This window comes from Microtus oregoni, unplaced genomic scaffold, assembly GCF_018167655.1.
Source record: "Microtus oregoni isolate MIOR12 unplaced genomic scaffold, Mior012 000000F_ref0000247, whole genome shotgun sequence".
NCBI lineage: Eukaryota > Metazoa > Chordata > Mammalia > Rodentia > Cricetidae > Microtus > Microtus oregoni.
The window spans coordinates 81,948,046-82,020,134 of NW_024543059.1; the positions used below are offsets into that span (position 1 = coordinate 81,948,046).

General features: G+C 43.1%; 1 protein-coding gene across 4 annotated transcripts; it reads left to right on the forward strand.

The window, feature by feature from the left end:
* The first annotated feature begins 18,242 nt into the window (after positions 1-18,242).
* Rwdd3 (RWD domain containing 3) lies at positions 18,243-59,845 on the forward strand. Of its 4 annotated transcripts, XM_041654305.1 has the most exons (5): positions 18,243-18,378; positions 27,529-28,016; positions 29,908-30,023; positions 30,121-30,259; positions 59,725-59,845. In XM_041654305.1, exons 1-4 carry the CDS (start codon positions 18,294-18,296, stop codon positions 30,233-30,235), a joined length of 804 nt encoding a protein of 267 aa, XP_041510239.1. In that variant the 5' UTR covers positions 18,243-18,293; the 3' UTR covers positions 30,236-30,259; positions 59,725-59,845. The 4 variants fall into 4 exon arrangements, with proteins under 4 accessions (XP_041510239.1, XP_041510232.1, XP_041510256.1 ...); XM_041654298.1 differs by lacking the exon at positions 59,725-59,845 and having other exon boundaries at positions 30,121-30,581; XM_041654313.1 differs by lacking the exon at positions 59,725-59,845 and having other exon boundaries at positions 18,275-18,378; positions 27,535-28,016; positions 30,121-30,581.
* Positions 59,846-72,089: the final 12,244 nt, after the last annotated feature.

A 72,089-nucleotide genomic window follows, 5' to 3' on the forward strand; every position in this document is an offset into this window, starting at 1 on the left:
GTCTGGTATGTTTATGGTCCATCTATAAACTCCCTGTCCCTTGAGCTAGCTTCAGAGTGAAAGCCAAGGTCAGTATCTGCCTAACGAAACCTTTTATGCTAGACTTTGTGTCCGGATAGTTAGCTAATGAATGTCTTTAAAGAATGCTGAAGGATTTCTGTATTAAACAGCTTTCGGTTTAAATAAGCATCTAAACAACAAACATCTTTAATAAATGAGTATCTATTGGCGGCTAATAGTAAATTTCCTGTCAGAACTTCTTGTCCTTCAGCAAATGTTAACTCTTCAATTAGAACTGAAACAAATCTTTCCCCATCCTGGGAAGCTCTGGCTCTTTGTTTATTGTATGTTTTGAGGTCATTCCAGTATTTGTTTATCTCCAGAAAGAAGGCTCAGAGCCAATTCAGTACTTAGAATTCCCCCAAGTACTTATAGCAACACGATTACTTCTGCCCAAGCTTCTTGGCACGTATCGTTGTGACCTCTGGTCTTTCTTTTATATTTTCCAATTTACCTCAGGCTGGAAACACTCAAAAGGGTGAACGTAATTTCATTTCACAATTTTAAGGAAACACCCAAATTATAAAGTTAAATATTGCCAGTACCATTTGATTTTTTTTCTCTTTTATTGAAAATCGTTTATCCCCCCCCCCCCTCACATAATACATCCTGATTACGGTTTTCCCTCCCTCTATTCCAGTTTCTCCCCACTTCCCTTTTCAGATCCACCCCCTTTCTGTTTCCCATCAGGCTCCTATTGGATAATAAAATAAATTAAGATTAAAAACTAATACATCAGAGTAGGACAAAACAGAAGGAAAGGAACCCAAGGAAAGACACATAAAACTGATAGAGCGGCAGGGAATCACTGCATACCTGGGAATCCCATACAAACAACTAAACTGGGGCTGAAGAGATGGCTTACCTGTTATGAGCACTGGCTGCTCTTCCAGAGGTCCGGAGTTCAAGTTCCAGCAACCACATGATGACTCACAACCATCTGTAATGAGATCTGATGCCCTCTTCTGGCCTGCAGACATAATAAACAAACCAACAAACAAAAGTGGAATCCACAATATAAATTTTGTGGATTTATAGGGTAAAAAGAAAATAGGAAAAAATATATGTAATAAAAAGAAAAAATTAAAAAGTCCTTACACAATATTATGAGAGAAGTTGGGTTTCTGTTGGCCATCTGTTGTTGAGCAAGCAGCCTGCCCTTGAGAACAGTTTGTTTCCCAGTGAGACTCCCTTGGAGAAAACTGAATCTTCATTTACAGGAGGTTATCTATTAGAGCTAGCTTCTGGGTTAGGGAAGGGGCCTGTGGCCACTTCTCCTTTCAGCTCTAGAATGCCATCTGGTGCAGACACAAGAGGGCCCTGAGTGTGCTGCTCAGTCTCTGTGAGTTCATCTGTGCATCCATCCCGTTGATTTGGAGGACTTTGTTGTCTTGGTGTTCTCCATCCCCTACGATTCTTACATTCTGTCGTTATCCTCTCTACAGAGTCCCCTGAGCACTGAGGGGACACCCCATTTAGGGCTGAATATTTCAAGGTCTCTGGCTCTGCATAAGGTCTGGCTGTGGCTCTCTGTATTTGTTATGTGTTCCTATCTACCTCAGGAGGAAGCTTCTCTGGTGATGACTCAGAAAGACACTGATCTATGAGTGTAGCAGGATGCCATTAGCAGCCACTTACTTTATTTATTTATTTTTTAACAGTAGTACTTGGTTTTACCCTAGTACCCTGGACTATCTAGCCTCATGTTTTTGGTCACTTAGTCAGTGTTGGGTATGGGTTCCATCTTCTGGAGTGGGCTTTAAGCCAAATCAGATATTGGTTGGTTACTCAGAGACCACACTACATGCTAGGCCGTTTTGCTATAGAAGCCACCCTCCTGGTCACATGTGCTTTGTAGTTTCTAAGTAGTCACCCCTTAAGCTTCATTGTGCACCTGGAATTGATTAAACTGAACCATCTGGCATTAGACTCCCTGAAGTTCGATCCAAGTTGATGAAGTCAATATATGCCGGGTATTCTTTTTTTTTTTTTTTTTTTTTTTGGTTTTTCGAGACAGGGTTTCTCTGTAGCTTTGGAGCCTGTCCTGGAACTAGCTCTTGTAGGCCAGGCTGGCCTCGAACCTACATAGATCCTCCTGTATCTGCCTCCCAAGTGCAGGGATTAAAGGCGTGTGCCACTACTGCCCAGCCAGGTTTTCATTCTTATTTTTTCTTGGGGTTTGCTTCCCTGTATGACACCTGTAGAACCCTCCTCATTTTTCTAGTTTTATTCATTTCCCTGCAAATTTCATGATTTCACATCTTTTGAGGGACACCTAAGTTGTTTCCAATTCCTGGCTATTATGAATAAAGCTGCTACGAGCATAGTTGAGCAAGCGTCTCTGTGGTAGGACGAAGCATCCTTTGAGTATATGCCCAAGAATGGTATAGCTGAAGCTTGACGTAGACCAACTCCCATCTTCCTGAGGAACCGCCACACAAATCTCCATAATGGTTGCACAAGTGTTCATTGGTGAGCATGAGGTATCACACTCCCCCACTATGCTGTGTGAGCGTCAATATGTGATTTGAGCTATAGTTGTGTTTCTTTTACAAACTTGGGTGCTCTCGTGTTTGAGGCATATATGTTAAGAATAAAATGACAACTTGGTGAATTTTTCCCTCGATGAGTATGTAGTGTCCTTCGCTGTCTCTTCTGATTAGTTTTGGTTTGAAGCCTTTTTGTCAGATATTAAAATGACTACTCCAGTCCAACTTGCTTCTTAGGTTCAAAGCCGTGGTTCCCCCTCCTTCACCTTGAGAGCGCCCTTGTGACTTCCTCTCCTCCTTCCTGAAGTCCCCAGTTCCATAAGCAGCTGCTGCACAGATGTGTTTGGCAGTTTATCTGTATAGAGGGCAAAACGTTACCAAATCTCTGTAGCCAACAGAAAGACACTTGGATTGAGCAAACCCGGGTTATTATTCTAGCAGCGAGAACTGCAGCTCGTGGGCAGCAGTCTGGGTGGTTCCGTAAGACAGTTTTACACAGAGATCTATTGTAGGATTCCAGCTCGTGGAAATGCTAGGGTTTGTATGTAGGATCGGCTGTTGTCAGAAACTAAGGTTAATCTCGTGAGTGGGGATCTCAGTAAACCTGCTTTCAAAGAGACAGAGGACGTGGCAATGGCAGGCCTTGACAAAGGAGCAGTGGTTATCATTGCAGCCAGACTAGAAGGCTTTTTTTTTGGGTCTTGAACCATGTCCATGTTGACTCTGTCCCAACATGATTATGGAGTTGTTTTGTTTCTGTCCTGACCCATCTCTGTCATGGTTGGCCTCATTTGAAGAACTGTATTATGAAATTATGTTTGACAGAAGAGATCCAAGGCCTACATGACAACATCAGATGGAGCCTGGCTATTTCTCAATATATTTTTAGAAGAAAACTATCATGAGCCTAATTTAACCTTTTTTCCCATTACATCACTCATTCATTCATTTATTCTTCATTCATTCATTTCATGTATGTGTGTATGTGGGTGGGTGTGTGTGTACCTGCCACAGAACACGGGTAGACATCACAGGACCACTCAGAGGAATCTGTTCTCTTCTTCCAGCGCACTGGTCCCCAGGAATTGCACTCAGGTAGTCAGGCCTGCAGACACATACCTTAACTCACGGAGACATCTCCCTGGCTCTAGCCCAACTTCTTTTCCTTCTTCTCAGAGTTGCATAAAATGGAAATTTCTTTGAGAAACGATCCTGTGAAAATTAGGAAGACGCCTGTTGAGATTTGTCTTCGGATCACATAAGGAGAACAGCCTGTGATGGGCAGGCTGGAGGAAGACAGACTGAAAGGAAGGAATCACTGATTGTTACTGAGTACACACTCTATGTCGTCTGTGGGACTAGACTGCAGAGCCATGATTAGGATCGAGGCAGTGCCACCTCACAGAGCACGGGTCTAGCCTGGGAGTTACACCATGTCCAGATGTGGGGAATCTCTCACTGTGACCAGTGACTGGAGAAAGAACCTCTAAGGCAGACTTCAGGGGCAAAATCCAGATGGGGAAGGTGGGAGCATTTTTAATCAGAGGAAATACAATGTTACAATACTGTATGATATTAAGAGACCCTTTGGTAAGTCTCAGCCAGAAGCATCAAGGCTCTGAATCATTAGAAAGACAGTCACTGGGTACTGGAGAGATGACTCAGGGGTTAAGAGCCCTGCCTCCTCTTCCAGAGGTCCTGAGTTCAACTCTCAGCAACCACATGGTGGCTCACAACTATCTATAATGAGATCTGGCGCCCTCTTCTGGTCTGCAGTTATACCTGCATTCAGAACACTCTACATGTGATAATAAACCTTTAAAAAATGTTTAAAAGAAAGACGGTCACTAATGAGAATAGATTTGATATGTTAGTTGATGGAAATGGGCAGCCCAGGGGAACCCCAAAGTTCTGCCTAGATTGATTCCACAATAAGGCTAGAGAAAACAGGTTTTCTTTGTATATGTAGTGTACTCGGGGGAAGTACAGACAGGCTAAAGGTTAGGTCTTCTGGAAAAGCCAAAAGAAATTAAGGAGGCAAGTAGACACAATGGAAGGGAGTTCAGAATTTTGGGCATTTGTGTGGGAAACACTGGATTATAGATGATAAAGCTACAGATTGGATGGAGTCCTCTAGAGGAGTACCAAACCTTCAAACATGACAACATTAGGTAAAGCCAGAAGGACTTATGTGGCTGATGAGGTCACCATAAGCTTAGAATATACTAGTTCCTGTTACTTTGTTGCTTTTTGGTGCCATTTTCTTAGAACTCTCTCAATGGCTGGTTCTGGAGTTGTTTGTTTAGTTCAGGTGTGTTTGTCCTCTTCCGAGCCAAGTGCTCCTTTCATAGCCTCTGGAAAGTGGGTTTAGTAATCATAACTTCTTCAATTTTAGTCATGGAAAGTTTTAGCTTTCTTTAAATTTTTCTAAAAATCGATATTTTATGAGTGTGGGTATTTTGCCTGTATGTATGTCTATGCACCATGAGCATGTCTGGAGCCCAAAGGGGACAGGAGAGGGTGTCGGATCCCCTAAGACTGAAATTACAGACAGCTGTGAGCTGCCATGTGGGTGCTTGGAATCAGACGTAGGTCCTCTGGAAGAGCAGCCAGTGTGCTTTAATGGCAGGGCCATCTCTCAAACCTTGCCTTTGGTTTTAATAGTTTTACTATGTATAATAGTCTGGGTTCACAGCTGTGGTTTTTCAGAACTTGGAATATACCTTTCGAGGCCCCTCTGGCTGCAAAAGTTTCTGTCAAATAATCAGGTGTTATTCTAATGGGCCTACCTTTCTTTCCTGCAGTTTTAATGCCCTTTATTTTGTTTTTAATGTTTTAACTATACGATGCCATTGGAAGTTTCATTTCTGGTCCTATCTGTTTGCAGACCTTTTGCACTTGGATAACTGTGTTGGGGCAAGACAGTGCAGAGGTTACTCCATCTTGGATTCTTGCTGAGGCCATTTCAGGTTTAACTAGAATTTGATCTCCTTGATGGAGAAATCCATGGAAAATTACCAAACTCTATTCTCGGAACCTGAGATCAAGATCTGCTGGCTAGCTTACCTTAGCTTCTGTTTAAGCTGCTTGACTGTGTGGAATTCCCTCCCCCAACCCCCTATCCCAGCTTCTCAAAGTCCCATTGCAGCCATAGAGCAAGGTGCCAAGATGTGGTTTTTGCCCAAAAAAAACACTGTACTTTGTTCACTTGGGAATATGCGTAGGTCCTGAGTGCCTGAGTGTAGTCCTAGCTGGCTGGAATAAAGACTTTCAATTAATTAGCTCTAAACTGTATCTGAGCCATCGTTGCTGGTGGGCCCCCTACAACATCCTCTCTTTTTCTAGGTTTGGAAAATTTCTTTGCTTTTGCTATGGCATTCTCCTACTTCTATGCCCATAATCCAAAGATTAGGTCCTTTCATGGTGTCCAGAACTCTCCTATGTTCTGCATGTACACATGTGTGTGCACACACACAGACACACACACACAGATGCACACACAAAGACATGCGCACGTACACATACACACACAGACGTGTGTGCGTGCACATACACACATACACACACACACACACATGGACACACACACACACATGGACACACACACACACATGGACACACACACACACTTGAAGCTTATCACTGACCTTTACTGAGTGACCCAATTTCTTTACCTTGACTTCCAGGCTTGGGTCTCCGTGCATTCTGTTCTACTAGCGAGGCTTTTATTTGCCCCATTGGGTCTTTCATTTCAGCATCATTTCAATGTGGGTTTCCTTCAGCAGTTCTCTTTGCTGAGCTGTTTTCATATTTTGAATTGACTTCTCTTATTTCACTCTTCTCTGTGTTTGCTTGCATCTGTTCATGTCTTCTTTGAGTTGGTTGAGCATGCTTAGAAGTGTTCTTTTGAATTCTTTGTTTGGAAGTTCTTTCAGGTAGTTCTTTTTGTTAGGTGCCATTATTATGGGACTGTAGTTTGTGAAGCAGACAGTCTGTGTTGGATTTTCACATTGTTTCCGTTTTTGCCCTGGGAGTTGACATCAAAAGTTTATGGGTTAGCTTTTTCTCCCTCCTTTTCCTTCCTTCTTCCCTCCTTCCTTCCCTCCCTCCTCCTTCCCTTCCTCTCTTCCATTTTTTTTTTTTTGTGATAGAGACTGAACCTAGGGCTTTGTACATGCTGGACAAATGCTCTACCACTAAGTTTGATCTCCAGCAATAGGGACACTTCCATGTAAGTATATAATGTGCTCTGAGCTTATCCCCTCCCTACTATCCTCCCACCCACTAGTGCCTTCTAGATAGTTTTGCTTCTACTTCTGTGTACATTAATGCACATATTTTTTTTCTAGGAATCATAAACGAGAGAAAACGTGATATTTGCCTTTCTGAGTTTAAAATAGTCAATGTTTAATGCTTACAAAAGGGACTCTACAGCTTCCTGCTTTGCTTACTAAGATTCACTCAGATAAATTTCATCCAGGAAGTCAGTGGTTTGGTTCATCCACCTCAATTCACATTACTTGCTGACGTGGCAGAAGCTGCCCCTGCAGTGCTTCTTCAAGATAATATTGAGGCGGAAGCACACGCAGCGCCTTCTTCTCCTAGTTAACATTTCAATCTGCCAAGGAAGTCACTCGGTGGTAACTGCTTGGAACAGTGACTCCAAGGGCACAAAGCTCAAGTCCTGGCTCCACATTTTCATTGGCTGCTTTTCCTTTTCTGATGTCTGCCTGCCTCGATAGCACAGTGGAAAAAAAAAATATAGGCCAAGCTGGTTGTGCGAGGTACCATAGCCTTGGGTTCTCCTATTATCTGAAGTGTGATCTGATGGTTTAACATCTGTAAAGATGTGTTTTCTCACGTATTCCCTGAGAAGTGTTAATGTGTCCATAACAGAATTCGAGGATTAGGTAAATAGGTAAAGATAAATGCTTGGATTCCCTCCGCCCGCCCCACCCCCGGAAACCCAGCTGCTCCAGCTGTGACCCACTACCATTTTTAGACACCCTTGAACACAGACCCACTGTAGCCAGACTGGAGGCTGCTGCTGCTGCTGCTGTTTAAGCTGTTCAGGGTCCATACTCCATCAGTAGGCAAGTATTTTAATATCATGGCTAGCTACCAGTGAGTCACAGAATCATCTTCTTCCTTGCTCTCCCAGCCATTGAAGTACAGCTGGGACGATCTGGGTGTCTGTCCCTCCCTTCATGAGAATGATTGAGATCTGAGATGCTCTGACGTTTGTGGGTATGAGCTAGAGAGTTCCTTTGATGGACTTTGAAAGACGTGTTTCCTCAAGCGATGTCCTGGCTATGTCCCCCACCTGCATTGCCCTGACCCCGAGTTAGTAGGAAGTGTTGTATAGACCTTCAGAGTGTACCACAGACAGACAGACACTCTTAGATTCACTTTGGTTCCAGGGATGCCCATCTGCCAATATGAGCGTTTAAGGCAATGGATGTAGCTGCAGATAGCTCCCCCCCCCCCCCCCGCCGTTCTTGCTTGCCTTTCATGAAAATGCTACCCAAAGTAATAAGTCCACAAGGAAAACCATGCCCCCTGAATAATTTCTTGAGTCAGTAAGGTAGACAACAGGACAAAGCTATCTGAAATTCAGGCTGGGGAAACGGCTCATTGCTTAGGAATGTCTGTTGCTCTTACAGAGGACCCAGATTCACTTCCCTGTGGTGATGTTTTGTTTGTACTGTAACAAATAAGGCTTGCCTAAAGATCAGCAAGCCCAGCTAGCCACAGCAGTTAGCCTTAGAGACCAGGCACTCGCCTTTAATCCCAGCACTCAGGACACAGAGGCAGACAGATCTCTGTGAGTTCAAGGCCACCCTGGGCTACACAAGACTAAATCAAAGAGAAACAGAGCTTACACCTTTGATCCCAGCATTTGGGATCCCCTGCCTTTGATCCCAGCACTAGCGAGATGGAGCCAGAAGCAACATGGCTGGGTGGAGAGAGGAATATAAGGTGGGAGGAGACAGGAGCTGAGAACGTTCAGTCTGAGGATTCATGGAGGATTTTGCCCACTTTGGTCTGAGGATTCGGTAGAGGTTAAAGGTCTCTCTAGTGGCCGGCTCCTTTACTTCTCTGCTCTTTCAACATTTATGCCAATATCTGACTCCGGATTTTTTTTTTTTTTTTTGGTTTTTTGAGACAGGGTTTCTCTGTGGTTTTGGAGCCTGTCCTGGAACTAGCTCTTGTAGACCAGGCTGGTCTCGAACTCACAGAGATCCGCCTGCCTCTGCCTCCCGAGTGCTGGGATTAAAGGCGTGCGCCACCACTGCCCGGCTTGACTCCGGATTTTTGTTATTCAAGGTTATTAGAATTCCCTATTTCGCACATTGACAAAGTAGCTCATAACCACCTGTAACTTCACTTCTAGGGGATCTGATGCCCTCTTCTGACCTCCACGGGCACCAGGCACACACGTCATACTAAGACATGCGTGCAGACAAAACATTCATACACATAAAATGAATAAACCTAAAAAAAATCTTTCTAAAATCTAGCAAAAATTCTAAACCGTATGTACTTCTAAAAGTATTGCAGCAATGACTGCGCTAGAAAATTACGTATTATCATATTTTAAAAAACTGAGTAGTAGTTCCTCAAATACACGTATAAACCGAGGGTTTCTGCAGCAGATGTATAAACCAAGGACGTGACCGCTCCATTCTCCAGTGGTTGAGGAGAAGGTTTTTATTGTAAGTGTGTGCGAGGGAACAGTCAGAGGCACCTGGAAACATCCAGAACAGAAAGAGGAAGTAATAGAGGCAACATGGCCAGCAGATTGGACTGGGGCTTAGGAGAGGAGAGAGAGGGGAGTAAGAGATGAAGGCAAAGGAGACCAAGAAAGAGGAATCCAAGTGAGAGGATCAAGAGAGAGAGACAGAAAGAGAGGATCAAGCTAGCGCATGACGGAAGTTTATATAGGAACGAGAAGCTGTGGAAGGGAAGGCTGTGGGCTGCAGAGGTTTAGGGCAGGACAGGGGGCTGCATGAGCAGAGCCGAGGAAAGCCACAGGTACTGAGTGAGCCCGGAAGGCCAGCATGCCCTTTGGGGTGCTGATAGGAACCTAGCCTGTTTGTCCCTCCTGACAGTGGTAGAGGGGAAAGGGCCCAAGAATTTGGAGAAGTAGTTTCCTTTGAACCAGACAATATGTCTGTTATAACTTGAAGGTAGTTTGTTTAATTAACCTCACTTTGTTGGGCAAAAATGCTTAGTATTTTTTGAAAGAAAAAAAAAAAAAACGTGATTTTTTTTGGTTACATTTCATGTTTGTTTTTTTCTAGGTATACATTTTTGGATAGAGAGTTTAATTTTTGATTTGTAAAATTATATGGATTGGCTGAGACTGAGTACCAGATTTTTTTAAAAATATAATTACAAATCTTTTATTAATGTGAGGTTTTTAGAATCTTAATTTTCTGGGAAAAATAAATCGATACTTTATTTTGGTATTAGAAATTGAAATCAATAGTCCATGAAACAAAACAAAACAAGAACATTGTAGCTTCTTTATTTATGCTTTGTTTTAAAGATCTGATTTCAACCACAAGGTCAAACACTCCTACTTTAGGGCAGAGGCATTGATTCACTGCTCCCTTCCAGAAATTCTTTGTGTAAGTGTGTGTGTGTGTGTGTGTGTGTGTGTGTGTGCGCGCGCGCGCGCGCGCGCGCACGTGTGTGAGTGTGTGGAGGCCAGAGGCTGACATCAGGTGTCTTCTTCAGTCTCTATCTCTTATTTTTTTTTTGAGACAGCGTCTCTCACAGAACCCAGAACTTGCTGATTTATTTAGGCAGGCTGGCCAGTACACTTGGATCCTTTTGTTTATGCGCCCCCAGAGCTGGGATTAGAGGTGAGGGCTGCCACTACGCCCAGCCTTTTACATGAGTGCTACAAGCACTTTATTGACTGAGCCATTTCACCGTTCCCATCATTTATCCATTCTTGGTGGTTCAATTTACAATGGAAAGCCTTTTCTATGCTAGGCACTGTGTGAAAGAGTTAGAGGTACAGGGCTGGAGAGATGGCTCAGAGGTTAAGAGCATTGTCTGCTCTTCCAAAGGTCCTGAGTTCAATTCCCAGCAACCACATGGTGGCTCACAACCATCTGTAGTGGGGTCTGGTGCCCTCTTCTGGCATGCAGGCATACACACAGAATATTGTATGCATAATAAATAAATATCTAAAAAAAAGAGTTAGAGGTACAGCTAAAGACGCCACAGAAATACACCTTTGTCTCATGACATCCCTCTGTGGTGGTTAGAGACACGTGAGCAATCACGGTGTGGTCTGGCAAGTTAGAAACACAAGGGATGGAGAAATGGAGGAGGGGTCCTGAACTCAGATTCAGGGGGAGCAGGGGATTTAGACCTTAAGGTGAATAGGTGGGGTTAAAAGCACTTGTTGCTCTTGCAGAGCACCAAGGATTGATTCACAGCACGCATGTGACAGCTCACAACCATCACAGTTACAACTCCAGTCCTAGGGGATCTGACCCCATCTTCTGGTCTCCTTGGATACCAGGCATGGAAGTGGTACACATATACACCTGTAGGCAAGATACACAAACACATAAAATGAAACAAGCAACTCTTTAAATATTAAATAAAAAATAAAGTTATAAAAATAATTTAGATTTTAATATTTAATTAAAATTTCGATTGGGGAAGTATGTTTTGTTTATAAGACAGGGTCTTTCAAGGATCCCGACACTCATCAATTTAGGTAGACTGTCCAGTCAGTGAGTCCCAGAGAATCTGCAGTCTCTCCCCACCGAGCGCTGGGGTTATAGGTATGTGCCACAAAAGTGGCATTTTACATGGGTCCTGGGATTGAATTCAGATCCTCTTGCTTGTTGTACAATAGTTACTATGTGGTCGAAGCCACGCCCACCCTGAGCCAACCCCCAGCCCAGCATTTTATTCTTTTTTTTCCCCCAACATTTTATTCTTAAAGAGAATTTATTAATACTATGTATACACATGTGTAGGTCAGAGCGCAGCTTTTGGTAGTCAAATCATGGGATCCAGGGATTAAACTCAGGTCACTAAGTCCTGAGCAGGAAGCATATTCACCCGCTGAGAAATCTTCTTGCTCCGAATTAAGAAAAGTGTGTATCATAAAAGGGAGAGAGAGAGAGAGAGAGATCAGGAGCGAGCCCGCTGAAGCGGTGTTACTCCGTGATAAGAAGGGAGATTTTCTCTTTTTCTTTTCTTGACTTCTTCCCACTAAAAACTGAACAACATAAAAAAGTGAAAACCAACATTGAAATACAGAAAGGCTCCCACAAAAGAACTATTATTTTGATCCAGATTGTGGAGAAAAAAAAAAAAGACCGAGAAAACAATGCATCTTTGTTCCATTGCTGGGAATGTGCAGTCCCTGGGAAACTGTCGAGATGCAGGGAGGGAAGCTCATCTTGTCTTGAGGTTTCCTGCTGGTGATCAAATGTGTTATCATCCAAGCCGGTCTCTCATGCTGCACGACAATCGCCGGTCACCAAGAAGCCTGCATCATATATATCACTTATTTGTTTGTTTATTTGTTTATTTATTTATTTATTTATATATAAACTATTGCTTCCTCAGAACCTGGCGCAGTGTTGAGCACATCAGGAGATGCTCGACACAGCGGAGGTTTAACGCCACCTCCCAACATCACTGAACTGGTGATACAAATTTTGGCAGACACAAACAAATCTTCTCAGTCAGTGTCTCTCTCCCACTTCTATTTTACGGAAAAGTCTCTATCACATTGGCCAAACAGGTTTCCCAGGTCCTTTCAGGAAACATCTAGCAGGGATTTTTTTTGTGTGTTGCTCCATCACAGGAGGGGTTGATGGTCCAGACAGATGAGGTGCCCAGCTGCTGGAGGGCAGGATGGTCTGTGCTTCATTTACTCATGGGCTGTCTCAAACCTCATTAAATGGAGTGCACTAGATACTCAGTAACTCTGGCAAGGAAGTGTTTCTATAAACAACTAATTAAAAATGTTCGTTTGTAGCGACAAATATTTATTGAATTCTAAATTTAAGAAATTTGAACTCGGGTTGGAAAGATGGTTTGGTGGTTAAGAGCCTTTGATTGTTCTTCCAGAGGACCAGGATTCAATTCCCGACACTCACGTGGAGGTCTAAAATTGTCTGTAATTCCAGTACCAGGGAATCCAATGCCTTCTGGCTTCCTTGTACACTGCTCACAGGTGGTGCACAGACATTTGCGTAGGCAAAAAGCACATATAAATAAAATATAAAAAGTAAATAAATATCTCCAAAAACGTCAATTCTGTTTGCAGAATTTATTTATTTATTTACTAATTTATCTATCTATCTATCTTTTTTTTTTGAGACAGGGTCTTATATAGCCCAGATTTGCTTTAATTACCTGTTCCTTCTATTTCCCACGCACTAGAGTTAGACCATGCAGTATCTGTGTATTTGGGGAACTGAGGTTTTACTGGAGATAGACAATAAACATGTCAGACTCTATTTGACAATTGGCTGCCGTCAAGCCGTACTCTTCCCATCTCTTCAAACGTCTGCAAGGAACTTTGAACATTTCTTTTGGTGTTAGTGGTTAGTAGCATCTGGATCATGGGAACCCCAGTGCTGTGCGGAACTCTAGGTTTCAATCAATCCCTAACCACAAAGAATACCGAGGCTGTTTGCCCCACCCTTCAAGACATCACGCATTGGCCTGTTCTACCCAGAAAGCTTCAGTCTTTGAGAAATGGGCCTCTCCAGTTCCGTTTGGAATCTGAGTCATTGCTGAGGGCAAACCGAGCTGATTTAATGATGGCGTTGGCTTATGTATCCTGTGGTCTATGTGATGTCTAGAAACGCTCTGTCAAAGTAGCTTGGCCCATGTAACGGACAGACAGCATAAATCCAGTTCTTACGGTTCGCAAAGCTGGGAAGTCCAAGATTAAGGCACTGGCGATGGCTGGTGAGAGTCTGTGTGGTGGTTTGAATGGAAATGGCTCCCACAGGTTCACAGGGAGTGTCAGTATTAGGAGACATGGCCTTGTTTGAGTAAGTGTGTCTCCACTATAGTTACCCCCCCCCCCCCCCCCCCCGTCTACTCTCTTCCCAGTTCCACCACCACCACCCCCTCCCTCAGATACCCTCCCCCCCCTTCACTTCCCTTTAGAAAAGAGCAGGCCTCCCTGAGATAGCGATTAAACATGGCCTAGACTGGGGGTGGGCTCTGAGGTTTCAGATGCTCAAGCCGGGTCTAGTGTCTCTCTCTTCCTGCTGATCCGGATATAGAACTCTCAGCTACCTCTTCAGCACCATGCCTGCCTGTATGCCACCACGCTTCCTGCCATGATGATAATGGACTAAACCTCTGAGATTGCAAGCCGGCCCCAATGAAATGTTTTCCTTTATAAGAGTTGCTGTGGTCAAGCTGTCTCTTTACAGCAATAGAAACCCTAACTAAGACAATCCACTTGCTCACAGGTGGGCTTTCTGTCCTTATTTGGTTAGAAGAGCAAGAAGCTCCCCCATCTCATTGGTGAGGATGCTAGTCCCATCTGTGAGAGCTCCAGGCTCATGACACAGTCACCTCCCAAAGGCCACACTTAACAAAACCATCACTTTCAGGCCGCGGACTTGGACAGGACACAAACATTGAGACAGAGCATGGGGAAGCCATAGATAAAAATAAACAAAGTGACTTTCGATAATGGTAGATGTCGTGAGAAAACCAAGGCAGGCCAGTAAGACAGGGCTTCGGGGTCAAGGGGAGGGGATGCTGGGTCTGCAGAATTATGTGACCCCTAATCTCAGGGCCCACACTGGAACTGATGTGGCCAGCACTGTTAGCTGTCTCCCCACGGCACTGCCTTTCTCCATAATAAAGGAACGATAAGAACATGACACTTAATTTCTTCTCCTCTAACTAGCTGAGCACACAGTCTCCCTGGCTGAAAAATGGCTTCATTCCGATTCCCTTTAAACTGTTGTTTAAGGTGAATCCACTTTCTTTGTTTCTTCTCTTTTTTCTTCACCATTTCCCATGCTCTTCCCCTCCCCTCCCTCTTTCCCTTTTCCCTTGTACCTTCTCTCCCCCTTCTATTGTGTGTCTATTTGTTTCCTTTAAGAAACCCAGGCCCTCGTTTTGCCACTCTGTCCTGATGCCTCCCTCTCCCTCCCACCATTTTCAGTCACCGTCTCGCCCAACAGCAGCATTTATAATTCCTTCCCGAGAAAGGTTTTTAAAATGTCACACAACCCTCGGTCTCCACCTCAGGTAATGAAACTGGCTCTTCAAGGCCTATGCTGTGAGAAAACAGAATTAATAAAAAGGATATATTTGCAACAGCAACCAAAAATTAAGCATTGGGTATTATTTTAATTAGACAAACCATAAGACACCCCCACTCCTGATGATAGCAATGAGTTGTCGGGATAACATTGAGAAGCGTTGACCTTGCCCCTGGGGACAGTTTCCCACAAAGCTGGAACTGATTTGATACCAGTTGCATTTAGGAGCCAAGCAGAGGCAGGCAACCATGGACACGCTGGGGTGAATACAGATTATCTGGATATCTTGCCCTGAAACAGAAATCTGGGCCAAATTCTCGTTGAATTTAGTTGTTTCTATTTTGACATCATGGTGCGAGATAATTTTGCAACTTTGGCCCTTTAACAGGACAGAAAGATCTATGGCCCATTAATAGCACCCACTTGTGCACTTTTGGAAGCTCTCACCATTCCTGAACATTACCAAATTATTTGACCCCTCCCTCCCTGGCAAGTTGTGGGCTTTCAACTGTGTCAGGATGTTGAACTTCACTCCGGTTAACAAAATGTGGCAATTCTTGTACCTTTAAGGTGATGAAAGAGTCTTTGACTTCTTGCAGATCTCACGTCCTTATCTAGATGGAAGACGGGAGGCTGTTCCAGCAAGGACCTCTTGCTTCATCCTTGCATTCCAACACCAGCCCTCAGAGCCAGGTCGACAGTCGCAGAGGCTTCAAGGACATCCAGAGAAACAGTAAACACAGGGACTCCTTAGACTACACAGTTGCTCCACTGTTTCCACTTAACAGTGACTTAGGAAGCTGGCCTTTCAGGCCCCTCCTCTTTTGTTTTAGAGGCTGGAGACTGAACTCAGGACCTGGATAGCCCAGGAAAGTGCTCCCCCACGGAGCTACGTCTTCAGCCTGGGGGTTTGGGGAAGTATTTTTGATGTCCTCAGATCATAATTTTTCTTATTATAAGAAATATTATTTATTACCCACTTAGCTTTTTCTAGGGCACTAACATTTCACCTACTCTAACAGTCTTCAGAGTGTGCATTGTTATTTGTTTGCGCAACTGGGTTTTGACTTAAGATTTTAGATTCCAGTATTAAGTTCAGGTATTATCCACGAGGCAGTCAGTACAGCCGTTCTTGGACAATGAAATGAATGGCCTGTTTACCCTGACTTCCGGGATTAGAGGTTTTAACTGGAGGTGAGGGGGAGGGTGCAAGCCCTTTCTCATTCTAGTCTTAGGGAACCCACTCTTTAGGAAAAGCGCCTGGAAAGATAATAATGTTTTAGCAAATCACACGCTGGTGTGCATGTTTGTGGGAGGTGGGGAAAGAGGTAGATAACACTCTCACCGTAGACACCCATTTCACATTTAAATATTTAAAATTTCTGTGGCCTGTGACGAGAGGAGAATTTATTACAAGGAACATGATCACCGTGCAGGGGGTTCAGGAGAGCTGACATGTACCTGCTATTTTCCTGGTGTGAGAAATATCGAGCTGGCATTCCCCTGTCTGTGCAATGATTACTGCGAAATGTCAGGGTGCAGGGGACGCAGTCACGGGACTTCAGTGGCTCAGGACTGTGTCAGTTTAAAAGACAGCCACGTCGACTCTTTATTTAAACATGCCCGATGAAGTGTGAAAAGCAGGTTAAGGAACCAGCGGAGGAAGAGAAGCAAAGCAGAAACTCACTGACCAGAACATTTTAAGCGTGATAATAAATGGCTGTCCTTTCCCATCAGTTCCCCTGGACCTTTTGCTGACAGTTCCAGCGGTCTCCTCCTAACGCTGGTGACAACTGGAATCACGCTGTTCATCTTATTTCATGCGTATCACACACCGCATTTGAAAAATTAAAACCAGGATGAGGGCTATGCAATTATTGTGTGAACCATCTTAACACATACGACAAATAACCAAATTAAATAGTTCCCACCACTTGTCATAGTAACACTGGACTTCAAACTGAAATGGAAGAACTGAGTGCTATTGTAAATTAAAAATGTATCCTGTCCCCCAAATCTCTCTAGCAGTTAATGATGAACCCGCTGAACTTGCTGGAACTGCTATTTTGGAAGTAACTCAAAGGAATTATTTTTTTCTTCCTTCTAGAATCACTGTAGATAATTATGTGTTTAAATAAACTTTTATCTTTCTAATTATGTTCACAGCATGGCTCCTAATTGCCTGGGGTCACTGAGATCTCAGGGTGTCCCCAGGGAAAGTCTTTCTTGACTATCTTGTCATATTCTCTTTCTCTTCTCAGAAGCCAATCTCTCTTCCTTTTTCAAATTCCCCTTTGGGTGATAGAAATGGTGATGGGGACAGTAGCATGGGTCAGGTGAAATTGTTCCACTGTGGACCCTCTTACATCCTAGGATGCACTCACAGAACGCTGTTTCTGACAACCCAAAAGGTGTGAGACCTCCCTGAGCCAGCAGCCACTTCTGGGAGCTGCAGAATTTAAAACTGCTATTTGAAAATTAAAAAAAAGGACAAATCAAATACACACAGACAGAACAACTCACCTCCTGTAATTAATTTTGTTCACTAAAATCCAAGTTGAAACAGGTTGGATTACGGATTCTGTTATCTTATGGTTATTGCGCGTGTTTTGACGTCTAGATCAAGATTCAAAGATGATGGTCCACCATTAAACTCCAGGAGTCACAACAGTAACAGACACATTATGTTGTATGCACCGAAAATCACCGAAACCAAACCGAATGGAACCAAACCCAATCCAAAATACTGAAAAGCTAGTGTTTATGACCTTGGACCACCCCAAAGTAGCTGGAGTCTCAGTCCTAAGGGAGACCTTAGGGGATAGGAGACTCAGTCCCCACGTTCTGCTCCTTTGACAGGAAAGAGGTCTGGGAATCCAGACTCTGTCTGTAATTCCAGGGTCAGTAACAAGGTCAGCACTCTGGAGGTCATTACCAACGTCTTTTCCGGAATTCCCTGTCGTCAGGGTCACTAACAACAACACGAGGGTGGAGAATTTGTGTTTTGCTCACTGTGGGATCTCGGCCACAAAGTTCAAAAGCCCCGTCACGGGGCTCACCTTGTTTGACCTTTCTTGTTTGCTTAGGTTTCTCTTACTCTTTCTCCGTCCCCAGTCTAGTCTAGGTGAAGCATGGTGGGTTCACAGCCTGGGTGTTCTTCTGGAGAACTTGGGACTTTACGGAGCTCCCTCAGCTCTGGAAAGCAGCCGGTGGGCTGGGTGGCTTCAGGGACAAAAATTGGAGTAGTAAACAGCGCCTCGGCGCTAAGGAGCAGAAGGGCCTGGGCGGGGCATTCAGACATTCGCCCCGCCCAAGACACGCCCATATCCCCGCCCCCGCTGCACCCGCCGCACCCACCCGCAGCCTGCCGTGCTGTGAGGCCGGAGCGCCCTCTCGTGGCCGCGGGCGCGCTCTGCTGCGGGCGGCAGCGGAAGCGGCTTCGGGTCCTGGCCACGCGGCTATGGCGGAGGCGGTGCGGCAGGAGCTCTCGGCGCTGGCCGCGATTTTCTGCGGGCCTCATGAGTGGGAGATGTTGAGCTGTTCAGGTGAATACCCTGCCTCCCACCCCGCGGCCACAGCGGGGAGCCGGGGGACCGAGTCACGTGGATGAGGGCAGTGTGGGAGGCGAGCGGAGGGGCCAGGCCCTCCCCTGGGCTCGCCCTCCGCCTCCTCTGGGCTCTCCCCGCAACTAAACTGCCCTCCTCATGGAAATCCAGCTCCCCGAAATAGTCAGTGCCTCCTCTAAGCACTTGTGCGTTACGTCCTTGACAGCACGATGCTATATTTGGTTGTCTGGGCCCCGAGATCAATGCTAGCCACGCGGAAGGCAGGCAGCAAACATTTGTTGGGGTGGGAGAATGCTTGAATTCTTCAGCGTTGATGGCCTTAAGTTTTTTTTGTTTTTTTTTTTTTAAATTTAAAAAAGTCTTTTTATTTTTACGTTTTCCAGGCTGCTCAAAAGGGGCAGCCAATCCCAGACTCCTGATTGACGCATTAACCCCGCAGCCGGCTTTCATGGCTGCCTTCTTCCCTTCTAACATAGGCAGGACACCTGCCTCTCCTCTGGGAGTTTATGGTCTATAAAACTTTTTATTTATTTAAAAAGAAATAGCGAAAACTACTTCATTCTTGACTTGGTTTCCATTAAAACTCCCCCTCCACACACACACTAAATAATTTTTTTTTTCTGTATATACGTGTACTGTGTGTACAAGGAGACCGGAAGAGGGCGTTCAGGAGATGGGAGTTAAAAAGGGTTGTGAGCTGTGCAATATGGGTGCTGGGAACTGAACTCAGACCTCTGGGAGACCAGCCTGTGCTCTTAACCACCGAGACACCTCCAGCGCCCCCAGATTTCCCCCTTTGGGAAGTGTGTCCATGCTCATGATCCCCACTTTCCTCTTGGCTGTCAAATATGTCATGCACGTTTTGAGGACAATAGGAATTATCCTTTTAGGGTTAAAATGTAACTACTATTGAAATTGCCTTTCTGACCATACATTGGTTAACATCCTAGAAGGTAGCGTGAAATGTGCTAGACCCAAAGAAGCTATAGCTATGATTAAGAGGGCTTTGGGTGCCCGGAAGTGGTGGTGCATGCCTTTAATCCCAGCACTCGGGAGGCAGAGGCAGGCGGATCTCTGGGAGTTCAAGGCCAGCCTGGTCTACAAGAGCTAGTTCTGGGACAGGCACCAAAGGTACAGAGAGGTTATTGAGTCCCTGGGAGTCTACAGATGTTCATGGTGCTTACTCTGTGATGGTTTAGGCACCATGAACCTTCTGGGAAAATGGAACTGTTTTTTTCTTTAGTGCCTAGACCAGTCTCGTGTCTTTTTGAATCTTCCTTAAAACCCCCGTGAAAGGATTGATCATAGGGCTTGGCTACCCTCTTCTGATTGGTAACAGCACTAGCTGGTTATCATCTCCATCTCCACAGCTCTTTATTGAGAATTGCTTCTTCCTGAGGATGTTTAAAAACACTGGTGTGTCTTTGGGTTCTTGTATTGTGGCCCACTTACAAAAATATCTGGGAGAGGTGAACCTGTAATGTCCTGTGACATTGTAAAAAAAAAAAAAGGTGGTGTTCGCATTATGAGTTCACGGTTAACCATTAATTCTGTTGCTAGGTCAGAGAAAACCCCAAAAAGTAAGTGCCGAGAGAAACCCCCAAAAGAGGAGACCCCTAAAAATAGGTGCTGAGAGAAAGAGAGGGGTTTCTTAATATTGAGAAGACCGTGGCCCTTTATCTCCTGTTAAATTGAGCATGACTTTCAAGGCATGCCGCCTGATTAATTTAATTCACTGTTCTGGCATCAATAAGTAAGCGACTTATAAAAGAATTCAGGGAAACAACTTAGGACATTTTGTTACTAGAAGGTTTGTGGAGAGTAGAACAATTCCGCAATTGAAGTGGGGATGTTTGAGGCTCACAGCTGGGAGCGGGAGCTGTGGGAAGGGAGGGGCTCTCCCAGAGTTCACCAAGTGTAGCAGGCTGTGTGGCTTCCACTCACCCTGCCAGTGGCAGCTTGGGTTTGAGGGGGTAACTTTGGACCCCATCGTTTCTCTCCTGGCCTCCGCAGTAGAAATTTCTCCCGGCTTCAATGGAATTAGAGGAATATCGCAAAAGGCCTGTGGTTCTCTGTAAGACCGTCCAGGAAGGCCCAGGCTGACCTCAGGGCCAGCTCTTCAGGTCTTGAATGGAAAAGACCCGAACAAATGGGTTCAGTTTAGTGGGGATTCATTTATGTTAAGAATTTGAAAAAAAAAAAAAAAAGAAGAAAAAAAAAAAAGAATTTGAGGACTTTTTACATTCCGGCCACTCAGATTAACATTAGAGTAAGTTCTCAGGAAGAGGCACTGTGTGTAACAATCCCTTATGGGTGTCAGGTTTCTTGCTGTGGGAAAGGCGTGAGGACAGAGCAAATCAAGATTATCCTGTTCTCTAGCCCACGTGTCAACCTGACACCTTCCTGATCTTTACATGAGCCTTATTTGATGAGAGGTTTTCTTAGCTTCACTTTTCGTTGAAGCTCGCTGACGATCAGGATGGTTAAATAACCACCAAGCTCCGCAGGGTTGGGCTGGGCACCGTGTGTCGTTCCTCTGTAGCGGTCGGGCTGGTGCAGGAAAGATTATTAGCAAAAAGTCTATGTGCTGAGAAAGAAGAGTTTGAGCATCCAGAGCAAAGGTATGGGTGGGATTCAGCTTGTATTCAGAACAATTCAGTGGCGGGGGTGGGTGTTCGCAATCCCTTCACGCATACCTGTGTGTGGTGGTTTGAAAGAAAGCAGCTACCTCGTCAATACCATATCTGCCTGCATGCTGCCATGTCTGCCGTGATGATAATGGACCGAACCTCTGAACTGTAAGCCAGCCACCACAATTAAATGTTTCTTTTCTAAGAGTTGCTGTGGTCGTGGTGTCTCTTTGAGGTGAGAGAAACCCTTAGAAAGTGCTTGGACCCTTGTGAGGCAGCAGAAGCTGGTGTTGCCCATTTTCCTGGTGAAGTCATGGAGGGGCCATTGCTGCCGTCAGTGTCATTATTAATGGAGTTGCAGTTTGGAAACAATCTCACAGACTTAAAAGTTGCAAAACAAGAGGTCTAAGAAACCAGCATGACATCATGGGCTTGCAACAGACACGGTGTTCAGGTGGGATTCTGCTTGCTTGCAGAATGGTTGCAGTAACACATTGAAGCTTGCAGAATCGTTACAGTAACACATTGACGGGGTTGTTGTCTGCTGCTTGTCAGGGCTGACCCTGCCTCTTTAAAATCCACACAGACTCGATCTTCCTTGCCAAAGGATGCCAGTGCCACCTTTAGCTCCCGTTCTTTTTTGTTGGTTTGTTTCCTTCTGTAAGGACATTTAATCCACATGAAAATCTAACGGAAGCATGAAACAAGCATTTATGTGTGCGTGTCTGTGGTGAGTGGCCGGGGGTAAGAGCAAAGACCATCTTGGTCTCTTGAAGTGTGAAGAGTGCGAGGGAAGCTTTTGAGTGCTTTTGTGTGCGAAGTTTTTGAGGATATGTGAAAATTGGAAAGAAATCAAGCACAGAGAACACGAGCTGGCTGTGGTGTGTAAATGGTTTCTCTGTGTGTACTAAGTAAATCCTGAAGTAAATCCTCATGTATCTTGTTTGCTTTTCCCAGCGCCCGTGTGGTGGGACTGCGTAGCTCTCTTGTGTTATAGGCAAGGAAGTAGAGAGAAACTTTTAAAATAGAATTAGGGTGGAGACTGGGGTCTCGTTCAGTTTCTGTAGTTTGAACTAATGCCATCTTTGGTGTGTTAGAAACAACGTCTTTCGTGTGTTTTTAGGGAAAATTAAGGTTTGTTTGTCTTAGTTCAGAGCCTTCCTGTGTAGCCCACTCTGACCACAAAGTCTAGATCCTCCTGCCTCAGCCTCCTCAGTTCTGGTATTATAAGTGTGCCTGGGCTAGGAAGGGTGGGGTTTAGCTCTCTTTCAGTTTGGGTTGTAGTTTTAACGTCAATACTGTTACAAGGCAGAGTGAGCGGTACAGATAGTGAACATGGATCTGAACTTGAAGAGGACTTAGACTAGATAAAGACAGTTTTGGGTCTTTGGTAGGACAAGCATGGGCTCTTTAGGATATAGGCTTATTGAGAATATGCTTCTGAGTTAATTCTGGTGCTGGAGTGGGGGACAGGGGCAGGATTAATGGCATACGTACAATTATCCCTTTTATCCATTCTCTTGCTAAACCATTAATAACTTTAACTCCAAAGCAGATGATAACATTACAGTAGAATAATTTTTTTTTGGTTAGGAGAATAAAAAAAAATAAAAACAGTTGAGAAAACGAGTTTTAAAGAGATCCTGTGGATTTTTTTTTCCTTCCACCATACTTAACGTCAGAAAGGGGTCTGTTCAGGCCTTCCCATTTTCTTAGGCATACAGTGTCACCTTAGTTTGCAGCTCCGACTGTTGTGGGCAGACACTGGCCAGGGGAATCAACCAGGAAGACTGCGACTCCTCAAGGTGGAGACTCAAAGCAGTTTTCCTTTGAATGTGTAGGTAGGGGCGTCCTTCCCTGGTTTCCTAACGTGAGGACCAGGGCGCCCCCCTCCCGTTGCTCCTCTGTGTGCTGAAGGGGGCTGTAAAATAACAAAGAGAAGCGAAGCTTGGTAAAGATTTGCCGGGCCTCTCACACTGTTCCCTGGGCTGCCCATCACTTCCTGCATTGCACTGGGCTGGAACACGCTGGCCTTTGCTGTAGCAGAGCAGCTGTATCACGGTAGCCGCCTTGGCTGCTGCGGCTAGTCCTCACACATGGGTGGCTTCACGCAACATGTTTTTAATGCACTGACATCCTGAGGGTCCGAAGTCCAAAGTCAGTTTTCACCTGGATGAAATCAGATTGTTGGAAGTGATGCTCTCTGCTCCGTCCAAGACCCTGGGGAGTCTGATTACCTGTCTTTCTCAGCTTCATGGCTGTATACCGAGGGTTCATTGCAGCATCACGGAGGGCTCTCTTCCTCTATTACCAAACCCCGAAGCAGAGCTTCATGCCCCAGTGCATCCATTTCCTTCTTCTCTGATAAAGTCTCCATCTCTATCTGCCCCCTCCCCATTTTAAGGACACCAAGGATGGTGTTTGTCAGTAATTGAGGGTAGCTTCCCCATGCCAGCATCCTTAATCATGTCTGCAAAGACGCTTTGGCATGCAGGGGAGTATACCCACAGGTTCAGGGGAACAGGGTGCATACATTCTTAGGTCTGTTACTTTGCATGCCACAGGCTCAAGGGCTTCTTCACTCATGTGTTCCACGGGTATAAGCCAGTGGCATAGATTTAAGGCCTATATAACTATAAAATTTGTTTATTAAACCCTCCATTTTGTGATGGCAATATTACTCTCCAAAACCAAAATTGGAATACTTCAAGGTAGAGAAAAAAGTTAATTTGGTTTAAGTATAATAATTTTGGAACTGAAAATATCGTAATAAGCTCAGAGTAGGATAGGCATCATAAGGTCAGTGTTCAAGGGAGCCGTGGTGGGCAGAAAGCAATGATTTACTACAAGGAGTTACAGGACTCAGAGAGCAGGGATGTTAGGTGGCCCAAGACAAGAGATGTCAGGTTTCTTCAGGGCTCATGTAGGCACACATACTTGCATGGCTGACTTCAACCTCAGAACAAGATTGACGACAATTCCACGGTTAAGAGCATAAATCATTCAGTTGGTCTGGGACCAAAGCCCCAAGCATACAAAACACACTTTTACTGTGCGGGATATTCTAAAGTCTCAGGCTCATCTCTCTGTAGGTAGCTGTGGACCAGCCCTGAAGGACGATTGAAGCAACCCAGAGCTACTAAGTCTCCCCGTTCTTCGTGCATTTTAGAGGTCACAGATCATGTTTGAGAATGGTGATCCAGGAATAGATGGCATCAGAAGTGACAGGTTAAGCAGTCATGGGGAGGCTGGTTACTGAGAAAATGGAATTGGTGTTAGAATTATATTTTATGGAAATTGATGATGAAGGGGCAGAAAGAGATGGGTCTGAAGCTCGCGGAGGAATTTGCAACACTGGGCTTTTGCTGAGTTTTGGATTGTTTTTTTAGAGCATTTTCTAAGCGAGAGGGAGAAGCAGGGAGGGTTAGGAAATGCACAAGAAGTTGTAATGATTAGAATGAGACCGTGCGGATGGTGGGATGTGTGGAAGAAAGGCACTTCCTTCTCAGAGAGAGGGGACTAGAAAGGAGAGAGCAACAAGGTAAAAGGCTGATTGGGTCCTCAGCCGCGGCAATTGCGGCTTTTAGGACAGGGCCAGCTTCCCTGACTTCAGCACTAAGGAGACAGCACCCCCAAGTGGCGATAGACAGTACTGCTCGCTGAGCACACTGCACGTTCACACACGTTTTCCTCGTTCCGTATCTCACAGCGCTCTGTGAGCAGATGCCTCATAAGAAAACATCAGGGAGCGAGGGTTTCTTTCGGTTCCTAGTGAGAACACAGCGCAGCATGGTGGGGAAATCGTGGCAGCAGGAAGGGCTCCCTGCTGGGGCAGCATGAGCATGAGGCTTTTTCTCCTATCGAGGTAAATTAGGAAGCAGAGATTACACAGGAAGTGGGACCAGGTTAGGAATTTCAAAACCTGTCTTGCAGAGACCCACGTCTTGCAGCAGGGCCTCACCTCTCAGAACAGCGCCACCCAGTGGAGACCAGGTGTGCAAACAGATGAGCCCGTGGCGTGCGTTTTACATCCAAACTGTCATGCACGAGGTCGTGTGAGGGTGGGTGGACACACATAGCTGCACCCCGCGGGTCATTATAACAGCTGAGGGTCACTGCATTTAAGAGCCCTGCAGCCAGTTTACCTTGATTTAAACCTGAAAGGGTATCAAAATACTATGATAAACACCACATAAATGTGTACACATTTAATGTTTCTATGTATCTGGTAAATATAGTTAGTAAAAAAAAAATAACCCCTCCAGTCTTATGAAAGCTGCGCTAATTTTTCTCAGCCATTGTCTTAAAAGAATATGCTGTCTTTATAGTGCTGGTCAGAAAACGCCTGCTGTCTGACCCAGGGGAAAACCTTTCGGCTTCCAAGGCTGTTTGAGCAAAGGTATTACTGCCCCGCAGACACTGAGAGAGACCATGGGGAGCTGTCTCCCAACACACACGCGTGTGTGCTTAATACTGGGTGCCGTGGCGCATGCTTTAATCCCAGCACTTGGGAAGCAGCCTGGTCCACATAGTGAGCTCCAGGCTAGCCAGGATGACAGAGAGACCCTGTCTTAAAAACAAGCAAAAAATCCCTGAGAAATAAAAAGAAGGGAAAAAGAAACTTTATATTCATGTATCTCTAAGTGAAGTCTGGAGATCTGGGAAGATCTGTGCCTGCCCTTTATGTCATGTTTTGAGACAATGACTGAGCCATTGTGACAGACCTGTGTCTTACCCATTGTTTTCTGAACAGCACAGTGTGTGGGGATGGACACGTGCCCAGGGGATGTTTGTTGACTGATGAGTGAATGAAGATCTTTAAAAACCCTGTTCCCTCCTTGAGAAAGAATGCAGACTTGCTGGATGATGGCTGTCGAGTTTGTTCAGCCCGGAGATCCTGTGTTGTCTGCAGGTCCCACACAGCAAAAGATATTAACCGAACCGACATTTTGGGAGCCTATTTTGATGGTAAAATATGTCTTTGAAAAGATGAACCCCATGAAGGAAAGAAGCGACTTGGAGCTGGGGAGGTGGCTGAGCGGGTAGAGGCGCTTGTGCATGGGCCTGACAATCCCAGAATCTTCCAAGGTGTTGAGACGGAACTGACTTCCCGAGTTGTTCTCTGACCTGCACACCTGCCAGTGATAACAGTGATGCTAACAGCAGGGGCAGACAGAGATGTGAAAAGTGTGAGAGGTTTAGAAGCATGCACGCTGGTAGGTTTGGGGTTAGTGTTGGGGTTAGTATATTCATTCCATATGTGGGAGAGGAGACTGATAATCTTTGGAATGGTTACTGCCTGAGATTCTGGATGATGTCTGAAAGTAGTAGTTTCCTGCAGCTGTGCAGATGTGCACGGTCCTGTGGGAATCTGTGCACCGATGGCTTGTGGATGCTGTTGACATCAGATGGCTAGGAAGCGACTTCAGTGTTCTGTAAAGTGCTTTAAAATGGGGGACGGAAAGCTGGGCGGTGGTGGCGCACGCCTTTAATCCCAGCACTTGGGAGGCAGAGACAGGCGGATCTCTGTGAGTTCAAGACCAGCCTGGTCTACAAGAGCTAGTTCCAGGACAGGCTCCAAAACCACAGAGAAACCCTGTCTCGGAAAAAAAAAAAAAAAAAAAAACAAATAAAATGGGGGACGGGGTCAGGGCTCCACTGTCGAGGCTGTGAAGATACGGGGCCTGGCTGCTTCCTTGCTGAGCAGAAGGCCACAGGGAAAGAAGGCAGAGAGGCAGGCTCACCCCACAGCCAGGCATCTGGACCCAGCCCCCTCCTCCACTCTCTGATCTGGGCCCTTCTGGCCCTGCAGAATGAATTAGCCTGACATTTTATCAACTTTGTGGAAAGTGGGGTGAAGCGATGTGAAACACATCGGAGTGGTGAAGCCGAGCAGATCTGAGAGAGAGAGCAGAATATTTCATCTCCTCTCCTAGTGTGAGTCCTCCCTTCGCAGGGAGCCCAGCCGAGGTTAAATGTGTCGGCTCGGTTTCGGTTCATCTCGCTGCCTTCGCGTTGCGGCAGAAGCGTGTGTCCAGTCACTTTCAGGATCACATCCAGCCATAACCGTGCCGCACCTAGGACTCCATGTGACTGACTTACCATAAGTAACTTCGAGTGGACGGCTTACATATTTTCTGTACACATTATTGCTCCCTTGAACACCTGCAAGAGGGAGTTGATTCACGATTTTCATGATTATGAGTGAAATATGGCTAGAAGGAAATGAACCAAAACTACTTTTTGGAAAACTTAATAAAAATGGTTGTTAAAGAGTATAATTGTGAGCAGGTTTGCGTGGTGCCGTCCATATGTGTTTCTGGCTGGGGGAAATGACCTGTACGCCATGGCTTTCTTTGTATTATGTGTCTCTTCATAAAGTAACTCAGAGTTTTCCCATGAGAAATAAGTAGAGATTTAAAAGGGAAATTTTAGCCAATTAGTATTCCATTGAGATTGAATTATGTACAACTAATAATTATTTTTGGATGTCTTCCAGAGACAGATGGGGCTGTATTTAGAATTCACACAACAGCTGAAGGACTTGTGGGCGAGGATGTGCCCTTAGAGCTGGTGTTCCATCTACCAGCCGGTTACCCTTTGTGTCTGCCCGGCGTCTCGGTTAGCTCCAAACATCTGACCAGGGCCCAGTGTGCTACCGTGAAGGAGAAGTTACTTGAAGAAGCCGGGAAGCTTTTGTCAGAACCTATGATTCACGAGCTGGTTCTTTGGGTTCAACAGAATCTCAGACACATCCTCAGCCAATCAGAGACTGCCAGCAGCAGTGAGAAGCATGCTCAGCCAGAAAGCACGGCTGCGGAAGGCGGATTGTGGATAATTCTTTTGCATGTAGATCACATGAGAGCAAGGACTAAATATGTCAAAACCGTGGAGAAGTGGGCCGCAGAGTTGAGGCTGACAGGGAGACTGATGTTCATGGGCAAAACAATACTGATCCTGCTGCAAGGCCACAGAAGCAACATCAAGGTGCCAGCAAACTTAATGTAGAATCTGCATGTGCCGAGTCTCTGCTAGACATGGTTTATCTTTAGTGTGTCTTCTAACAAGGGGATGGATGAACATGGTGCTTCTGGGTTTCCTGTTATCATGCTAAATGGTACTTTGGTGTTTTTAAACAATTATTTAATTTCTATTTATTTTATGTGTATGGATATTTTGTCTGCTGTTTGTCTATGCACCACTTGTGTGCCTGGTACTCGTGGAGGCCAGAAGAAGGTGTTGGATTCCCTGGGACTGAAGTCGCAGATGGCTGTGAGCTGCCATGTGGGAGTTGGGGATTGAACCCAGGTCCTCTGGAAGAGCAGCCATGCTCTTAACCACTGAGCCATTTCTCTAGCTAACCCCTCCAATTCTTTGTAAAAATGACTATCTAGTTCCTACAACAACTATAAACTTGAAATAAGTGTAAGATTATAAACATTATACTGTAAATATTATGCCACTTAAAGTGGCAGTTTTTAAAAATATTGATTCGTATTTTTTATGTGTATGGGTGTTTTGCCTGCATGAATGCCTGTGCACCATGTATGTGCAGTGCCCGAAGAAGCCAGAAGAGGGCGTAGGATCCCATGGAGCTGGAGTCACACACAGGCAGCTATTAGCTGCCATTTAGGTACTGGGAATCAGTCAGACTCAGCACGTCACCTCCTCCCTAACTTCTTTCCACCTGACTTGTCTCAGCAGGTGCTTTCAAAGCCGTCATCTCCAGGCTTCCCAGCTCTCATCCCAAAGCCCCCTTAGCCTGTTTTATGAGGAGCTAGACAGGGAAACTGTCTTATGTTTTAGATCTTAAAGGAGCTACAGATCACATAGTAAGTCTTACACTGCCAGACGCAATGGGACAAGCACAGTTTAGAAGATTTTATTTAAAACAGATTTATCATGAGCAGCCTGTGGTCCTTAAGCTCTGCAGAGTAACAGCCCTGAGTTTTTCCAAGGTGGGTTAGTTCCACAAACCTCCTATGACATTCATTTACTTAACTAGGTTCATGCTGGGTTCTGGTGTAAGTAGAGAGAGAAGCCAGATTTAACCTGTGGTCTGCAGTCGGCCTAGCTAAGGATCCACAGATTTTGAGGCAATCTGTATCTATCAATACACTTCGATCCTTTAGGGTAACTTCCAGCTGATGAAAATGGGTGCAAGGTTCCTTGCTCACATTCCCCTAAGGCTCTGAGTGTCTGTGGCTGGCTCAGGCTGGTTAGAGGAAATGCAGTGTTACGATGTTTCTCCCAATCATGAGTTGCTAACACATGTCTGTTCTTACCACTACAGTCCCACTAGTTCAGAGAAAGTACTTTTTATGGCTTTCTCTAAAATGACATTTTACATGGCTTTCTCTGATAAAAACGTCGATAAGGTCGCGTACTAGGATCAGGAACGTGCAGGTGCACTTCTCGGTGGGCAGGAGGTGGCGTGTACCTCATGGCCCCACTCTGGCTGGGTGGTGACTACGATGCTTGCGATTACTGGGCAGTGTTCTATGCTCTGGAAGTCCGTCATTCCCGGAAGTGCTGTGTCTGTCACTTTATCCAGTTGTCCCAGCTTCACAACGAGGGGATCCTGTTATAGCTGGTTGTGTGGGGTTGGTTACCCAAGGTGCAGAGCTTCAATAACTAGTTTAAATAACTGCTTTAAACAGCCGAGGGGGTAAATAAGCCACTCCAGCAGCTGTCCAGTCCTGACTCACAGGTGAGCGTGTTGGCATTGCTCAGCGGAACAGTTAGCCACCTATGCAGAGACAGCCTGTAACTCTCTCACTGTCCCATCCCAAGACGGCTCTTTAAGCAGGAAAATGCTTGTGGGTTATATGGTTCCTTCAGCGTAAGCTCTGCGCTTACCGTACTGATTATCGTTTAGGAGTACCTGATCCTTCAGAAAACCTCCAAAGTCGATGTGGACTCAAGTGGAAAGAAATGCAAAGAGAAAATGATTAGTGTACTGTCTGAAACAAAAGTACGACCGGAACACAAAAGGTATAATTTAGTACCATTGCCGACGCAAACGCAACTGAATGGGTAATTATGCCTGACAAACCGCCGCATATTCATGAGCTTCTCTTGTATAATGCAGGTTTCTGGCGTTCGAAGTCAAAGAGTACTCAACGCTGGAGGAGTTACAAAAGGAATTTGAGACCGCAGGACTTCTGCAGCTCTTCTCGGAGTGTGCGCTCGGGCTGGTAAAGTGAAATGAATGGCAGGAGCCGTGGTCGGTAAAGCAGCGGCTTTGTTGTTGACTTCCGCTACCTTTGGGGAGGGGCTCATTGACGTTTTCATAAGAGAGCAATCTCACGTTTCTCTGTAGCGAAATCATCCTCATTTCAGGAAGAAGGCGAGCTGTAGTTTATGGAATATTAAGCATGAAAAGACCCACATATTCTCATGTGCTAGAAAAGATTGGGTTCAATAGATGGGATTATCTGAAGGAGAAATAAAAACTCTCAATGGTAAATGAGCTGTTGTTTTTCATATAGACGATTTGTTTAGGAGTCTGCAATTTTCAGGCTAATTTTCTTGTAATTAAATGATTTCTTAAAGTGATTTGTTTTCGTGTTTACTTTCTCATGTTTACATTTTTGGCATTTAATCTTGATTCCTCCCCACTCCGCTTATTATGGCTAATGTTTTAAGTAGAATGTTGGGAGAAATCTAGCTCCAATTTCTTGGTACAGTTGTATAAACTGCTAGATTAAATACAAAACAAAGACGTTTTTACAGAACCCAGTTATGTTTCAGGGTTCCAGGATGACATGGTACTGCTAGCTGTAAGACTACATAGTAAGTGTATATTAAAATTCCTATTTGAAAAAAATAATTTCTGGTTTTACAAGGGAAACATGTTTAACAAAGTGAACCTGGTTTGCTGGATAGGAAAAAACAAAACAACCCCCCCCCCCAAAACTACAGCTATTGATTTTCATTGTGAAATCTTTCAAATAATGATAAAATACACTTACTATGACCAAGGGGAGATAAACTTTACAATAATCGTTTGTATTAAAATTTCTTCCTTCCTTGCTTGCTTGGTTTTTTGAGACAGGGGTTCTCTGTGTAGCTTTGGAGCCTGTTCTGGAACTCACTCTATAGACAAGGTTGGCCTTGTATTAAAATTTATAATGAAAAGGAGGAGGGCCCTTGAGTCTGAGAAGAATATTTATGTACACAAAGCCACCTGAGCTCGTAAAGTAAGAGGCAGAGCTGTGGAAGAAAGGCAAGGGACTCCCTGTCTTCGCACCCTGTAGAGACAGAGGCCACCATAACATCATAGTTGGTGATGCAGTGAGCTGAGCACAAGGGCGTGCATGACCATGTATGTAGGTGTGTGTGTGCATGTGCGCGCACTTGCTCCCATGTGGATGTCTTCCTCAATTGTTCTCTATTCTTTTTTATTTTTCAACTCAGGGTTTCTCTGTGTAGCCCTGGCTGTCCTGGAACTCACTCTGTAGACCAGGCTGACCTCGAATTTACAGAGATCCACTTGCCTCTGCCTTCCGCATGCTGGGATTTAAAGGTGTGTGCCACCACTACCTGGCTGTTTTATTCTTTTTAATTAGAAAACTGTTATGTAAATTTCCCTTGTGTCTGGGTATTTTGCCTGCCTGTATGCCTGCGCACCACATGTGTGCACTGCCTAAGAAGGCCAAAGGGGGGTTGGATCCTCTGGAACTGGAGTTACAGATGATTGTGGAACCTAGGAGCAAAATCTTGGTCCTCTGGAAGAACAGCCAGGGCCCTGAACCACTGACCCATCTCTCTAGCTCTTCTGACTTTTTGAGGCAGAGTCTCTCACTGAACTTGGAGCTCACTGTTTTGCCTAGGCTGACTGAGCAGCAAGCCCCTGGGGTCCTTCTGGGGTTACAGGCATAGCCCCTGTGCCTGGCTTTTGCACTGGTTTAAGGATTTGAGTTTAGGCTGCCATATTCGCACAGCAAGTGCTTTAACCGAGTCCCCTTCCTGGCACCGTGTGGAATGTCTCTTGGCACTGCTGTTCTGTGACCATGGTGCTTTTCTTGGTCAGGGCTTTTACTGCTGTGAGGAAACACCATGACTACAGCAGCTCTTACAAAGAAAACATTTAATTGAGGGTGGTTCGCTTATAGTTTCAGAGGTTCAGTCCACTATGATCACGAAGGGGAGCATGGCAGCGTGCAGGCAGATGTGGTGCTGGAGCTAAGAGCACTGTGTCTTGCAGGCAACAGGAAACTTGAGGAAAGAGACCTCAGAGCTCGCTCTAACAAGACCACTCCTCCTAATAGTGCCACTCCCATTGGGGGTCATTTTCTTTCCAATCACCGCAGTGATTCAGTGTGACAGTTTACTCTCTTATCCCACCGCTATTACATTATATCCACCCACTGATCATCTTTTGGGTTGCTGTTGATCAGAGGTGATATTTTTGTCTCTTAAATCATGCACCGGGGTATTTATTTTCTCTCAGGAACTGACAGATCCGTTAGACTGTCATGTGTGGCAAGCTGAAGATATCCTACTTGGGTACCAACCTGAGAAAGGACACTTAGGATCCAGGGCTGGCCATTATTACCCTTTTATTTGATTTACTGTGATCTTAGCAAAAATTAAAATAGGGCAGAAACCAGAACTGAGAGTTCTCTGCACATGGTTGAGCTGAACGGAAAGGGACTGTAATACAATAACATTAAAGGTCATTGTCATCACGACTAGAGCCTCAAGAGCAGGAGGTTGGGTTTGAGTTTTATCATAGCAGAACTTCTGGTCCCCTCTCTGTCTTACAGTGACTCTTCTCTGCTGAAAGGCCACCTGTCCCATGCTTTATGGCTGGCGCATTGTCAGAGTTTTATCTTCAGAGTTCGCTCTGTACCCCTGAAAAGGAACTCGGGCAGCAATGATTCTTTCCACTTCATTATATTTCCGTCTGTTAAAGTTATGCAAACAGTATTAGTTATTACTTTCTTATATACTTATGTCTAAATCTTGCACAAATACATTCACATCCAGAATGGAATATGAAAATTTGACAGTGGTTGAGAAATTAAACTTGACCCTGGGATAAAAGAAAGTTTTAAATTATATACCAGAAGCTATAAGAGTCTCTTTGATTTTCTTTTAAAAACTTTTTATTATTTATTGGTGTGTGTGTGTGTGGGGTATACTTGTACTACAAAGTGGAGTCAGAGGACTTGCAGAGGTGGGCTGTCCACCTTCATTCTGAGGGTCGTGGGAATGAAGCTCAGGCAATCAGGATTGATGGCAAGAGCCTTCACCTGTGGTATCACTGTAGGAGGAAGGGAGACACCGTGAAGCAGGGACCCTAGGTGACAGCTAAGCTTGGAGCATTCTGATTAGTTCTAGGAAATCTTAGACCTTGAACTTGGGTTATGGAGGTCTGAGATTCTAAAGCTCATATCCACTTCTTTGGGGGAAAATAATCTTTCTTATAATCCTCAAATTTTATTTATGAAGTATTCCAAAATTCAGTGTCCAACAAGTAACAAGAGGTTGCTGGGTAACCCTAGAAATAAGCAGCTGAAACAAGCTTGCAGCTGGAACAGAGAAACACCAAGAGTTTGTGGGACAGTACGAGGTGTCTTAGGGTTTCTAGTTCTGTGAAGAGACACCACGACCATGGCAACTCCTGTAAAGGAAAACACTTAATCGGAGTGCCTCACTTACAGTTGAGAGATTCAATCCATTATCACATGGTGGGACATGGCAGTGTGCAAACAGACATGGTGCTGGAGTAGTAGCTGAGAGTCCTATAGCTTTCAGGCAACAGGAAGTGGTCTCAGAGTCACATTGAGGGAAGCTTGAGCAAAAGAGACCCAAATCCCACCTCCACAGTGACACACTTCCTCCAACAAGGCCACACCTCCTAATAGTGTCACTCCCTTTGGGGGCCATTTTCTTTCAAATCACCACAGATGGTTAGTTTTTTGTCTACCTGGTATAAACTTAGACATACCTAGTAAGAGAGGCCTCTCAATTAAGGAATTTTCTCCATCAGATTGTCCTGACCAATCCTGCAAGACCTGCTGTGGGAGACACCATCCTAGCAGGTGAGCCTGGCCTATAGAAAACAGTAGCTGCGAAAGTCATAGGAAGCAAGCCAGCAAGCAGGTTCCTCCATGGTCTCTGATACTGCTTCTGCCTTGAGTTTCCACTTTGCTTCCCTTGATGACACACTCTAAGCGGTAAGGCAAATGAATCCTTTCCTTCCCAAGTTGCTTCTGATCAGTGTTTTGTTGCAGCATCAAAAGCACACTAATGTAGGTGGTTATCAGTGAACATCCATTTAGGAAATCAAATGGATCCAGGTACTTCGAGCAGCGTGTCTTTAAGGTAGACATTGGTCATGGATGAGAGACACTGGAGAAGCAGAGGGGAGGGGACACGAGGCTGGATGTGAGGAGTGTGGTCCACTCAACTTAGAAATCCTTAACCAGTATGCTGTCCAGTTTCAGCCACCTAGTATTCTGCACATCCTTCTGTGCAGCCTTAAATTTCTGTTCAGCAACAATACCTTTATATATATATATATATATATATATATATATATATATATATATATATATTTAAATATATAAATAGATATGTTTATGCTTCTAACTTTTTTTTTTGGACACAGGAGAAATTCCCCTCAAAGGGAGGCACAAAGTCTTAAGAGCTGCTATTATCTTTATTAGAGTGAATTCTTTTGGTTTTATTTATAGTTAGTGCCTCCCGAATATTCTATAATGCTAACTGTAAAGATCATTACCACTAACACTTTTGAGCATAAGGTGACAGGGCATGTGGATTTGGAAAGAATAGTCACTACAGCCACCGATACACAGCACAGCCAGTGGAGAGATCCTGCATAATTGCATCACACTGTGCTCTAACTTCTTTATTTGAGGTTTTTCTTCAGTAGCCAGGATCTTCATTCGGGAAGAGTGGGCCCTTAGCTGAGTTGCTTCCTAACTCTCACTGTTAAACTGGAGAGTTTGATGAGGCCGCCTAGGGAAACCCTTGGTTCCTCGCAGCCCTGGTGGACCATTGTGTATAGCAGGAAGCTGATCTGCCTATAACAGTCTCGCTTGTCACCCAGCCAGTACAAGAACCCCTCCCCGTGCACAGTGGAGTGACTTAGAGAGCCCAGTTTACTTAACTATCAGGCTTAATTTTCATTTTACTCAAACCATCTTATGCGCCCCTGTAGAAACATTCTTGATAATAGTACGGGATTCTGTGAGAGAGTGATTAACTGTAATACTGGAAACAGTCAGTCTTGTTTTTTATCTCTCGAGTCCTGGCTCCGTGTCCTGAAGGAGGAGTGGGTGAGGTGGCAGTTTTTGATCACTGGTGTGTTTTGATGTATAGGCTTCACATTCCGTATGACAGCACCTCCCTGTCGGAGGGTCTTGTCCCCTTCCTGCCCCAATGGCTGAGTCGGTGTAGGTTATTATATTGCTTTTTCTTTTTTTAAAGTTAAACACTCCTGGGTAGTTTGTTACCTGGAAAGCCCTGTGAATTTCAGAGTCATGTCTCATCGCTACATTGTTGGGAAACGAGTCTCTGATTTGTCAATGGCATTCTCATTTGTGAGGAAGACCACAGCTGTAAGATCATATTCGATGATACTGCAGGAAGAGACTTCAGGTTCATGGCCTGAGTGTGATGCTTTTTCCTGATTGTCAACTTGATTGGATCTCAAATCAAGGAAGAGACCTGCCTCTGAGATTGATGATGGAATTTCCATCCTCTAAGCTGAGGGAAGAATGTTCCCCAATGCCCCTCCTCCCCCATAGTGGGCAGCACTTTCTAGTGATGGCCCAGACATAAGATTGTCTGAGGAGAAAGCAGCGCTGCTTGCTTGCCTACCCTCATTTCTTGCCGGTGAGAATATTGGTCCCATCATCCTCCACTGATATCAGAACCCAGCTTCCTTGTCCTTCCCATGAGCCATGGTTTTCCACGGCTTCAGCAGCGGACTGGGAAATGTTGAGACATTTACCTTTGTGGATTGATCCAGCCTTAGGATTTAAATCAAAGTCATGCCCTCATCTTGAAATGATCCTTCTTAAGAAGGGGTGGACCAGCAAGATGGAAGTTTGCAGACAAGCATCGTCGGATTACCCAGGACCTGTTGTGTAAGCCAGTTGAGGAAACCCCCTTTTTTTAATAAACCCATTCTTTTGGTTCTGTTCCTCTAGAGATCCTGACTAACACATAGGGAAATTATCTATGTCTAGTTGCTGACCCTTGCACTAGAGAAGGAAGTTAATGTAAGTCAGTAGTAACTGGGTAGCTGGTGGTCCCGGGAAGTGAGGCCTCATTGGTGCACTTCACAGGTTAGGCACTCAGGAGTGCCAGCAGCAAGTTCACACTGGTGAAGGAAAACTTGATGAGTTTATGTCTGACTCCCATTTCCAGCCACCTGTCTACTTTCTACATGGGTCCGCTGGGCAGACTGGGCGCCAGGGAAACAGGCTGGCTGACATCATAGGGTCAGTTATCCTGTGGGCCAGTGAGGGTCTTCTCTGCAGTGGTCATCCTTTGATAAACACCTCACGAGACACACATGTCCTCATCGTTTGTGCTCAGTGTGGGAGGCACATCTCTGCCTCTCCTCTTACCTTCTGCCGTCAGCTTCTGATTGTCTCCTTCTACTGGCTGGATTTGTGTGTCACTGTGACACAAGCTAGAGTCATCAGAGGAAGGAGCCTCAGCTGAGGAAATGCTTCCATGAGATCCAGCAGTAAGGCATTTTCTCTATAAGAAGGTGAACTGAGCAAGCCACGGGGTGCAAACCAGTACGCAGCTCCCCTCCATGGCCTTTTCATCAGCTCTTCCCTCTGGGATCCTGCCCTGTTTGAGTTCCTGTCCTGACTTCCTTCAGTGATGAAAAGCAATGCTGAAGTGGAAGCCAAATAAATCCTTTCCCCCCTAACTTGCTTTTTGGTCTTGTAGCAATATAAACCCTAACTAAGACCTTTTGGTGTCTCTTACTGTCAGTCTAGCATGGTAGCCATTGCCCATGGAACCCTGCGGGGTCACGCCTCTGGCTGTCATTGCACCTGTGTGAAGTGTGTACCCAGAAGCACTGATCCAAGGCGTTATGCCCTCTAAGAATTTTTTTCTCTTCTGTATTTCAAAGACCTTTGGCACAGGAGTGATCGCTGCTGCAGCATATTGTAGTGAACCGTGCACAGCAGGCCTCAAGTTGGCCTTGCTTAGTTCTCAAGGGACTGCGTTCCCCTCCCTGAGTGTGAACTGAGGAAGAGGAAGCTGTTTAGGTGGAAGCACTGAAGATCATAGAGCACACTTCTAGGGGTTTCCATGCCCCTCTGAGACCTGCTCTTACTTTCCCTGTGCAGACCACTTCTGTGCAAACCCGGCTTTAGCATGAACTAATATTCAGTTCATGCTATGTAGTCAGGGTTCATGGATCCAGTTCCACAATTGTTAACCAATTTCACGTGGCTCCCGGAGATGCATTTACATTTATTTTTAAAGTTTAATATTTAGTATTTTGTAAACATTTACATTTCCTTTAAAAAATTTATTTCGTATGTGTGGGTCCCAGGTCACTTGCACTCCTGTTTGGATCAGAAGTTTGTTTTCACTTTGGGCCCCACTCAAAACAGACACCTTTGAGGGCTCACCGGGAAATGGGTCAAATGGAGCTTTTCGCTTCCAAACTCCAAGGGCTCCTAGGAACATCTATCACTGGTGAGAGTACCGCATGAAACAACTTATCCATCTTACAGACGTATCCTGAGCTACATCCGAAAATACCGGGTCCCTAAACATCAACCAAACTGGCAGGCTTCTACATTTTTATTGGTTTAAGCTCTGTTCTTATGCCAATACCAGCCTGTTTTCAGTACTGTAGCTCTGTGGTAGAGTTTGAAGTCAGAGATTGTGATGTCTCCAGAAGTTATTTTATTGTACAGGACTTTTTTTTTTTTTTGCTAGCGTGATAAATTCTTAATTGATACTTGCCGTATGAACACCACATACAATGGGATATTTTCCTTGATCTTGGCTGTGAACCTGGTGCTATAGCTGGAGCTGTTCACACAGCTCTATGTAGCATTGTTTTAGGCACTTTGGAACTCTAGTAGCTTTAGAATTGATTTCTCTTTCAGCAAAACATTATTTCTTTGTCAAAAGAAATTACTGTATTTTCTAAAACATGAACATCTTGTAGCAGGTATGGTTTGATTTGTAACATGTGCCAAATACTTCAAAGAGCATAAATTATTAGGAAATGTATACATATTTAGAATTAGTTGTCTGCTGTTCTCTACAATGAGAAAAATGTACTAAAGAAAACCAAGTAAATCACTTTCAATAAAGATATAATTCTGACATATATTTAGGAAAATGATAAAAATTATGGAACCGGCTATTTGTCAACAAACCTTTAAAATGTTTGTTCAGTCTAAACTTTTTATCCTAATTACAGATCTTGGCACTGAGACCACGTAAATGGGAGGGACCCTGCTTTTCAAAGTTAGAGCTGGAGTTACAAACTTATATGAGCGCCATTAGGTTCCAAGTGCCTTGTGCTTCTGAGGTTGCTTTCTCCTTAATGTAAAAAAAAAAAAAAAAAAAGGCTAAGCAAATAGGTAAACCTTTGTAGAGAGTGGTTGTGCCTTCTTTTTGTATTTTATACAGTTAATCTTCCGAAGCCTGGTACTATTTACCTAATCATACGCTATGTAGCCATGTGCAGACTGGAGGGTTAGAGACGATGTGATAATGTCGAGTGGCTACTGTTTGGGCCATACGACTGTGTAGGTTTTATATCAATATCAGTTCGTGTTTTCAAAACTTCATAGTGTTTTCCCGCTAGCAAAGAACTGTCTCTTTTACTGAGAAGAGAAAAAAAAAAAACCCTGCTTATAAATGAGGCCATTTTGCATATTAATTAGGAACCCTTTGAACTCTAAGAATAAAATCCGTTAACTCTTTGGATATGGAACAAGTATGCATTCAAGGGCATTAGCTTTATGCTAATAGCTAGACAAGCTTTACATTTTTCTTTGCTTTGTTTGCATTTCCTAAAGATAATTTAATGCAAATAATCCATCCATATGCCGTGTGGAGCGTGGCGGATGGTGTTCTTATAGTTAAGATTTTATCAGTGCTTCCGTTATAAATCTCTATTACCCATGCTTTATAATTTAATTGAAAAAACTCACTGCAGGCAGAAATCCAACACTGAGAGTTTCGGGCTGAAAGGCAATATTTCTCTTTTAAAAATTGCCTCCTCTATTTAATTTCATAGTTAATGGAAATGTAAGAAGTTTTCTCCTGGAGCTGCTTCTGAACAAAGCCAAACAGATCACTGTCTACAGCTGAAATCACTTTTAAGTGAAAGTACTCGGGGTCTTATTATTGGCATAGTACTACAGTGTTTAGCCAAATTAAAAAAAAAAAACTGAATCTGTTTATCCTTCCTCTCTCCCCCTGTCCCCCACATACAAGGAGAACAAGAAAATTCTGTCTAGAGGAGATGTCTAAAAAAAATGCATGTTAAATCCATGGGCTGCGTGGTACCTTTTTGTTAGGTTTCCCCAAGCACACTCTACTCTGTTCAGTGGGTTTGAGCTCCAGCTGGGGAGTCTGCCCTTGTCAAAGTGAGATAGGAAGGGGGCAATAGGGCAAGGGGATGCGTGCTCCAGCATTCTTTATCTGCCATGTAAGTGTTCATTCTAACCTTATGCTTCAATTACCTTGACGGGATCCCAGGGTTAATTAACGGGCGGACCATTTCTGCTTCCTTACACGGTAGAATTGAGAGGATCAGGTTTTTGAAACATGGTGGTTTTGCCATCAGCTTTTGAACCCAAATCCTGTAGTGTGGAAAGGTTAACCTGCCAGCTAACTCGCGCTCTCCAATCAAGCCTTCACTGCGGTTGTAGCAAACCCATGGAGAGAAGGAATTGAGGGAGAATGAGACACACTATTTCCCTCAACCCACCAACCTTTCTGTTTAATTTTTACTTGTAATGCTGCATGTGAAATATATGCTGTGGGTTCTTAGCCTTAAGTAACCATGGGAACTTGCTTAAATACTGCTCCTCTCTGCCTATGGATGGTACTTTTTTTCTAAATCAGTTGTCTTGACATCCTAAGAAAAAACCTTGAAGAAAATAATACAAGCACCTTTTATGACATTTTGCAATTTGAAAGATGCATTAATATACATATTTTATTTTGGAAAGAATTTGCCAATGTCATAAATAATGATGTTTCTATTTTGAGAGAAAATAAGCCAACAGGATTAACTGAGGAAAAACCATCATGCACGCTCATGCTCATTCTTAATGATTTAAATTTGAATTGCCTTTGTCTTTGCTATCTTCAGAATATCTAGCACTAACAGTTCCTGCACTGAGTGTTTTACCTTTGCTGTCAAGCTGGATCCTCACAGAATCTTCCTGCTCGACAGGCAGGTCCCATCTCATTGACAAACCTGGACACAGCTGCTCAGATGCCTGAGAAAGAGTAAGTTAAGAGAGGATGCAGCTTGCTAAGGATCCTGGGTAAACAAGTGGCCATCAGCATTCTTGGTCTAGCTTCAGTCTTGGGGTCTTTGTCCAGGAGCTAAGTGGCTTCTTACTGCTTTTGGGATGCATTTTTAAGTCTGGGCAATAGAGTGTAGTAATATATGGAGTCTATTCTTCTCATACATGGTTGGAGTAGTTTGTAAGTGATAAATTTTATTTCTTTCAGCTTTGATGCTGGGTAGTCTGAGCTCAAGGCACCAATAAATTTGGTTTCTGGTGAGGGCTTACTCTCTGCTTTCAAGACGGCCACTCATTGCTCCATCCTTCTGTTGCCACATGCTCTGACCTTCCATGGCAGAAGGATCGAACGGTTGGTTTACTCAGAAGCCTCTTTCCTATGAGTTTTAATTCCATTCATGAGGACAGTGATCTCACGACTTAAAGTCTTCCCAAAAGATCACACTTCTTAATACTATCACCATGGGGATTGAGTTTACATGTGATACTAGAGAGACATTTAAACCATCGCAGACACTGTGACCAGAGTGCTTTTGCTTATGTGACAGCCATCGTTAGCAATTGGTATGAACTGCAAAGGCAGTAGTGTAACTGGCCTGGCAGAGACGAAGACGTTCTCAAGAGGTACGTGTGGCCCTCAATCTGAGTATCATACTGTTGAAACAATGGACCCTAAAAAAAGGCATTTCCCCAGGAACTGCATGCAAGCTGAAGGAAAGCCTAGTCAATGGGGAACTTGCCTTCTGGAAGGGGATTTCACACAGTTCCAGCGACTTCTCAGAGCGCCTGTAGATGAGACCGGAGGCCAGACAGTGATGGGTCGGTGCTGGCAGGACCACACCTTGACTGGGACTGCTCAGGTGTGCATATCCCAGGGCCACTGTGTAAACTTTGATCTCATGTCAGGGCCCAGAAGATGATCTGGGGAAGTCACTGGATTTCTCTGGCCCTTTTGTCAAGGTGACTGCACTGAATAAGTCTTTTACTCTTTCTATGATTAATTTGACTCTTTTAATTGGCTTATTGAGGACAGGTTGCTAAAGCTGTCTAGGGTCACAGGCCTGTGACCTTTATGTTTGATAACAGTAAGAACAATAAGGTAGAATTAGTTTAGCTCTTCCATACCCTATCATATAAGCTGCCTCCACCATCTTAATGAAATAGAGGTTCAGGGGCACTGAGTAACTTGACCAAGATTACTATTTATACAGCATTATTACTCTGTATGATTGTGGATTATTCTTTCTTTAAAACATATGGTTGTGGGTGTGTGTCCCTTGAAATTTTTCTATATTTTGTTCACAAGGTAGACGTGTGTGCCAGAAATGGCCAACTCCCACAGACTGTCCCATGCTTTGCTAGGGGATTGGTTCGTGGTTGACCACGTGACCCGTGCCTGCCCAGTCAGTGGCATTTTCTGGATCATTTTAGTTGAAATTGTGTATTTATTTGTGTGTGGGCATGCATGTGTGCGCGTATGTGTACGTACGTGTGTATTTAGGGTGTGTATTTCACGGTCTGTGTGTGAGCTCAGAGGACAACCCTAGGGAGCCAGTTCTCTCCTTCTACCATGTGGGTTCAAGGGATCAAGCTCAGGTCCTTGGGCTTGAGGCAAAAAACTTAACATGCCGAGTCCTCTCGCTAGCCTGTTAGCATTGTTCTAACTTGCATTTCTATTTAGTATCAGAAGGCAATGGGTTGATTGCCTACGGTTTGGTGGTGAAAATCTTATGACTAAGTGCTTTCCCCCAGGTCAGTTTTGTTTTGTTTTGTTTTTTCTTACTGATTTATTTTATTTAGTCAACATTGATTATCTAGAAACAGATGAAAATCTAGATCTGGCTGATGCTGGGACCCTGAGCTTTTCTTCTAGCCCTCTTTAGAGATAACTGCCAGTGGGTTGATATTTTTAGTTTTCATTAAAAACACCTAAACAGATATCTGCTCTATGTGAATGTTTAAACCTGTTACCTATAGAAGTCTTTTTTTTTTAAATTTATTCCAAGTTGGCTTTACTAATTTGTGTTTGCCCCTATGTACATGCTGAATATCCTCCATTGCCTCTTCCTGGGCATCTTAGCTCTCCTCCATGCACACCTTTTCTTCTCCTCTCTCTGTTAGTGTCTGGGAGGCTGGCCTGGAAGCCCTGGTTCCTGCCTTCTAGACTATGGTCCAGCTGGAGAGTATTGCTTCTCCTGGCTTTCCCTAGGAAGCTGTTGAGGGCTTCTCTTGACTGGAGGTCACAGATCATGGAAGATGAGCCTCTCGTCTCAGCTTTCCTCTTCTGCTTGTCGCAGTGGACATGGCACCGTCCATGGTTGTCGCTCTCTGAATACATATCCTCATGAATCCATCTGTGGAAATGCTTGTGTGTTTACCAGACTTGAGTGTGCTCTTTGTTCCTGTCTGGACTTTGAGTAATACTGTTTGTATCACAGTGTCTTTTTCCTCCACATTTCATGTCAAGATATGGCATTACCCATGTTTTTAATCATTTCAATTCTCATGAGGGGAAAATAACATCTTGTTTTAATTTATATTTCTTTGATTATTATTGAGTTTGAACATCTGTTCATATGTTAATTGGCCATTTGCATATTTCTGTTAATTGCTTGTTAATATTCTTTGCCCATTTTTCTTTTGGGTGATCTCTCTTCTTTTTCGATTCACGTTATGAGTAGAATATTTTCTCTTAATATAGCTCCCAAAGGACTGCTGTTACTTTTAGTGAAAACCATTGATTTTTTTTTTATATTTTGCTGTTTATTTCTGTTCTAATGGATCTCATTTGATTCTCTTGGATTTTCTCATATCATCTGAAAAGAGTGTTTTGACTTGATCCTTCAAGACACTGCCAGACCACAGTGGGATTATGGAAATCATTAGGCAATGGAGTGTTATTGGGGGTCCTTGTCTATTCCTGGCTAGTTCTTCCCAGAGTCTGACTCACAGAATACCGCAGTAGGGAGCTAATAACCACTGTTCCCCCAAAGCTCAGATTACTGGGAAAGCACTGAAGAACCTTAGAGAGAGCCAGTGCACAGGAATGTGTTAAAGACTCTGAGGGCTGCCTTGCTGTTTCTGCCCTTGCCTAATCTAGCTGTGCTACTAAGATTTATGCGGTACATCATCAGCTCAATATTTGCATAGGTCCTGCAGGGCCAAAGTATAAACAAAAAATGTTTTTGCAGTGACATAGCTGAACTACTATGGTTTTATGCAAAAAGTCTGACTGATGTTCTGCCTGTTCACAGTGCTGATTACTGCAGAAGCGTGAGCTGAGATGGCTCACGTTCGAGGAATCACGTGCTTCATCCTACACTTGGGTTTGTTTTTTCCTTCCAAAGAAGCACTGAGATGAAAAAAGCTGTTTGCATGAAAGCAATATGAATACATACCGTTCCTGATCTTCTTCTTCTTCTTCTTCTTCTTCTTCTTCTTCTTCTTCTTCTTCTTCTTCTTCTTCTTCTCTTTCTCTCTGTCTCCCTCTTCCTCTTTCCCTCCCTCTCTTTTTCCCTCCTTCCTCCTCTTCCTCCCCCCTTTCATTAAAAAAACCTCAATAAGTAAAATCCTCATCAACGGGGTGTGGAAACACCCCCCAGTCTATGAAGTACTTGCTTGAGGACCCGAGTCTGATTCCCAGCACCTCTGTAAACTTCTGGGCGTGGTAGTGAATGTGTGGGGGAGGTGGAGACACAAGGATTGTTGGCGTTCACTGCCTGCCAGTCTAGCCAAAATTTTAAATTTCAGGTTAAGTAAGAGATACTGTCTTAAAAAATAAAGTGGGGACCATAGAACAGTGGTTCTCAACCTGTGGGTCATGACCCCTTTGGGGATTGAAAGACCCTTTCACAGGGGTCACCTAAGACTACCAGAAAACACAGATATTTATATTACAACTCATAACAGTAGCTAAATTACAAAGTAGCAGCAAAATTAATTTTATGGTTGGGGGTCACCACAACACGAGGAACTGTGTTAAAGGGTCTCAGCATCAGGAAGGTTGAAAAGCGCTGCCATAGAGGAAGGGACCTGGCTTTGACCTCTGGCCTCCTCACATGCTTGCACATCTTTGTGCACACATTCACCCTCTGCCGAAGGACACTCCATGAGATAAACATCTCTGATGGTTGACCTCTGAGGTATACACTAAATTTTCACTGCATAATTCTGCAGTCATTGACACCCCCAACCCATTAACTAGTGGGCTTCAATACTCCTTTCTTGTATGGACACACTTCCTTCTTAATCGCCTTCTCCCCTTTCTTCCCCAATTTCCTTTCCTCCTCATTCCTGTCCTTCTAGAGCGTGCTCAGTTACCTCCAGAAAAATCTGTCACCATCATCTCTCCTTTTACAATTGAACTGTAAGTAGCTCTTGTCATTGGTTTGTTTTTTGAGACAGGGTCTCACTATGTAGCCTTGACTAGTCTTGAAATGGTGGAGATCTGCCTGCCTCTGCCTCCTGAGACCTAGGATTAAGGGTTTCTGCCACTATACTCTGCTCTTACCATTGCTGATAGGAACACGGGTAACAGAGCTTGGTATAGGGAGGGTGGTGGCATGTGATGCCACCGCACAGTCAGTGGGGGAAGTACAGCATGCGTGTGAAGCCAGATTGGGTCACACAGGACCTTAACAAAACAAAACAAAGACCAGGATAGGAAGGTTATTAAGAAAATTAGAGCTGAAATATGGCATACCTGTAATAACCAAAGGAGAAGGTTCTTGTTTGTATTAATTATTTGCTATTTGAAATTGGGCTTTGTATTAAAAATATAATATAGGACTCAGTGACTATGGACACTTGCTGCTTCAAGCTGGTTCAGCTTCCAGCATCTATATTGGTGGCTCACAGTTGCCTGTAACTCCAGCTCCAGGGGATCTGATGCCCTCTGCTGGCTTCTGCATGTTTGTTTGCCTATGTCCACCTAATCCGTTCACAGATTCATACACAAAATTAAAAATAAAACGGTTAAAAATGTAGTATATATATATATTAATGGACACATAACACTGTATATATTTATGGGTTAAGCGCAATATACAGTAAATGTTTACCTAGTAATATCAGATCAGGGGAATTGACATGCCAGTTACCCTAACCCATTAATATTTCACTGTATTGGAAATATTCCTCTCTACCGGATATTGCAAAAATTTACAGTTAATTGCTGTCACCCATATTTACTCACTGGGCCACAGGATTTTCGATGATCCTATTCCACCAGCTTTTAGCTTCCACATTTAAGTGAGGATACTCAGTATTTGTCTTTCTGGGGGGCTCATTTTTAACCACGTTGTTAGAATTCAAGTGAAATTATGTCCCAATGCAGAACTGGTGGTGGGGACATCCTGCAAAGGCTTTGCGCAAGTTCAAAAGTCCTCTCCAGAACGGTCACAAACATTTCATTTCTATTTGCAGGCTTTTCTAACTGAACCCACCATTCCTGGAGTATTTAAGACCAAGACACCCTCTTTGTTTCGATTCACCTTTCCATTTCCTTAGTCACGGGCATGGAAACAGCTTCGTTTTTGCTACATGGAGCTGGTTGCAAGTACCTTCAACAGTCTTGACAAAGCTCAGGTGTTCTCTCCAGAACATTCCCAAATGCCTGGTCTACATTTGCCTCCTCTTCCAATGAAATCCATTACCTTCAGTGAGTTTAAAACTAACAAATATTTATTAAGTAAACTTTCCATTTCATTTGTTTGTTAGGACAGAACATTTTTGTTTTGGGCTCCCTTTCACCAAAATCTTCTAGCTATGCTCTCAGATTAAATCAAATTTCTATAGATTCCCTTCTTCAGAATAAGTCCGATCCCCATGTATTGCTTCTAGGGAATAGTCATCTTCAGTTCCCAGACATGATGTGTAAAGGGGTCTTAGAAATAAACTCATTTGTAAGTTTTCCTACATAGTGAATAAAGAGTACCAAGAGATGGACTTTCGTAATTTCTAGAATATCAGGGGAAAACGCAGTTAAAAGAGTGGCATACCGCTAACAGCGGAAGGAAGAAGTTCTTGTTTCTTCTAATGTAGTGATAGCTGAAAATTATCCCTTTTTTTCCGGACAGGGCCTGTATATGTAGACCAGGCTGGCCTTAAATTTATAGAGATCTGCCTATCTCTGCATTCCTAGTGCTGGAATTTTCTGAGTGCAGAGACTGTAGGTGTGAGTGACTATATCTGTGTTAGAACGCCTATGGCTAGTTCAATTCGGTTAAATCCGTGAGTGTTAATTTCAGTCCCATTTCTAGGCTAATCTAGAAGCATTAAAAAACTCAGTGAAGCTTCAGTATTTCACCCATCATCTGGTCACGTGCTCATTCTAAGTCAATTTTTAAAAATGCTGAATCTTCAGACTGAAGCGGCGGCTCAGCAGTAAAAAGCAGGAGCTATTCTTGCAGAGGCCCCGAGTTTGGAGCCCAGCACCCAGAGGGTGGCTCAAAACCACCTGTCACTCCAGTCTCAGGGGATCTTATGGCCCTCTCAGGCCTCTTCAGGCATCAGGCATGTGCATGAATCGCAGACATAGATGCAAGAAAAACACGCACATAAATAAAAACAAAAATAAATATTTAAAATGAATTTTGAATGTCGATCTCTAAAAGTCAAGATCCATGACCCTATGTTAAACAGAATGTTTCTCCTACCATAACAGGGTTGAGAAAGGAACCTGGCAGAATGCTTTTTATCCATAAACAGAATAAGAGGAAAAATTCATTATTGCTAATAAATTCAGAGATTTTACTTACTGGAAGCAGTCAAGTAGTCTGGTACAAAAACACACATTGTATTTATAAACCAGAACATTACTAGATTTGTAATATAAGAGCTGCTAAATATATTTTGAATATCACAAAGACTGGGTTTCTTGCCTGGAGCATGCTCTTTGTGATAGCATTCGTCTCATATTCTTATCTTATTCATGAGGAGTAGTGAATCTCAATAAAATTCACGGATTGTGTTATGTTTAAAAGCTCCTTACCGAACCAATATGTTCTCAGATAAGATCAATAATATATGTGTAAACCTTTGAAATTTGGATTGAAGAGGAAGCTTTCCTAATAAAACTCTGCTACTGAATTTTCAAAACATATAGCAGCCTTTTAATTTTATATTCAGGTCCCGAAGGACTCAAAGATAAAGTAAGCATATCCACAATCTCCTGGATTAAACCGTGATGGTTTTATGCAAAAGCCTAAAAGCACTTACGTTTTCTGTGTTGGAGAGGAATGTTCACTCATTCTGTTTTCTGGTGAAGAGCCTTTGTTGAATGGTAACGTTCTGAATTAAAAGTTTTGTGTTTACAGCTATTCAGTTGAACTGTTAGTTCAAGATGCAGGGAGGAGTGTTGGATCTCTGCAACATGTTTCGTTCAATGCTTCCCCCCTTCTTTTTTATAGCCTTGCTATCTAACGCTGTATTTATAAGGCCATCCGTTATCACGCCATGTAAGTGCTAAATTCCTTTTGAAGCTTTCAAGAGGTATTTTAATTAAGTTTTCAAAATTGCCTTTGGATCATATTCATGATTCTTTGGTGCTTTATTTCCATTAGCAAAATAGTAATTAAAATTAAATTTTAAAAGAAGTAACCACAGTAGGTCATCCTTTTATTAACTCGAGATAGATAATGAACCTGTCCTATATAAAGACAGAGCCAGCTCTACAGAGAGACTGGGGATAGTGTATTTTAATTAAGGTAATCCTTATTTATACCCAACAAACAGCATTGCTACTTCGAAATGTAAGATCTTAGTGATGCATATTAGTTCATCACCTCGGCAAATCTAATAGAGATTTAATACTTGTGTTTTAGGGAGAAATTTGCCATAAATTAAGGGCATCCACATCGTAAATTTCAAGGGTGTTGCAGTTTTCTATAATTAAGGAACACATCACACATTAAAATTTTATAATTTTTTTTTGTGGTGCTAGAATGTGCTTGCTTTGTTATTAAACCCAGCCTCATTTTTAGCTGTGCATGACCCCATGGAAAACTCCAGCTTTGATAAACATGTAATGAGTGTACTGGCACTAGGTGTCTCTCCCCTTCAATGTGAGCAATGGCTTGTGTGAGTGCAGAATGTTTAAGCATGCAAAACACAGCTCTGAAGATGTCTATTTGGTTGGATGGAGAGTGTTTAATCATTTAAAAAGTAGGCCGAGGAGACTTACCCCAACTGCACTGCTAAACAGCTATGAGCTGCAACATATATAAATTAAGTGTTCACTAATTGGGGTGTGGATAGAAGCCTTCTCTTAGCTAAGTGTTTACAGTATTAGTATCTACTCTAGTTAGTTAGGGTAAAGGAATTAAAGAGTCCATTTTTAATTAAGAATGACAACTTTATTCTCAGGGTTCCTTTTATTTTGATGGTTAATAAGGTAATTTCATCACTTGCATGTTACTGATCTGGTGGGACCAGTTTAGGGAATCATCCAGGGAAAGTGTCAACAGTTGAGTTTTCCTGAGGTCATGTGAGTTATTAGCTTGTGCTAACCCTCTGTCATTTAGACACCTTCACCCAGGAGTGACTTAGGTGTGAAGGGTTAGTCTCTTCTCATTGTCTGCTCTTATAGGCTAACAAAATGCTTTTGCAATCCCAGCCAAGAGGAAGTGACCAGGAGTGTTTACCACCTTGGTGGAGAGTTCATTGTCTCCTCCAGTGTGTGTGTGTGTGTGTGTGTGTGTGTGTGTGTGTGTAAACTGTTTCTCATTAGCAGGGAATGCAAGTATTTATACAAGAGCCATTTAATGAAGGTGACATTTCTGAGCAGTATGTAGGGTCACCTGTGTATGGTGATTGTACCCTTGCTCATTTTCAATCCAGTGCTGCATCAATTTCAACAGTAACTTGACGATATCTAGTTGTTTCCTTTCATCATTTTGGAGCCAGTACAGAAAGGTATCATTTTATCCTGTTCTTTTAAACTGACAGATTTTCACGGCATTCAGATACATCTTCATTACTCAAAACTGGTTAAAAGTCCAATAACTGCAATACATTAAATTTGGGTTTATGCCACAAACAACAGTAATAAAGTGATATTTAAATTCTTCTTCATTAGAAGGAACCAAAGTAGAGATGATGGGTGCCTGAGGACTTTCAAATGTGAGTTCAAACCTCAATATTGTAATTACTGAATGGGTGACCCCAGGTCTCACTGTCCACGTTTGTACCCTGAACATACTGTGTCACATTTGAGTCAGAATGGCTCCCAGAAGCTCATAGATTTAAATGCTTGGCCACCAGGCAGAGGTGAAAGGATTTGAAAGGATTAGGAGGTGTGACCTTGTTGGAGGAAGTGTGTCACAGGAGGGTGGGCTTTGAGGTTTCAGAAACCTATGCCAAACCCAGAGTCTTTCTCTTTCTGCTGCCATCAGATTTGGATGTAGATCAGCTATCATGTCTGCCTGCATGCCAAGCATAAAGATAATGGATGAAACCTTTGAAACTGTAAGCAGCCCCAATTAATTTTTTTTTTTTTGGTAAGAATTGCTGTGGTCATGGTGTTTCTTCCCAGCAATAGAACACTGACTAAGGCATAAGGATAAGTATTTTCTTGTTTTCCTCATGTTAAGAGGGCATATTAATTTGGCGATATACTTAATTAATATTAAATTATTAATTTAATAAGAGGGCATATTAATTTCATAGGCAAAGGTTATGGAGGTATTCTTCTCCCTGTTTTTACTAACATTGCAGACCTCCATCCTTATTATTACTTATGAGTTGAAAATTGAAAGCCCATAAGTTAAAAGGATTAATGTGGGGTAAATACTAAACAATGAAAAGCTAAAAATGATTAACAATCAAAGATGAACTCATTGGAGTCACTCAGCCAGTGGGATGCCAGGAGTCTTCCTGCATAGGGTAGAACACGAAGTCAGTAGGGATGACCCAGAGAGAATTGCCATAATGTTAAAGAATGCACCACCTGGTGTCTTGGGTTAGGACCACTTTCAGGATATTTTTCTGTTTGGGGTACAGATTTTAGATGTTCAATAAAACTTAGCGATGGGAAGCTGGTCAATGGATGTTCTAAATTGAAGGTGACTGTATCTGTCCTCCAATATGACTATAAGCTAAAAACGGTGCCCAATACTTCAACATCTGGCAATAGTCTCCATGTAGCGATCTTGTTTGGACATCCCATCATTCATCTTTCTGAGACAGGGTCTCTCTACATAACCCCGGCTGTCCTGGATCTCATTCTGTAGATCATGCTGGCCTTGAATAGAGCTGGGATTAAAGGCATAGGCCACCACACCCAACCACCACATCATTCCTATTCCATTGAATTATAACTACAGCCTCATGATCCTGACTTTTATGGAGGTACTTATTCTGCTTATGAGAACAGCAAGTTACAGAGAAGATAATAGTCCACTTGAGAGGGCCATAATCCAGGCCACCGGGTGCCTCCATGCCAGCTGCTGGCGTCATTGCTTTTCAGCTATGCATATTCCTTGGGCTATGGAGAGATGGAATGGAGCCTGCATCTTTCCTTCTATGTTTCCTTTTAACTTAGGGTATCTTTAGTAGAGAGTACCTGTGGGAAAGGATGGGAGCAGAACAGCCGTGAGTGAGGCACCCTGGGTGGATACACTCAAGTCATCCTAAAGGCCGAAGACTTTCAGAAGTCCTAATTTTCTCAGACAGCTACCATTAAAACTTAACCTCTGCTTTATGCTCAGCTGTCTCAGGGGCCTCCCATGTCCCGAGTTTCTGTGATATGGGTGGTTATACCCGTGTCTGCAAACAGTCATGAGTTAAACTTCTGGGGTGCACATTTCCCCTCATGTCTGAGTGGTCAGCATCTTCAAGCGGATAGAGACTGAGTACATGATCCCACAAGTACTTTTATGATCCAGTTATTTGCCTGTCCTGCCTATAGTGCCACATTCTGAGAAATACTAGTGATTAGCTGACTTTGGATGGACAGTCCTTACGGTATGCGTTCAAGGGGCGAAGGAGTTCAGGTATTCATCTTCATGAATGCTTATGTAATATCTACTGCATGGCAGGTATTGTGCCTGGGTCAGTACATTTCATCCATTCCTCCTTTTTTTGGGGTTTGTGGGAACTACCTGGGAGACGGTGCATGCCTAAAAACCTCTGTATTTGTTGGTGAGAGTGTCTCCTGAGACTGTTAAGAATGTGAACTCTGAGTAAGATGGTGATGGCACATACCTTCAATCCCAGCACTTGGGGAGCAGAGGCAGGCAGATCTCTGTTAGTTTGAGGCCAGCCTGGGCTACAGAGCGAGTTCCAGGACAGCCAGGACTATTTCACAGAGAAACCCTGTCTCGAAAAACTAAAAAAAAAAAAAAAAAAAATTATGTGTAGTGCTATGTTATTCACGTATGTCACAAATACATGTCACATTAAATATCACAAAATATGTTTTTGTTATATTTTATCTCACTATAATTATGACAGATCTCATTTTCAATGGTAAATTCTTATTTTAAGATATATAACAAAAATATTGTCCTTAACCTTAAGAAGTTTGGGGTTTAATTAAGAAGTTTGGGGTTTAAAATAGACAGCCCAGCCAGGGCTATGTAGCAAGACACTGTCTCAAAAACAAAAACAAAACCCACATACCAAAAAAAACCCAACAACAACAAAAAATCATCACCAACAAATCAATCCATCCATCCATCCATCCATCCATCCATCCATCCATCCGACAGTATTACAACTGAAGGAAAGGCCAAGGTAGCAAACACAGATACAATATTAGATAAATAATCTGAAACATTTCTACCCCTTAATCAGCATGTGTGTTAGTAATTTTTGAATTGATTTTTTTTGCAATCCCGGAAAGGACTAATGGTTCAATTATACTGGGGAAAGAGCAAACATGTCACAAATCCAGGCAATTCTCTAAACTGCTTCCCCGGTTCCTTTTATTACTGTCATGCTCTTTACCTATGATCGCTATTCTAAAATATTAACCTTTAAAAAATTCCTCGCACAGTTGGTCGGAGCGCTGCGATCTGCCAGCTTGCCACTTTCTGAATCTGAATAAGTTTTGGGGAATCCCCAAATGGCTCTCCCGAAGTCCCTGAAGAGAAAGAGAAAATGCAAACTACAAACTATTGTTTCCCCTTTGGTTTTGCTCACAGAGAGCAGAACAGTCTAAGAGCAAATGCACAGAGCTGAGCCAGTAGGAGGCTACGGGGCCCAGGCAGCCCAGTTCTGCCTTGCTCAACACTAGCGTGAGTGAGTGAGTGAGTCACCGTGAGGTATCTCGGTGTCTGAGGAGCATTTGCGTGAACTGTCAGTTGAAAGCATCGACAGTGTTCCATTAGTAATGAATTATGGGAGTAATTTCATTAATTTCTTCACCTCAGTCAGTGCATATTAGTGTAAGTTACTCAACCAAATATCAAAGGAACCATTGCATTTTAACCTTTTAGGATTTTACTGCGTAGCTAGCAAGAGTGGAAAAATAAATTAATGTAGCATTTCTCTAAAAAAATGACTGAAGATAAGGAATGGACATAATTTCTCCTGTTTTTAATTTAATAGCAGGTTTATAGTTTTGTGCAAAGCCATTCACATTACATTTGACCCTCTGGGAACTGCTTTTTTTTTCCCCCCTGTGGATATAATTTTGAGTCTTTAATAATCTGTTGTTAAATCCAGTCTGAGTTTGATTAATGAATTGTGACGAACCAGCACATTAATTTGCAGGTTTGGTCTAATGCCCTAAAAGGCTGCTTTGTTGCCGATGTTATTAGTGCTCCACTGCACGCAGAGCCATTGGATGGCAGTGTGCCCCAAATAATGGGCAGCTACAATCACTGCAAAGTTCCAGTGATGTCGCTCCAGCGGCAATTGTGGAGCCATGTCATGAAAAAAGAAAACCCCAAGCTAATCCAGAGCCCTCAAATGGGACCCGAGGATCCTTAGGTGGGGGGTATCTCTGCGTGAAACTAGGGGGAGTCTATAAATTTAAGTGGGACAAAAAATTCTTCGCTCTGATTAACCGGCAGCAGAAATGTAGCAATTTTGTTTCATAACAGACAGAGTCACCAGACGCTGGACGGTTCATCACATCTGTGACTCTGTCAGCTCAGGAAATCGGGGGTATTTTCAGAAGATATTTTATAACGCTGACGTCCCTCACTACCGCTCAACTACAATAGTCATTAGGACAACTAATTGCCCGACTTGGGATTGGATATAATAATAAAGAGGTATGTATACTGTGCTGCCCAATAAAAAAACCTATAAGATCACAATGCATAGGCCTCTAAAGGGGTAATCCCGAGGAGGGACACATGCCCCTCCCCCGTGGCGGGGAGACTCCTATTGTGAAAATGGTACTACCGTGTTTTCTTTGCAGGCTGATAATCTGCATACTTCTCAGGGTCTGTTCAAACATGCCACCCGTGTGGCCAGCTGGTGGCAGTGACAGAGTTATGCTAACCTGCTCCACCTTCCTCTCCCGAAGCTGCAGGAAGGTATGAACTATTTGTCTTATTCAGTGACATTTTCCAAGCGCACATTCTATTACTCGACACACGGGAGGCACTTAGAAAATAATGAACACATGATGTCTTTAGGAGGAAATCAATTATTTTCCTTCCTTTGAATGAGTCTGGGTTTTAAAAATCATTTTAAAAAATGAAATAAAATCTGGTATCCACATTCTAAAGCTTTTATTGCCTCATAAAAGGCCTTTACAAGGCATTGGAAATGTTTATAGGAACTGATGCTAAGCGGTTTATTGTCCGGCAGCTCAGTTTATCAGGGCACTGTAGACGCTCATAACTGATTTATTTCAAAGCACTGCTATAATTAAACAAAGAGAACTGGGATTTTCCAAATGCAAACAGAGAAGCAGAGAGACATGAGAATTAGATGAAGGGAAAAGATTAGCATGCGGATTGGGAGGGCGTGTGTGTGTGTGTGCGTGTGTGTGTGTGTGTGTGTGTGGTGTCTGTGAATGTGTGTGGTGTGTATGCGTGGTGTGTGTGTATGTGTGGTATGTGTTGTATTGTGTATGTGGTGTGTGTGTAAGTATGTGGTGTGTATGTGTATGCGTGTGGTGTGTGTGGTATGTGTTGTATGTGTGTATGTGGTGTGTGTGTAGTGTCTGTGTATGTGTGTGGTGTGTGTATGTGCTGTGTGTGTATGTGTATGCATGTGGTGTGTATGTGTATGCGTGTGGTGTGTGTGTGGTGTCTATGTATGCGTGGTGTGTGTGTGGGTGTGTGGTGTGTGTATGTGTGTGTGTGCACGTGTACTGTGTGCAAAAAGACCTAACATGGTGAGAGAGTCTTTAGGGCTGTAAGTTGCCTTAGAGATTATTTTTCAATTTAATTTAACAAGTATTGAAACTGAAGCACAAAGAGGTTAAATGACCAGTGACCTCCTAATTGCTAAATCCAATAAACCCTTCTCAGACCTTATCTTATTTGACCACACTATTGCATTTCATGCTGTTTACCTCTCCCTCGTTCATGGAGCGCACACGAGGCTGGCTCTGCCTCTCAGAACGCCTGCCTCCCCCACTTCTCCCCAGCCCTAGCCTCCACACTTCTCTCAGGAAAGCTCATCTTTTGCATACTCCTGATCCCTACTTTGCAGAGACTCTAGTCATTGTTTCTCAGTATTTCCATTACTGCTTCCTTAAATCGTCTTTTAAAAGCCATTTCTCTGCCTTATTTTCCCGCATCCTTTTTCTTCTTGTCCCCCTTTCTGGAAGAGTTTCAATACCACGATATAGTGTGCAGCTATTTATATTTTGCCAACTATTAGAAAAACCCCATTACATATTTAAGCCCATTCCAACCCTTATCAAACACTTATTTTGAATAGAACTCAAATATCACCAAAGACTTCTTTAACCATTTCTCTAAGCTCAAGTTCTAGTCTTTTTTATGGGAGTGGCTTCCTCCCCCAATTCCTGTTACTGTGAAATTAGCGTGTTAGTTTACCTACTTCTAACTATAGGGGAACTCAGCATACATGTGCTGCTCTTGGGGGCAAACAGGGATGAAGCTGTCTTCTCTTTAACTTCAGTCAGAATGGACAAACTGCAAAATGCTGCTTGTGTAGCGAATCTCAGAATCATCTGTGGTGGTCACCACAGCTGCCAGTAGGGGTGGGGATGATGGCACTGTCTGCTGGCTGTAGATGGCCACTTGTTCCCTGGTTGTTGGAAGGAGGCTGCTAGTTTGTTCCCAGTCACTTAGCCCCAAAATAATCACACAGAAACTGTATTAATTAAATCACTGCTTGGCCCATTAGCTCTAGCTTCTTATTGGCTAACTCTTTTTTTTTTTTTTTGGATTTTTGAGACAGGGTTTCTCCATAGCTTTTTTTGGTTCCTGTCCTGGAACTAGCTCTTGTAGACCAGGCTGGCCTCTAACTCACAGAGATCTGCCTGCCTCTGCCTCCCGAGTGCTGGGATTTAAGGTGTGCTCCATTACCACCCGGGCTTGGCTAACTCTTACATATTACTTTAACCCATTTCAATTAATCTGTGTATCACCATGTGGTTGTGGCTTACCTGCTAAAGTTCCATCTGGCTCTGGCAGGAGTACATGACTTCTCTCTCTGACTCCACCTCCTTTCTACCAACATTCTGTTTAGTTTTCCCCACCTAGCTCTCTTCCCCTCTAACTCTACTATAGGCCCAAAGCAGTTTCTTTATTAACCAATGATATTCACAACATATAGAGGGGAATCCCACATTAACTGGTCTTGGCCATTGTCTGCCAGAGTATTAGTTTGGCTAAGGGTGTCCTATAGCAGTTGGTCTGTTGGAGGAGATGTCACATCTTCAATTGTCTTGAATGGTGCCATCTTCTTGTGACAATCAAGGTCAAGTTTGTTTATGTTTCCTTCACAGTTTTGATAGAACACAAATCTGAAAACTGTCATATCTTTGGATAGATAAGCATCATTATGACACACCACTTTTTATGTCTGATGGTAATATTTATATATATCTCCTTTATGGAACCTTTCTGTGTCCATATATTCAAAATTTAAAACCAGCTCCATAAGATGGACTTCTGGTTGGTACTGCAGTTGGCTGGGTCATATGCCCTGAGGGAAAACCTACACTTATTCTGCTAAATGGATAGAGTAATAAACCACCCCCTAAGTTCCTGTCTCTGTACTTACAGAATAGTGCATCTCCCAACCCTCATCAGAGAGGCTTTCTTTTTTGCGGTAGATGGTGATTAATACAGAGACCGTCATCTGGTAAACATGTAGAGAATAATAGACTAATTGGGACATCCATACCATCCCCACATATGCATCAGGGATCATGATGGAAGAAAGGCCAGAGGCATTGTAAGAGCCAGAGGGAGTAGGTGTCTTTGGTGAAACAGTATTTGTCTGACATGAGCAGCTATACACGTTAACTTACAATGACAAAACTACACGTATAAGACCAACAAAGATCAGGCCCGCCAAAACCCCAGCATGGATTGGGGAGGGGCTTGTGAGGTGCCCTCCCTACCTGAGGAGCTATTGGCAGTTGATGGCTCAACGGGGGAGGGAGAGTCAGCTTTCCTCAGGGATGAGGGCCCTGAGAAGTGACCCAGATTCCAATAGACGGTCCCAAACCCTCACAGATGCAGGCAGCACTAGGTAGACCCAGTGGCTGCTCCATTATACAGGAAGAAAGAGCACACAAAGGGGAAAGGGAAAAGGCTGTGGGGAGTGAGTGGGAGAGGGACAGAAGAGGGAGGAATGGGATTAGTTCAAATACGTCTTTGAACATTCAGACATTAAGTAAACTAATGAAAAGAAGGCCCTTCAATAGTGTTTTTATTATTTATTTGTTGAAAGCAAAAGTAAATCTCTCTCCCTTCCTTCCTTCCTTCCTTCCTTCCTTCCTTCCTTCCTTCCTTCTTGATATTTTGAGACAGGGTTTCTCTGTGTTACAGCTCTGACTGTCCTGGAACTTGCTCTGTATATCAGGCTGGCCTTGAACTCACAGAGATTCACCTGCCTCTGCCTCTTGAGTGCTAGAATTAAAGGTGTGCTCTACCACATCCTGGCTTGCAATTTTTTTTAAAGAAATTCTAGATGCCAACAATATCTTCATTGAATATAGAAACCACATTGACAACAGTTTCTTTCAGATTTTAAAGTATAATTCTGTTTTCTGGCTTCTCTGATTTTGTTGAGAACTTATTTGAAACTCCTGCGAGGGTGATATTCTTTTTTATTTGCTGTACCCAAGGCTCCTGCTTTCTATATGTCATTGGCTATTATACTATGGCATTACCAGTACTGTGTTTGTCCTGATTTGGTTTGGACATCTTGTCTTATGGAAAATTCTTAGTCATCATATTTTCAAACATGACATTTACTTGGATTTCCTTTCTGGGGCTTCTGGCATACTTATATTAGTATTCTGCCATATCTCACACATGTTTTTCATTTTTCTATGTAGTTTTTGCTTATTGTGGTATTTGTGAGTGTATATGTGTTGTGTAGGGATGAATTAATATATACATATGTGCATGAAGGACAGTGGGCAACCCTGGGGTTGTTCCTCAGGTGCTGCCAACTTTGTTGGTTGAGATGGTGTGTCTCACTAACTTAGAGCTTGCCAAATAGGCCAGGATTGCTGGCTCCACCAACCCTGCTGTCTCCACTCCCCCAAGGCAGGGAATAAAGAGTGTTAAATCACACTTGGCTTTTTGTAGATGGGGTTTGGAGCTCAAACTCGTGGCCTCATATTTGCAAGGAAAACTCTTTGCTGTGCTATCTTCGGAGCTCTGTAGTGCAGTGGACAGCAGAAACCAGAGCATCAACTTCTCTCCCTTCATTTTTGTGGTCAGCAGACACTGACTAAAGTAGGTAGTGAGGAGGCTCTGTTGGGAGAAGGATCATATGTTGTTGGAGGATAGAAGCAGACAAAACCATAAAACTTAAAAGCTCTTGGTAGTTTTGATGACCGAGTCAAACAGGCCATCGGGCTTATTGGTGCCGACTCTTGGTGAGTTTACGTAATTTCTCACATTTAATCCAGTGAATCCCATTGATGCTATGTGGGATTTTGCCACTATGGAGGGGATTTTGAAAACTGGTCAATTCCTAACTGTTATTTTTGGAATGAGAATGAGGTGCAGTTAAAAGAAGTGAGACTCAAGAAGAAGGACCGAGCAGTCTCTAGTCCTTCCTCTCTGTCTCCCAGGCTTTGCGTTGCTTTTTTTTTGGAGAAGGACCTTCTTGATTCCCTGTTCCAGGGAAGATGCCAAACTAAGGAGTCACACACAATTTTGTTAGAGTTCCCAGCTGATGTTTCTTCTTACTCTTACAGAAATCGTTCTCATCGGATCATCTTGATCTGATTCAGGGTGCATGATTATGCCACAGACACTGTACATAAAGCAATCTGTGTTTTGACTGGTGATAAATTGATAATCACCTAGCTGGCTAAGCCAGTCCACGGAGAGGCAGTTAATATTGTGAAACTTCAATAAGGTCGACTGTCAATGCGATAGATATTGCAGGTGAACACCCTGATCTCCCCTTGTAATCCTCAGAATCTCTGCTATCCATCACTCTATAATACATTTGTTTAGCAGGGAAATAGGCTTCTAAGAATCTCACCATCAAAGCGAGTCTGAGCAGCAGCATTCCTAACCCTGACACGCGAGTCTCGACAATGCTGTCAGAACACTATTTAGCTATCAAATTTAGTGAGGGCTTATAAATTTACAGAAGTATGACAAAAGACTGAACGGCATTCTCCTTTGTTTTCCTTGGGCGATAAATAAGTCCCAGGAGCGCCCGCCCGACTTGCCCTCCCGGCTAGCATTTGAGTAGTGCGTTTGGGTCTTAAGTGTCCCCTTCTCTGACACATCTAAATGTAGACTTTCGAAAGTTTACCAGGGTTTTCTATTGCTAAACCCTTAAGGAGTTTCAAGGGGAGGAAGATTTAGGTCAAGGAAGGTACAGTTTTATTTTTACAAATGAAAACAAAGGCTGGGGTGTAGCTCAGTGGGAGATGGCTTGCCTGTTCTGAGCTGGACTGTGGGTAGCTCCCCAGCTCTGCAGAACAAGTAAATCCAAGTAGAATTGTTAAAAACAAGTACTCCTGATGTGTGTGTTTGTGTGTTTTTTAAATTCATGGAAAAGAATATTTGTTTGTTTATTCTGCTGTCTTTCTCTTGTCTCAGTTATTCTTTGTGGAGAACACGGTTTCCCCCGGAACACAGACTCAAGAGCAGAACCAGCCATGGCTCCAGTTGGCATTCCCAGGTGCGACTTTGGGAAGAAGACATTTGCTCTTTGCTTGGTTATATTCTGAATTTATATGAACATTCTAATGAACGATCTTATTGTGTGTGGTTCAATGTCCCGGGGGAACAGTTCTCTTCTATTTAATCTCGGGAAATAGGATCAGCTCTGCCAAGGTATTATGGAGCCTAAGGAAACACTTCCCAGATTTAAATGAAGAGTGGAAAGTCGCCTAAAGGGGTCTCACTAATTAGAATTCCAGTGGAGCAAGCATGGGAAGGAGGCAGCCTGCATCTGCATCCACCTCTCTCCTACTCCTGGTGGGAATTTTGAAGGGATTTTGCATAGTTTCCCTAGGCGATCAATTACAGACCCTCTTTTCCCAGTAATTTTTGAATTCATTATTCTTAAATATCAAAATGCATAAAGGAAAATATATCCTTTAAGCTATGGTATAAGACACTGCGATTCAACCAAAGGTTTCTTAGAGTTTAGAAAACCTATATTGAGGTTTTCTTGTCTTCATTCAGCTTGGCCTTAGAATGGAATCACGTTCTTCTGGGAAACGGCTTCTCTTGGCGGCACAGTTTTCTTGAGGACAAGGACATAGGAGTTACATCTCTGGTTAGAGTTCTGTACATAGTATCTGTACACAAAATAGACATCTAATGCGTTTGTAATTAAGCATGATATGGTCTATTTTTCTCGAGCCTCTTCTCAGCTATGTTAAAGAGTTCAGAAATCTGGTAAACAGGGGAGAAGGGGGTTGCTACACCGTGCATTTAGGGGCTCTGCAAACATTTTCTGGCGATGCAGTTTTCCTACCACTAAGACCTTCCTGGTGTCAGTAGACCCCTGGGAGCTAATAGAATGTTTGCTTTGATTATTTTTAACCCGGTCCTAACTAAATTTTTAAAAAAGAATAGGAAGAAAAGTAGCCAAGAATAATAGTTAAAACAACAACAATTGGCAATACATTTTTTACATGAACTATATTATTATTCTGAAAAGGAAAATAATACCTTTCAGGGTAAGTAGACATTTTTTCCCAGATTTTTGGAGACAGTGGATAATGTTTTTTATGTATAATAATAAACAAACGCTGAATTGCTCAGAGAAGAGCCAGTAACGGTGGCTAAAATCTGACAGATGCTTAGATAAGCTAGCTGTTCTTTTTCATTTCCTACCCCATACAAAAATTTACTTGATCTCTTCAAGAAACATTGAACTTCCCATTGTGGTTAAAATTTTACAGATGAAAAAGCCATTTTCATATGGGTAAATTGTGGCTTAGGCAACAGGGTAGACTTTATAATACAGTTTCTCTTCTGCCAGTGTCTGTTTTATTTCTACTGTGATAAAGTCTATACAACATAAGGTCAATCATTCCATTAAACTTTAACATCCAGTCCAGTGGCATTAAAGATATTCCCGCTGTATGACTACCACCACCACCCATCTCCAGAACTTTTTTTGTTGTTGTCCCCAACTGAGACCCAATACTCATCATTCCCTAACTTCTCATTCACCTTTCTTTCCAGTTGCCAAGGACTCCATTTTCCTTCTGCCTCCATGAATTTGACAGCTATAGGTACCAGATAGCCAGTATCCCGGGAATATTGTCTTCCAGGGTTGGGTTACATTTTCCATTTTTTAAATTTAGCATTTTCTTCTTCTTCCTCTTCCTCTTCCTCCTCCTCCTCCTCCTCCTCCTCCTCCTCCTCCTCCTCCTCCTCCTCTTCCTCCTCCTCTTCCTCTTCAGTGATCATTTGTATTTATGCCTAGCCTAAGTTTGAGCTTTCAGTCCTGGGTATTTGAACTATGTTAATTTTATAGCCACATCAAAGGCTTTGGTTCATTTACTAGCACTTCATTAGATTCTTCCAGGATCTTGTTAGACACTTTGCACCCTCCCTGTTTATTTCCTAGCTTCCCCATGTGCTTAGTTCCAGGACCTCTTTGGTCCTTGCACTTTCAGAAGTTGGAAGAACTCACCGTCACTGAGATACCTCATTTTGTTTAATGTTCCCAGGAAGGTTTCATGTGCAGTATGGAATTCCATTAATTTGAAACCCAGTGTCACTGCAGGTTAACAAGACCTGTCCCCAGGGTGGCCAGAGGCAGGTTCGGTAAGAACGGAATTAGGATGTTCAAAAAGGGACAGAGAAGCAACATGCCAACGTTACCATTCAGGACAGTGAGCATGAGCTTGAAGAGAATTTGACATTCACACCCCTATCATGTTAAAAAAAAAAAGCTTACTGAATTTTGAGAAGAAATGTAGTTCCTGTAATCTTGGAGTCTACGCAGCTGCAGACATGACCGGATGAACAAGAGAACGAGGGATAGGCCTTTCCCGTGCATTGCAGTGTGAGACTCTTTCATCACAAGCTTCCCACGGACACGTGTGAAAATCAGCAGCCTCATTAGTAAGGATACCAGAACCACACAGCAAAACCCTGGTCATTCTTTTGATCTCAAAAGGACTTTTAATTGCAGTTACTTGGCAGTGGGGATAAACAGTGACTGGATGCTCCTTTCCTCAAAGCATCCGTGTGTTTTCTCCCAATGCTCCTTTCTAATAAGCAAAAGGAAGCTAGCATGAATGGGACATTGCAGCCAACTATGTCTTTACAGGACTTTTAAGCCTGTCTGCTTCCCTGCTTATCCTTCATCATCCTCCTGTGTGCGAATAACGTGGTATAATGCATTGCGAAGAGATGATACTAGATGAGTCACATTGACTTCTCTCCTATAAATAAGTGGAGTTTTTAACAGGTGAGTCAAATCTGCGTGACTTATAATCAGGGAACATTGTTTTCCATGTCTTTCCCCATCCCCACTGGCCGGATTTATGTGAGTAGTGGTGGATTCAGCAGTTCTGATCTTAAAAGGTGTCGGTAAGTGGGAGAATGGAAAGAAAGGGTGGTAGATGAAGAAAGACTGATCTCCTGAAGCCTTATTGTTTAATACGAGAAACAATGGATTCCCCTGGGAGCCTACTGAGATGTGATGGAATATTCCTAAAGGCTAGTGCATATCTCAGGAAAGCCATGGAAGCGGACTCCTCAGCTGGCCTTTGCTTCCCATCTGGACTCACACAGCCTTGGATGTGGCAACCCACCCAGGCCTGATCAGCATCCTCTGGAAAGAGGTCACAGGTCACTGAAAACCCACTGCTGACCCCCTCACCTTCTCTCCCTCACTCTGTAGACCAGGGAGGCCTTGAACTCACAGAGATCCACCTGTTTCTGCCTCCCAAGTGTTGGGATTACAGGCCACCAGTGACCAATTTGACTCTATTTCTTTAGGACAAGCAAAGATTTGCTTTTCTTTGTTTTAGGAACACAAATAGCTGTTGATTATCATAATGGGGAAAGATAATTATTAAGTTCACTTGTTTGAATTCTCACCTTTTGAAAATGATTTGTCAAAAAAAAGAAAAAGAAAAAAGTACATGATTTGTCTTACACATTTGACTTCAAATATCAGTCCTACATTTCATAAATTTAAGCTTCCTGCACTTGGGACCATTATTTCCATCCAGTGAGCACTGGGATATGTGTGAAAAGGTAAGTAGCAAATTGTAGAGACTACCTTAGTAACTTTCTGGATTAAAAATGGATTGTCAAAAATCATCTTAAAAGTACAAATTAGCCATAATTCCTTACTAAATGAATAGCTTTTACCTTTGATGATCATACTTCTACCTCAAATGAAACAATGCCTTAGATGACTGGTTCTCAACCTGCGGGTCGCGACCCCCATGGGGGCATTGAACCACCTTTTCACAGGGGTCACATATCAGATATTCTGCATATCAGATATTTACATTATGATTCATAACAATAGAGCATTATAATTATGAACTAGCAATGAAAATAATTTTGTGGTTGGGTCACCACAACACGAGGAATTGTATAAAGGGTTTCAGTGCTAGGGAGGTTGAGAACCACTGCCTTAGAACAATACTATATCCAGTTACAGCACAGGGCCACGCAATGGGGGCACCATGAGACCTCCATCAAAGAGGTGTTGACAACGGGGGGGGGGGCTCAAACAGATGCTCAAGTGAAAAACCTTGAAAGACCTTCATACATAGGCCATCCTAAGTCAGTATTTACTCAGTGATTAAGCTGAAGAAGCAGCTGAATGCTTCTAACAAGAAGGCTTTTGATGCTAGATCCGTGAAAGATTACAAAAGCTACTCACCTGTTAGGGCATCCACGCGCTGAGGACACTTGAGTTGTTTAGCCTCTGCTGCAAACTTCGGTGGGTGGACAAGTTAGTAGAGGGTGGGGTGATGTCATTCTGCAGAGGGAAGGGTGGTCAGGGCTTCTTTTCACACTCATAAAGAAGGATAGCATATACAACATGCAAAAGTAAGGGAAGCAGCTTTGAGCCAGTTTGTTTTGCCACCCTGCGGTCCCCACCTCACAGCTTGCAAGTGAATGGCCTTAATGATCTGTTAGGTCCCTCTCCTGCTGTGACATCTGAGGACAGGGTTACAAGGAACTGTCTGGAGGTCCGTGGAGGACACCCGAGGACATCTTTTGAGCAGCACTTTTTCAGGGTGTCCTTCTGCCTCTCAACCCCCTTTGGTGTCTGTAGTCTCCAGCTCAGCCATACCACAATCTATGTTGTCTCCTGAACCTGAAACCTGGGAATTGTCCAAATCTCCTTGCTCATGCTCCACATCCAATATGTCACCAGTTTCTCTCAGCTCCAAATATCTGTTACCAGTCCTACTTCCAATTGCAGAACTCAAACCCTTCTCTCATGACTTGGGGCAGTTCCAGCAAACTGGACTGTTGGTTCCTCCTACATGTACCATTCCTTTGCACAGTGTCTCCCCCAGTTTCTAAGACAGTTCTCCTGCAGAACAGGGAATGCTCTCCAACGATGGCCTCACCACCTTCCCGGCCTACCTCTATCTCATGCTCCAGAGGGATGAGGCTGGCCTCTGGTTCTTTGGCTGAGTGTCTTTCATCCTATTTGCGGGGAACCAGAAGCCTTTCAGATTCTGGAGTTTGTTTTTGGATTTTGGAATATTTGTATAGACTTTACTAGTTAGGTATTACTAATCTGAAAAGCCTGAATCCAAAATGTTCTAAAATCAGGAGATTTTAGAGCATATTGGACCTTTGAATTTTTATATTCAGGATGGTCAACCTGTATCATGTAGTTTTATATCCTCATTCCTTGGGTCATGGTGATTTTCCCCTCTAATTCTTTCTCTGCCGCAGCCTCCAAAGTGCTGGGATTACAGACATAAGCCTTCAGTTGTAGCTATAATTTATGTTTCTTTAATCTCTGTAGAAAGCCTATGGTAACCCTTGGCTAAGCTAAGGGCCCCACTATTTTAGGGTTTGTGCTACTACCATGTTAGTTAACATGATCTGCACACAACCATCTCTTCTACTGCACTAGACTTCATTGAGAGAAGTCACACTTTCAATTAATTTTTTCCTCTCAAATTTATTTATTTTAATTGTCAGTTAAAATTGTATCATGTCCAGGATGGATGAGGTTTCAGGGGGCAAGCAGGAGGTTATTGTGAAAGTACAATATTTTAAAAAAATTTAAGAGCCAACTCTTCAAATTAAATGTGTTTATTGTATTCTAGTATTAGCAAAAAGTTACAGTAAGCTTTGGATGCACTGTTGTTTTTTTTTTTTAAACATTTTATTTATTTATTTATTTGAGGACAGGATTTCTCTGTGTAGCCCCGACTGTCCTGGAACTAGCTCTTGTAAACCAGGCTGGCCTCAAAGTCACAGAGATCCACCTGCCTCTCCCTCCCCAGTGCTGGGATTAAAGGCGTGCGCCACCACAGCCCGGCTGCACTATTGTCTTCTTAAAGTTCTGCCTCATTTAAGAAGAGAAAAGAAAAAGTATACAAGTGAATGATTTTGGACATCCACTCAAGCAGGCCTCTGGTCTTTTGAGGTTGCTCGTTTTTCCTAACATGGGCCTTTGGGATGGTGAATGCCCCAATGTCCCCTGATGCTGGCACACTTGGGGATTCCTCCATAAAGCAGTCTTCCCCATGATGCTGTCCTCTTCTTGTCTAGCAGCAAGACTACCTGTAACATACATGGCAGCCTTTTGGGCCATCTTTTTCCCAAGGGTACAGAGCCTTTTGTGCTAAGAAAAAGGTGACCTCAAAGAGAGTAGAGCTGGATTTGTGTCCTTTGGCCAGGCCCCTTTGTGGAGAGTACACACTTAACTCTGGGTGGGGCATACAAAGAACCCTCAATGTTTTCTCCAGCCTGTGGGTGACCTGAGACTGCTTACAGGGTGGGAGAAGGGACAGTCACCACATCTCTGACAGACATTTGGGTTGTTCTTCTATGCCTTGCTCACTCTCCAGATGAGGCTGGACAGTGACACGCTGGTGCATCTTCTGAGCTCTGACCCAGAGAAATCCCTCCTTTGTCACTTTGTGTTACTTATTTTGCTAAGCGACAGAGTTGAATCTGTCACACACGAGCCAAACAAGACGGTGATTCTCCAGCCCACTGGCGTGGAGTCTCTTCTCGTCAACCACTCTGCGGGGACCATTATTAAAGAGCATTTATTTATTGGTCTTCATGCATGAAATGAACGAGACCTTAGCTCAATGTTTATTGTTCGGTATGTGCATATTTTTTTTCAAGACTTTAGCCCCTGACACCAGCTGAAATTACTGTTATGAAGCTCTGAATTTGTACAATGGGGCGGTGTTCTGGTCCCTGACCCCGTGGACTTCCATTCTCCTGACTAGATGGAGCCGCTCACAATTGCACAGGCTGAAGCAGCCACCAAGCTCCACCAGGGGCTGCTGTTGAACTTCTGAAAAATATCATCCCTTGGAGAAGAAGGTGGGTAGTGGTGAATGGGGAGGGAGGCAAGGGGCTGGTGGGGGAGTGGTGGAAAAAAAAATCTTGGATGCAAAGCTGACATTTCTGTCTGAGGTGAGGCATGCTTTGCTGATGCCACACATGGAATGTTTCGGAAGTGTCAGTAATAAATACTTCTATCAGGAATCTTCATATTCCACAGCTCTACTTATCATACCCCAAGGAGACTCATACAAAGACATAGCTGTCAGGGGCTAATTTGGGATCTGAAAACTATGGTGGTTGTCAGGCATCTTTCCCCATGTGTGATATTTATCTTCTCTCACAAACAAACGGAGTGCAGGGTTTTTAATTAATTTCCAAGTGTCTCCCATGGTAATTTTCTCTCTAATATATTAATACGATGATTTAAGCCTTCATTCAGGAGCAGGCTTTCGGTTGAAAATCACCAAAGGCTTAGATGGTCTTTAGTGTTATCGATAAGGTACACGCTTGTAGGTTTGCAGGGAATCAATAAAGTTGCCCTTTCCTCATTTTTATTTTTAGAAGCATCGATGGGTTTTTATCCCTTTTAAGTATATTAAGGAAATCACGGGCCTGTTGATTTTGTTTTTCTCCTTTTGATTGGAGGGAGCTTGCTGGCTGTTTGTCTCACTTATTGTTTGTGGAAGAGGTACATCAGGAAAAGCTCTTGATTTGAGGATGAACAAGTGAATTTTTAAAAAGTATTCCCCTTCAGAAAAACTTGATTTTTCTTTCTTCCTCTTTTTTCTTGAAGAAACAAAGGTCCTAGAAAAATACCACAGAAAGGGTCACACCTCAGAAGCAGGTAAGCCAGTTAGTTGAAGAGCGAGGGAAATGATCCTTTTCTCTGCCCCATATCCCTTTCAGTACAAAGCATGAAATAAAAGGAACAAATCGGAGCATGCTGTTTGTACAAAGCATGAAGTAGAAATAGTAACAAAGTGAAGGTTTACTTGTTAGTTGTTCTCAAAAAAACAAACGAGCTCGTGCTAATTGTCCAGATTTAACATTCCACACTGTATGGGTGAATCTACATCCTCCAAAATACGTTGTGGATGATACGATTCTTATCTATCAATGGAAATAAATACATTTGAGAGAAAAAATAAAATGAAAGTGACATCTTTTATGGAAGCTATATTTAGATTTTTATTTATTATTTTTGGTAATACTTGCGTCTTTATTTAATATTATTATACACTTGGCTCAAAGGTTGCCTCAAATTTCAACAAGATTTCCCCCCTCAATTCACCTTTAACATATTTGATTACAGGGGCAATAGGGCAGCCTTTGAAGAAATATTTATCTTTCTCTGAAAGCGACATTTAAAAATCATTGGAAAAATTGTAGCAATAAAAGGAAATCCCCAGAATTTATACGGGACTTTTAATTACCTGCAATTAAAGTTTAAATCCTTAGACATTCAGGAAACTCACTCTTATAGGTCTGGAGATTAAATGTGTCATTTTTTTTCCCTGTGTGAGAATTTCATCCTTTCTCTTTCCAATCTGCCACACGAACACTTCCCCCAGATCCATTAGGCAAATTTAATAACCAAGTATCTATCTAGTGAGAAACGAATTTTAAAGTTCAGCTGCCCCGTGCATAATTGGTGCCCCCCCCCCCCCCCATCCCGGCCTGCGTGGTTGTATGTAAGTGCCACAGAAAATCAACCTTGTAAGCACAGATCGATCCTGGCAGCTTTTATTTTATGTGATTTCCAAGGATCTGTCTAGAAACGCTTCTTAATTGAAACAGTTCTCCTCCTTTGGCTTTTATTTTATTGTCCTTCCCTTCTTGACATCTTGTACATCGCATCAGAAGCTATTTTAGACACACGAAATGACAGCTTCTTCAGAGCCGACTGCGGATCCTGATAGACCTGCACGTCTTCAAGCAGGCAAGTTGCTGGCGCCAGCTTCACAGAGGCGTCCCTTGCATGATGGGCGAGTCACCTAGAAACGCAACCTAAACGGGCGGGTTAATCATCCAGCCCTGGCTGGTGTCAATTCTCCCCTGCCCTGCATCTTACCAAGGAGCAAGGAAGCCAAGAACTATTTTCTCTTTGCTATTTAATTTAACAGAATCTGGGCTCAACTTTAGTTGGGAATGATATTTCCTCTTGGCTGGGATGGAAAGGCTACTGCAATTTAGTAGTACATTGCAAAGAAAAACCAAAGCAACTACACAGCATCTTTCTCCTCTGTTGCATCTTCCCCTGGATGGGAGGACGCACAAAGTGGCTGCCGTGTGACTCAGTGCACACGGTAACTCCTGTGTTACAGAGTCTGAGGGAAAAGGCTAGGTGATATTTTGGACTTAGAAAAGGATTATTTGGGAAAACTGTATTTACATCAGTGAGTAGAAATAAAAAAAAAAGAAAGAAAGGGAAGCAGGAATACAAAAATATTGTAGTGAGGAGCAAATGGCGCAGCGATCAGACCCATCCTCAGAAAAGGTAGAGAGCAAACATCTCATCATGGGTTGAGTAGCAAGACGAGTGTTCTACATTTGCTTTTTGGTTCTACCTAAGTCTTTGTAACTTTACAATGTAAGCTTCAGAAATTGGAGCCAATTACCATAATATGTGGTGGTTTGGTGGGAACATGTTCTACATCAGACAGTTAAAAGGGTTTATTGCTATTAGGAGCGTGTTAATGCCCTTGATAATGTCTCTACTTGCTTTGTAATGTCTCTTGCCGAAGTATAGAATTCTTTTATCTTCTTATTACATTATGCAAAAACTTGAATTGAAAAGATATTTGCAGGAACATTTAAAGTAGTGCATCAATCAGCATCAAAGAAGAGAAAATGTTCTCGGAATAGCTTATAAAAGGATAACTGTCACTTTTATTTTGGGTGAACAAAGGCGACAACGCAAAAAGCACTTTATTGTAAAAGCACATGGCGCGATTCAATAAATATGCCGTACACATATAAAAGAGAAGAAAGTTCATAATTATCTTATGACTTAGGCATAATTTAAGCAAATACTTTTAAAATGCCGCCGGCAACGAAGCCCTCTTGCTGCTGGGTCCTGAGTTCTAGCCTGCGAGTCCCCGTGAGGTGATAACTGTCTTTGATAACATAGGATTTGAATGGATTAGTCATGCTCTGTGTTTAATACTTCTCAGAATGATACGGAAAGGAGCGTGTGGGGAGAGCATTAGCAAAAATCTTAACAACCACTTAATGGTGTAAGCTTCTCAAAATGGGTTTCCTTATGTGCGTGCTATTCAATTGTTGCTCTTCTCGTGGCTGCTGCTAAGACAGCTTTGCATTTGGGTTTAACTGTGTTGTGACTTGGGTTAGTTAGCATTTCCAGATGTTCCCTGTACATTAAAGAGAAATCTCTCTGCAGCATATTTCTGAACCTTTAGGATCAGGGCTGCTTTGCTGCTGTTCATTAAGGATATTTACACCTTCCTTAAAATGAGAAATTTCTGCTTAGCTTGTAAGCATGCTTTTGAAACTATAAAGGCTAACTATACAACCTTATTTTTCAAGTGTGTCTCCCAGGCTTTAGTCCTTAACCTGATGATGAATGCTGGCAAGAACCATTTAGTAAGGCTTAAGAAGCTACCACCTGACTATCTGGTTCCACCCCCTCCCATACGGTGAGCCTAGGGCCTCTCACACAGGGTAGGCAAGGGGTGCTTTGCTAAGCCACACACCTCCAGACTGGGCTATTTAAAGGAAACACTCAGACCTGGCACCTGGAAAACATAATATACATTTCCACAATAGGAAGAACCATCTATAGAATCCAAATTTCCCACACTGAGTGTTTCCACACATATGTCTAAATGTGGAGAATCAAGCTCTGTATGTAGAAGCTATGTGGTAAGTGCCTGTTGATGAGGATTTTTTTTATATCCTCATCAGTAAAAATATATCTGTTTTCAGACTTAACTAAAGGATGTTATGCCTTATTAAATGTAGTGATACAACCTTTTCCAAGGCTCAGAGTCTTCAAAGATTCAAAAAAAATTTTCATTTGGAGTCAAATAATCAGGCTAATGCACTCCCTCACGCCATTGTAGCTTAGGAAATTATATTAATGCTATGACATTTCTAGGAAATAATGCTCATTTATTTAAAAACTGCAAATATAGCACCTTATAATAAGAAATCAGCTCATGACTTTGTGACATCATTTTTGCTCACATCTTATTTCTTGTGGCTATTGTACACGGTACCCAATTCATTAAAATAATTTTCTCCTCATTTCCGTGTGCCTCACACAGATCCTTTGTAGAGCATCTCCCTGGCGCTCCTCTCGGAGATGCTCCACTTTCTCATTGTTCCTTTCCCATGGCCTGCTGGGGAACACTCTCATTTTGAAAGTACAGGGAAAATTATCTCATAAAAGAAATTTAATAACAACAGAACTTCTGAGATTTTGAAAATACAGAATCCTTAAGTTATTGAACTATGGGAAAAAAGCTGTAATTTATAACCAGCAAGTTAGAGTGTTGTACACATCTGTGTACTGTTTCAGAAAATAAAGGTTGTTACCATAGCAACTGCCACATAATATGGAACATACGTTATTTGCGAGATGCCAGGCGTCGTGTTAAAAAAAAAAAATCTCTCTTCTCGTGGCTGCTCCCTGATGCTTCAAGGGTTCCCACTTCCGCTTTACTATTATACGGGGTTTTCTCTGTTAGCACTCCCACTTCCCCCCACTTTCATTTATAATACTTTGTTAGCTCCACTGATAATTTGCAAGGCACAGCTGTGATCTGCCAAGACATTTTCTCTCTTCCATTTGGTTAATTTTTAGGGAGTCCGGCTAATTTTTGTAAGGCATAGAAACATGTATGTATTAAGAATATGTTTAATTACTATGGCTATGGCACACAAATGTACCTGCTGGCGCTTTGTTTATTTGGCCTGTTGAGTGTTTTACAATTTTGAATTACATGATCATGATGGTATTTTACCCCTTTAAAAAGTATCACTTAGGAGCATATATTTACTCTGTAAATATAATTTTCCACTTAAAGATTTGTATGGTGTGTGCAATCTCATTTGAAATCAATCATGATTAAGATAATTTTGAATCTTTAATTTTTATTGTACACCCAAAAAATTTGACTTTTAGGAATTTCATACATGAGTACCGTATCGACGTAATTTCCACCCTCCACCTCCTTCCTCTCGGGAGGTCCCCTCCAGTTGGTAATCTCTTGCTTAGCTGTCTTTGTCACACGCACATATATGTATGTACATATGTACGTCTTCAGGGTCCACCACAAAGGGTTAGATAACCTGTTGGGAGATCTGAATATTTTATGATGACAAAATTTAGCTACTTAAAAACAGTAGAAGCTAGGTGTGAGAGCTGATGTCTGCCGCCCAAGCGCTGGGAAGCCGAGCAGAGAGAACCATCCTATAGCTTCAAGATCCCCTTGGGATATAGAGTCAGATCTTGT

Excerpts from the sequence above, each read along its gene's own strand:
- Rwdd3 (XM_041654305.1), top strand. The coding sequence starts at position 18,294 with ATGGCGGAGGCGGTGCGGCAGGAGCTCTCGGCGCTGGCCGCGATTTTC. Across the intron at positions 18,379-27,528 it reads GGAGATGTTGAGCTGTTCAG|AGACAGATGGGGCTGTATTT; the intron begins GTGAATACCCTG and ends GATGTCTTCCAG. Across the intron at positions 30,024-30,120 it reads GTACGACCGGAACACAAAAG|GTTTCTGGCGTTCGAAGTCA; the intron begins GTATAATTTAGT and ends TGTATAATGCAG.